General features: G+C 30.8%; 3 protein-coding genes across 4 annotated transcripts in view; 2 read left to right on the forward strand and 1 right to left on the reverse strand.

Moving 5' to 3' along the window:
• The first annotated feature begins 24,698 nt into the window (after nt 1-24,698).
• LOC126749701 (cerebellar degeneration-related protein 2-like) lies at nt 24,699-58,226 on the forward strand. Of its 2 annotated transcripts, none has more exons than XM_050459384.1 (8): nt 24,699-25,065; nt 47,312-47,424; nt 50,301-50,518; nt 50,580-50,838; nt 51,012-51,142; nt 51,197-51,346; nt 51,407-51,545; nt 56,285-58,226. In XM_050459384.1, exons 1-8 carry the CDS (start codon nt 24,999-25,001, stop codon nt 57,467-57,469), a joined length of 2,262 nt encoding a protein of 753 aa, XP_050315341.1. In that variant the 5' UTR covers nt 24,699-24,998; the 3' UTR covers nt 57,470-58,226. The 2 variants fall into 2 exon arrangements, with proteins under 2 accessions (XP_050315341.1, XP_050315340.1); XM_050459383.1 differs by lacking the exon at nt 24,699-25,065 and adding an exon at nt 40,199-40,516.
• Nucleotides 58,227-63,298: 5,072 nt separating this feature from the next.
• LOC126749703 (polymerase delta-interacting protein 3-like) lies at nt 63,299-70,697 on the reverse strand. The gene is made up of 4 exons (XM_050459387.1): nt 70,498-70,697; nt 67,051-67,312; nt 63,743-63,951; nt 63,299-63,601 (listed from the first exon to the last, which is right to left on the reverse strand). Exons 1-4 carry the CDS (start codon nt 70,683-70,685, stop codon nt 63,508-63,510), a joined length of 753 nt encoding a protein of 250 aa, XP_050315344.1. The 5' UTR covers nt 70,686-70,697; the 3' UTR covers nt 63,299-63,507.
• Nucleotides 70,698-71,554: 857 nt separating this feature from the next.
• Nucleotides 71,555-72,089, forward strand: part of LOC126749702 (uncharacterized) — a 704-nt gene continuing 169 nt past the window's right edge. Inside the window, exons 1-2 of the mRNA XM_050459386.1 lie at nt 71,555-72,003; nt 72,045-72,089. The exon at nt 72,045-72,089 is cut by the window's right edge and continues 169 nt beyond it. Coding sequence (XP_050315343.1) covers nt 71,555-72,003; nt 72,045-72,089 — 494 coding nt within the window. The remainder of the gene's footprint in view (nt 72,004-72,044) is intronic.

Consider the following 72,089-nt stretch of genomic DNA (forward strand, 5'->3'; position numbering starts at 1 on the left):
TGCCTTTGGCTTTTGGCTATATCATAAATTATTATCATCGTCAGTCCTTTCGTTATATGTCCATATATCAACATCAGATGAATATAGATCGCACCAATCGTTTCTAAAAATAAAAACAATTATTGTTTTATTTTTTAAGAAATCGATGTAGAAGAACTATAAAAAGAATGCGATTTTCAAATATATAAATTTATGAAAAGACACATCTCGTGAGAGTTCTCCAAGACTGCTTGCTTCTAACTCTTTCTGTGTTAAAAACTTGTGAAAATACATTTTTTAAAGAATAGTTGTCAGAAATAGGCAGCAATATGTTAAATTGCAAAATAAAATGCAAGTCAAGGGTGTTAAATCTAATGTTTATATTTGCACCACTCCACTTTGGGTCCTTTGCTATTTTTAGTTGCTATAAATGCCATGTTAAGTTCTGTAGGTAATTCAAAGACCTTGTGCTTTGCTGATGACTTTAAAATGTACATGGAAATATGTGTCACAGTTTACAAAGAAATTTAGAGAGTTGTAAGCTGGTGTAATTTGAATCATTTTAGTTTTAGTTAAAAAAAAGCATAAATACTTTTAGTATTTGAGCCGTTCAGCGGAAAAGTGGTCTAACTCCCTTAAAGTAGAAATTTAGAAAATTGATATTTTGCATCTAGATGAATAAAAAAATCACAGTAACATATTCTTTACTTTTTTGTACATATTTATAATAACCCTGTACTAAAATTTTATATGTATTCTTCCAGTAAGTTTTTTCAAAAACATAGCGGAAAAGTGGTATAACTTGGAGAGTTATATCACTTTTCCTCGTAAAAGTTAACCAAATTTCACAAAACTGATCAACCAAAGAAAACTAATAGCTGTAGTATGTTTACTATGATATCTATTACTGATAATAGTGTTCAAAAAATATAGAGCTTGAAGAGCAAAACATTACTACTACTTATCTTACATACTAAACTTACAGTAAGGAGAGTAAGAACAAGTTATTAAACAAATTAATCTTCATCGGAATCGGATAATGGACCACTGTCAACAGTATCTTCTTTTGTCAGTAAGCCCAGGAAGAACTGATGCTGAATCGGGGGAATCCACTGAAGAAGTTCTATCATATATTTTTTCTTACCTACAGTAACTGATCTACACACTACGTACCATAACACTAAAAAAAACCTGACTAAACAAGAAAAAGCGAGTTTAATAGGACCTGGCACGACATCGGAACAGCGTGGTGCCTTTGACTTATACCACTATTCCAGCGAACGAATCCATTATGTTGAGAGGAATAACGTTAGGAATCTCTTATCTTAGTTAAGTTAAAATTTTGACTTATACCAGTTTTCGACTGAATATATTAGACCAGTAGAAACATAATTAATGGTATAACTCAAAAATTAAAAAATACTTACATATACCACTTGTCCTCTGAGCGGCTCATTTATAATGGTGCACATTTACGGGACTGTAAGCATGAAAAAGACTTGGATATTATAGTAGACTGTAAACTGGCCTTTACAGATAACATTATTGAACTGGTTAATAAGGCATATAAAAAAATGGGATTTATTGTCAGATCCACCTTAAAGAGTTTTAGCGTTGTCTAAGATTGTTTAACAGTCTGGTGTTACCGGTGCTGGTTACATTGTATGGTCTCTAAGACTAAAACTATAAAACTTGCAACGTAAGTTCCTGAAATATATGTTTTTTAAAAACCATGGTTATTGTCCGAATCAAGGCTCTAATTATTTATTATTATTTCAGGAGTTTCATAGGCTTTCTTTGGAAAATTGTCACACCAAAATTTATCTTTTATATATGTACAAGATTTTAACCAATAAAATCAATTCTCCAGAAATACTTTCAATGCTTCCATTATTTGTCAATACTGGTAGCACTATACAAAGAAAGACTTTTAACTGAGGCTTTCCCAGGACAAACATTCTTAAGGGTTCACCAATCTATGAAATGTGCAACTTTTTTAATATTTATGCTAGTGACTTAAAGTTGGATCTAATTAGCTCGGATGGATTCACAAAACTTGTAAATCACATATTGCTTAATTCCCAGATGCAGGCTTTCGAGATATAATTTGCATTATTGATTGCTTTTTTTTGCTAGATAATTGGGTCGTTTTGACTGTGTAGGTATATGACTTGCTTTCGTTAGTATTTACTTCTACTTAAATTTTTGGTGTTATTAGAATTGTATCTGTAATTGGCCTTTTCGCTGTTAATCCATTATAAATAAATAAATATATATAAACGGTTGCAAGTAATAAGGATCACCGACTAATAATTGCTTGTTCAAATTTATCTAAATTAAGTTATCTTGACAGGCAATATTTCTATTTTAATAAATTTGGTGCGTTGATAAACCACTACCTACTATTTATTTTAAAAAAAAATTATTGAAAAAACATTTTTATATACATAGAGATAACAATAGAGATTGTAAAAGTAAGACAATTTTTTTTTTATTTCAGAAAATTATTTTGGTAATACAGGTATAAAATTACCAAAAATATAATCCATTTTTTATCTATAATTGAATGGCTATATTTTTGCAGTTAACCAAAGGCAAAACATTAGCATTTTTATTAATTTCACATGGAAATTTCTATATATAATGAAAATTGTGCTTAAATCAAATTAATTTAAGTCAGTTTTAAGACTTCCTAAAATATAAAAAATAACATTTACAGTACATTAAAATAAAAGTAAAATTGTTAAAAATTCACAAAAAAAATAATAATAAAATGTTTGAGGCAAATTTGTTTTAAAATTATTACTCGCCGTCTTTTATTAAATTCTTATTTTATTACTCACCTATAATGTAAGATTTCCCTTATTTTAAAATAATATTTAAACAAAAATAAAATAAATAATCGAATATATTGAGGACATTTCTTTTCAATTATAAATCCTATTGTAAATTTATTTATTTTATTGATTGCTATTTGAACCTCCATCTTTATTTTAACAAAAAAGAAATTCTGGTCAAAATGAGCCTTTATAGGTTAAATAATTGATTGAAAATTTTGATCTTAATTAATTATTTTGTTTTCAGGTGGTGAAATAGGTAAGCCTCGCCCAGCTCCCCCAATAAGCCATATCATTTTAGTAAGTTTAGTAATTAATGGGGCAAAGCATGAAAGGTAAGCAGAACCATAATTTGACGGCACTTAAAGTCAATTATTCCAGTTTCATCTTTACCAAACATGGCAAGATTTACGTAAGTCGCTAATAGCAAAGAAGTGCAACGACAATTTTGTTGCATTAACTCAAGCATTTATAAAACGTTCTTACGTCTAAAGGCAAGGGACCAATTGATCATAATATTTACAAAATTAATGTTATAAATAACATCGGAGTGAAGAAAGCCGCATACCCTGATTTACAAATCCAACAATGCAAAACCAACTTTGACATTAATGATATAATTATTAATCGCCGAGAGATATCGTACGCCAAACTAGATGATATTTCGCAAGAAATCTCTCGCGCTGGGAATGATTTGACCTCTTGGGCAAATAATAAACCATCGGGTCATTTTTTTGGCGTGTCGGTAGAAGGCAATTTATAATAAAAGTTATTATTATAGTTCCATGGAACTATTGTATCACCCAATCAGTAAAATTCTTATTCCTGAGACATGCTTTGATGCTATTAAAAAGTCCGACAAGTATTTCTGCTGATTAGCTTCTTCTAAATCAAACTCACTATCGCAACTGTTCCAATTGTTTATTATTTTTCATTATCGTACATCTGCATAAATCAGTATATATTTTCTCATCTTATTCAAATTTCACTTTTACCTGTCATCACCCGGTTTGATATTTCTGGTTCGGATCGCATAACACATTAATAATTCATATTCTCGATAAAATAGAAGTCATTGTTTTAAAATGCTAAGTCATTGAGTTATTTTGGCACATTTTCCCTAAAGCAGATACATGGCCTAATGGGGCCATTTTATCCATCTTCAAAATCAAGATAATCCCAGAAAAAAGGACGTTTCTCCAGCCAATGGTTGCCAGATGAAACGGATAATAAAATTTAAAGTATTTCATGCTCAGGGCGTTATAGGGATAAACTTCTGAACTTCTGGAGGTGTTTTTGCGTCATTAAACATTGGCTCTACTGTAAAAAAAGTAATAAGTGGTAATATTTGTTAGGGACAGTCTTGAGTACCAAGTTATTAATATAAGGAAATACTCAGTTGAAGTTCAGGGTGAATTAGCTTAAATCAATAAACACGCAGATATTAAGCGTTTATAGTATATCACTTATACCCATATGCACCGTATGAACTTAATCTCGATTAAGTGTTGTGGCTTGGTCTTTTGATTATATGATTTATCAAAGAACAGGGTTTAATCAGACGATAAGATGAATTTCTAACCTATTTTTTTTTCAGTTTTATTGTCTTGTGAATAAATAATTAATTATTTTCAGAGTTATAATAAAACAGTTTTATTGTTTCGTTATCTGCTTTCATTGAGATTGAGGCTGCAGTCTATGGTTATTCATCATCGATTATGGTTTTCCAAGTATAAATTATGAAGAGTAAATATTTTGCTCTTGGAATTAGGTTGTAGCTGAGTATTTATATTATCTTAGTGAAACTTAATCCTATATTTTTTATTTTTATTTATATACGTTTTGTAGTCATATATTTTTTTATTGCTTAAGATATTTTTATAAAATTTGATACACGCAATGCATTTTTGATCTGAGTGATTTTTCTTTATCAGTGTGGTCGGTCAATTGAATATTTTCGACTTAAAATGGTACGCCCTTGCTTTTCCTAAAAACAAAAATTTGATTTTTTTCAAATCCTCAATTTCGAGTGACAAAACCCATCTCCTGCAAGCTCTATATCAATTTACATGCAAACAGAAATAGTATTGAATTTATTTGTATTTATGAGCCTGAAACAGAACCCCATAATTCACTGTCACAAACGATTGACTCATTGATGAATTTCATAAATTTTAAGAGTGCGCCAAAGCAAAAACCGAAGCTGAATTATAAAGAATGCCTGGATATGTTCGAATCTTCATCAAGTACTCTTAGGACCAATACATCTTATACAAGATTCATCATGGATCAGAGGTCAAAGAGAGATAAGGAAAAGCCAATGAAGCGTACTTGTTTCATGGATTTTAACCTTGGGGAGAAGATTAAAACTCACACTCTTGAGAGATCTTGATACCCTTGCTAATTTAATTCAATGTAGAACTACTTGCAAATCAGTCCAAAGGTTACTACTATTAATATTACTAAATATTGAAATAATCTTATTTATAAGTGAAGCTGCAAGAAGCATGGTTTTCCATGCAATTAAAATTTTTTTATTCTTTCGTCCAGGTACTTAAAACCTTAATCTAATCAACTGAGGCCATTTTTTATGATATTCCAGGTAGTGTAAACAACTCAACTGAGTTTTGATGTCATTATTTATTGTCTTCCAGGTGGTTAAGTTCATTTCTTATTTTTGTGCTATTGCAGACATTTGAAGCTATTTTGTATATTTTTAATACCTATTCAGTTCTGGAACAAGCTGTAAAGCGTTATATAAGGATCCTGGTAAATTTCTGAGGCCTCACCTAGAGTTAACAGATGTCAAAGAATTTAAAAATGGAAATAAGTCATCTTGGTCTAGGTCTAAAGAGTTTGAGCTCGTCTCATCATTTTCTGAATTTAATGAAGAATTTTCTTGAAGAATATTTACATTTCTGGCAGGAAATGATCTAACTGGAGCTGATATTCACCCTACTCTTTAAAAAATTGATTTTTTCCAGGCAGACTATTATATGCGACGAATTACATCCATTATCACTCTCCTAATGACAGGGATACAAGATTCCTAAATTATTATGACCTATTTAGTTTAGTATCTTTTAATAGTTTTAATTAGATTACTCTACTCTTACATAATTTTCTGATCACTCTTCTTCATGATCATATTTATTTACACTTTATTCCATTAATAGGACTAACCCAAGTCTTGTAACAGAAGATGCTTATAAGAAAAAAGCCCATAATGTTTTTATAAATCGGGCAAATACTAAGGCTCTAGCTATGCCGAATATTGTTAAATTAAACTCCTACTGTAATTCTAAAATAGCATTAAGATCAGACAGATGTCAACTCAATGTTCAAATATTCAATAACACAACATACCAGGTCATGATTACTATATTATGATGAAGCTAATTACCATTCTAAAAGTTCCTGTAGTGCGTATAATAAATAATCAAAAATCCTAATCTATATTGTAGTAGAAGTTTATTATCAACCAAGAGGAATTAACTCCAAAAGAATCCCACCAGTGAAAGTTAATCTGAAACCTTATAAAAGATTTATTATCATTACTTCGCAATATCTTAGGGCCTTTTATATTAATGTCAGCATGAAATCCCCGTGTGTATTTGGTACATTGGTTCAGTTATCGATCGGAATGCACTTTTTAACTAATAACTCATGTAAACGAAACCTGGCGGAAATGTAACTCAAGTGCACAAAGTAGATCGTATAACTAAAGGTTATAGTTATAAACATCTCGCGGCCTTTCTATACTGCGATATTAATGATCGAAGTTATGCTACTAATTGAATGGAAGAAAGTTTCAACCTTTAACTAACACGAATGAATAATTAATTTTATATATTATCTTGGGAAGACTTGAATCTTAGGATCAAAAAATTAAACTATTGTTTACATTGTATAGTTAAAAGCGCTTTCACCATAACATCAAGAACGGTGGCCATATAGAAGAAAAACATCCTCAGCCCTGGAACCTGGAATATCTCCTATATGAGAGTAATAATTTCATTTCTTCTCCAGTAAAGAGAATTTAAAAGAGGTAGCTTATATACTGAAGGAGTAGTGAGTTCTTGTTGAAAAAACTGCTTTCAAGAATCAAAAATATTGATTTAGCATGGAAACTTAAATAAGTGAGAGCAACGGCCTAGAACTAAGGCCTGGAAGTAGTTATTTCCAGAAGCTACATCCAAATGGTATTACTTGAACTGACTCGAAAAGTTTAAAAGCTCTAAACTGCTTCCAAGGTTTAGAAAATAACTGCCTGAAAATAGTAAAAAATGCATGAATGACACCAACAATGCCTAAAAATGCAATAAAGACATGACTGCCACTGCTTAAATTTTAAACCATTAGTTGCGTGCCTGTAAAGATACGCCCAGCATTCCGTCTAATTGGACGTTCATACGTGCATATCTTCAGATGCATGATTTGATTCGGAAGAGAGTGGAACGTGCTTAATCAAGAGCCTGTCTACTTGTCTTCGTCTCGTGGTAGATAAACATAAATAAAGGTCTGAAAGGGAATTTTCGCAAAAATGACAGATTTTTTTTGTATTTAAAAAATTGTCTCTAGGAAACGACGTTAGGTAACACATATCATACCGGCGACATAGAAAGGCATAACTTAGTTCTAATTGAACGACACGATCCTTGTTGGTTTTACACCCGTCGACATGTCGGAGAAAGGATTTAATTTCTTATTATCTATCTGGTCGATTTTCCGAACTGCGACTTTAAGGACCGAGAGAGAGTCAAATAAGGCCTTATTTGGAGAAATTAAATGTTTTTAAGGTAAATAATTAATAGCACACCCACAACTGGGTGAGTGAGTTTTCTTCAATTGCTTTGGTTCAGTAGAAAGCTTTTAGTGGACCATTCGAGTATGTAGGAATCAGAAATAAAATTTGTTTAGTTTATATGCATTTAAAGAATTATTAAATTGAAAAATTCCTTAGAAATGATTTTTTTTAAACAGTTTCATGTGAAAGTTGTAGTGCTTTAAGGAATCTACCATTTGCATATTATTTTTAGTTCGTATATGTCACAATTTTTTTGAAATTTTGAAAAAACTGATTTTTTTATTTTTTCAATTTTTCCGAAAACCGTGGGGAAAATCAATGTTTTTACTGTTGCGCTAGTTTTTACGTAAGAGCATCTATTAAAGGCTAGAATACTATTTTTTTAAGAAATCCATATTAAAGGCGGTACAGAAGGTTTTTTGAAAAAAGCCAAGTATTTTTAAGCAAAAAAACAAAATTACTTAAAGATGGGGTATTAAAATAGCAACAAAAAAACCTTATAACCCAATTTTCTAACTTTTAGAATATTGGCACAAAAAAAATCGAAAAATGCCTTCCATAAAAAAAAATTGAAAAATGCCTTTCTTTGCTTTTATACAGCTAAAAATTTATTTAAATAATTTCAAAATGTTATAAATATGCCAAAACTAAAGTTTTAAAAAATTTGAATTTTTTGATCGGTACCTCCAGAAAATGTCTCAAAATTGATGCATATTCGTTTGTAAAAAAATAGTTCTAGAAAAAGCCGTTTTTTGCTAATTTTGCAAAATCTGGATTTTATTTATATTTTTCAATTTTCCCGGAAACTTATTGAGAAAAACTCAACATTTTTAATGTTGCATTGGTTTCCACGTAAGAACACCTATAAAAAAATTCACAAAGATTTTTTTCTTCAAATACGATTAATGAATTCAAATACGATTAATTGAAAAAATTATCCAAAGATATTAACACATTTTTCTAACTATTACAGTAATGTCACAAAAAAATCGAAAAATGCTATCAATCCAATTCTTTTAGGCAATTAAATCATTTTAAAAACGTATCATAAATGTGCATCTAAAGTTGCCCATTTTATTTTAATAGTTTTTTTTCATCACCCTGAAGATGAGCATTCTATGTGCCACAAACCACCAATTTCCTAAAGTCCCTATTATTTTTTACAATTCCTGTTTCCGGGTAGTTGAATCGTGGATAATTTTTTTGAGAACTTTATCAAATTCCAGGTAATTTAGGTTTTTCTTCGTTAAATTCCAGGCGGCAGTTGAATTATTAATTTGATTTTCTTATTGTAATTTTTTCCTAAATTCTTCATTATTCTAGGCATTTGACCCATGGATTCTTTAGGATTTTGTCAAATTTCAGCCTAGGGTTTTTCAGGGTTTATAGTAGATCAATAGGCCTTTTAATAAATTGTAAATACCATAAAATTGAGAACATTCCTTTGAAAGCATCCATTAATTAATGTGGTTTGCCTTGATCAGTTAAGATTGCAATCTATCAACAAATTTCGTTGGTTTATTCAGACATTTTTAAATGAAGAATTTTCAATTTCGACATAAATGCTTGATTGCACTATCAACGTGCAGAAGATTAAGAAGGCTTGAATTTGATCATTTTTAAGAATTAAAGATTATGATCATAATTACTTAATGAGTTCGAGATTAATTAGGTAAAATATAGAGTTTCTAAATATTTCGATACTAAATTGTGGCGCCCAACATGTGTTAACCAGAAACATAACTTTTTAAAAAAAATTCTATCTAGTATTAACACTAATTAGTGCACCAACTAGATATATTTCTTTGTTATCAATACTGGCTTTATTTACACTAAAATGAATAAAATAATAAATACTAAATAAAATTATAAAATTTGAGAAAAAATTACATAAAAACATGGATAGGTTTTACAACTAAGAGAAAGAGTCATATATAAAAAATTACAGATTACTATTTAAGCAAATTATTCCTTAAGATTATAAAATGACTTTTCAGTTAGGAACATTTTAAGTTTGCTCTTGTACTGGTTAAACAATTTAAGCTCTCTGACTATCATTGGTAGTTGATTTTATATTTTAATAGAGCGAAGTTTGATGTCTTGGTAAAACCAGGGCATTAAAATTTCTTGTACTATAGTTGTGCAGCTCGTTTTGTTTTAATGAATTAATTTAGCTGTATACTGCAAGCCCTTGTATAGATGTTAACTTCAGTTTTATGCACTTTGAAAACTTCGACAGTAATTTCTGGTTATTTCCAGGCACTACAAGCCATTTTTCATTTCCTTTAAACTCTTTTTTCTCAGTATCACTCATCATATATTTACTTGCATTAAATGATTTTATAGGAAAGAGGCGCATCCATAAAATGTTCAATGAAAAATCAGAGAAGTAAAAGAGGACTGGAATGAAATAAGTGAAAAGCACCATATAGACTGTTTAATAATAACCACAAAACATCTCTAAGGAACTAGTCATTTAAGAAAGTTACATAGTGCCATCTACTAGTAATAATAACGAAGGTCCTACGAAAATTAAATGTGTACTTGAACGTGTTATTAACCAATTGAAGAACAATAAGAGCCCAGGACCACACAATCTCTTCCTAAGGCTACTAAACCAAATATATAACTCTAGTAAAATTCCAACAGAACCTTAGAGTCTACATTCACTCTCATTCCTAAAAGGCCGAATCCTCGGCATTGTAATAAACGACTTTTGGTTGATTAGGTTGATAGGGTGTTCCTTCCCTAAAGAGTCTTCTTAGAATTGTCCACAAGGTCCCTTGTCAACATGGGGATCGATGGAAAGAACATCCAATTAATAAGGAAAATTGATTGGCATCAAATAGCAAAAATAAGAATACCACATCTGCGGAGATTTATAAAGGAGTGCGACAGGGATGCATATTGTCACCGTTCCTTTTTAATGTTTTCTCGAATAAGGTGTTTAAGTCCGCTGTAGAGAATATTTGAGATGGAATCAAAGTAAATAAAAAAACCGTTACTAGCATAAGATATGCTGATGATTCGAATATTATTGATCTCACATTATGAAATAAAAATCAATACTAAGAAAATGTAGACAATACAGAGATAAGTTCAAAAACACGTTTAAATACTGGTTTGAGTTGGAGAAGTTTTTATGCAGCAAAAATTAAATTAATCTTAATTTTTCCAAAAACTATGGATAAAAATCACTGTTCTTATTGCAACGGCACCTATAAAAAAGCTAAAATACTTTTTTCCTAACAAATGCAAAATAAAAGAGCTACAATTCCTACAAACATTTGAAATCAATTTTAAATCTAGCTCACCTTAAAATCTCCTTTGAATCGTGTTAAAACCCATCCAAGCATACCTATACTTATACCAGATCTGATGTTCATTCAAGTACTGTACTCACTTAAAAGGCAATTGTAACATTTCACTTCGTCGCGTCTCAAGATAAATTGACGTCGTTTTGACGTCTTGTTACGTCCGGTAATGAGGTGCCTCATTCACGGCTGCCAATGCAACAAAAGTTCGCTCGCTATATAAGAACATTTAAAATCCGCTAAATTGTCGTTAATAAATAACGAAATTTTTCACCCAGAATTATTATCTTTCCTTATTGTATGGTCATGGATAGAAAGTGACGTTTTTTATTTCGTCTTTCTCCATGTGAAATGTCAACGTGGTAATTGGATGACTGGGTGATAAGGCTTTTCTTGTATAGGTTTCTAAAAGGTGATGGGATTTATTGGATTAATGGCATTTGTAACAATTAATAAGAAAAAGAGTACTTAAAGCATTTATTTTCGTGGACATTAAGAGAAAATAAAAAAAATATCTCAATTCGTGGCTTTTCTAGTGAGATAATGTTATCGTACAATAACAAAAAAAAACATCTCCCAAGAAACCACTAACTGAACTGATCAGATTATAATGTACAAAGGAAAAATTCTCACATATATGTATGCATATGATTTATGGATATTCAATAAACCAAAACACGTCCACTTAAGACAGCTAAAGAGAAATCATAAATCCGCCCACAATATCACGAATAAATTAAATATGAAATGTGTATCTAAGAAAATATGTTGAATAGAGATAATATATTGCATATAAGAATGGGGTTTTACATAATTCTTATATGGTGATACTGATCGTGAATGTTCGTTCTATGGGAACATTTTTTTCTCGTGTAATAAAAAAAAAGAAAGTATTTTTCATTGCGATTTGGATCATAGTTTAATCAATAATCACTGAAAATCTTATGCCATATACAGCGCATTATTATTAATTTTTGACGAGCCTTTTTCATGTCGGAACCGATTAGCTTGACCAAGTTTGAAAGGAAGTGCGTAAAATACGTTAAATGGTTCTTTCGTTCCGGCCAATATCCGCCGACGGTCTTTTTTTTTTTGGCAATCGTTAACCGCCAAATATAAACATTCATTAAAGTACCTCTTAGTCGATTTCATTTAAAGTCACTTCACTTTCATTGTTAAACACTTTGATCCTTATTGATCCTATTTCACATTAGGGTATGCTTGAACCATAAAAATCCAACTTATCGGTCTTCATTGTGTTTTAATAGTTCAACTTTTACTTCTGGGTAATCATATTTTATGGCTTAATATTGTTGCCATATTTAGTAAAAGGAAATGTGTGCTTTCTTGTCTTAAAAGTTTATCACCTACAGCCCCAAAAGAAAACCGTTTTTTTTACTGATAAATCGTACAATGAACAGCGAAAGTGTTTACATTAGTTTTCGTGACGAGCTGGATCGATAGCATCGAACTTTTACATGGCCCTGGGGTGTATTGAGTTAATTGATGTTACATGAAATCTATTAATCGAAAGCGTTGTACAAATATTCGTTAATTACTGGCTTGTACTGTCTATTGTATGATAATTGTTTATTTTGACTGATTAACGTTTTAAGTTTATCTCTCTCTTTTTTATCTTTGTATTTTGTAATGAGTGAATGTTGATGTTTATTGGATTAAAAGATGGTGGGTTTTTATTTATTAAGGAATCATTGGATTCAGAACAAATGAATAAATTGCTTTTGGGAATTTGGAAAATCTATAAAATTTAAAAAATTTTTTTTTAATTGTGTATGTTATGAAAAAAGTCCTATTTCTAAAATCAAAAATTTGACATTTCGAAAAATTTATAAAATTTCAAGGTGATTGTTTTTTAACTAATTATTTTGGGTTCTATGAAAAGTGTTACTTTCCAAAAATGCGAATTTCCAATAAAAAAAATAAAGAATTATAAATTTCCATTAAAACAACGGATTGAAAATCTTGTAAAGTATATAAAATTTCTGGAGGAAAAGTCAAAGAAATTATTATTTTTTTGCTATTTTTATAATAAATTCCAAAAATTTTGATAAAAAAGTGGAATAAATGTCCTTAGAGCTTGCGTTTCCAAATTTTGAAAATTGATTTTTTTAAGAATTTCTAATAAAAAAGTTTTGAAAATTTTTTTTTTTTTTTGTTATTTTTATAATAAATTCCAAAAATTTTGATAAAAAAGTGGAATAAATGTCCTTAGAGCTTGCGGTTCCAAATTTTGAAAAATAATTTTTTTAAGAATTTCTAATAAAAAAGATTTAAAAAATGTGCATTTATTAGAACTTCCATTTAGAAAGTTTTTAAAATTTAAAGGAAAATCCAATGAAAAGTCAAGAAAGTTCGTTTTTTTCTGCGTTTTTTCTTATTACCATTAAGCTGAAATTTTGACTAAAAATAAAAAAAGAAAGAAAAATTTTCATTAGAATTCGTATTGGAAATTTTGAAATATTTATAAAATTTCCAAAAAACAAAAAAAAAATTCCTATTTATCAAGGAACGATGGAAAGCAATTAAAAGAGTAATATACATTATATTAAAGATCAATAAAAGATGCTCCATGCAGGTAATCCAAGTATACGCCCCTACAAGCCCCTCTCCAGACCAAGAAGTCGAACAATTTTATGAAGACATCGAGACAGCTCAAAGGTCGGAAAACGCCAAGTTTCAAATCATTATGGGAGATTTTAACGCGAAAATCGGCCGGAAAAACGAAGACGATCCACCAAATATAGGATCATATAGTATAGGAAACCGAAACGACAGAGGAGAAATGCTACTAGAACATCAAAATCTATACTGTTTGAACACCTTTTACAAAAACCCCTCCAGAGAAAGTGGACTTAAAGAAGCCCGGACGGACAAATAAAAAACGATATAAACTATATAATTTCCAACAGACGAGACATATGCCAAGATGTGTCTGTCTTAAACTCTTTCGATACAGGCAGCGACCACCGATTGGTCCGAACAAGATTGCTAATCAACACTAAAGCTGAAAGGAAAGAGATGGTTCAAAAAGGAAACTATCCAATCACTAAAACATTGATGTCAAAGGTAGACGAATAGCAAACTATTCTAGAAGCCAAACTGCACAACTTAAATTACCTGAAGAAAATGGAACTGGACGAGCTATCAACAACCATAACGAGCAGTATCCAGGTAGCAACAAAGAAAATTTTCTGTAAGTACAAAGTAAAAAAACCATCCAAACTAAGCCCAAACACACTGAAGCTAATAGACCAAAGGAAAAGAACTACCAGAGACTCAAATGAATACAGGAAAAGACCTAAGATCTCATAATAATCAGCTAATAGAAAGAGCTATTGAAAAAGACTCAAACATGAAAGTACTCAGGTCAAATATGTCTGGAGGAAGGAAAACACTTTAACACAATAAAAAATAAAAATGGGGAAATGGTTACAGATAGACAAGGTGTAATAAATGTCATTCAAGACTTCTACAAGGACTTGTATACATCAACCCTGCCTAAACCAAACATCGTCTGGCAAGAAATTCGGAACGTTGGATCCGAAGATATACCAGAAGTAAACAGAAGCGAACTAAGAAAGGCCCTGAAACAAATGAAAAATAGGAAAGCACCTGGAGAAGACCGCGTTACCGCTGAGATGCTTAAAATGGGAGCAGCAGCGCTTGAGCATGCCCTTTGTCTCCTTTTAAACAAATGTATTAGCGAAGAGAAAATACCGGAATCTTGGCAAAATGCCGAGGTTGTTTTAATCTTCAAAAAAGGGGACAACACCAATATTGCAAACTATCGACCGATCAGTCTTCTTTCACACTTGTACAAGCTTCTCACAAAAGTTTTGACCAACCGGATGACAAATAAACGTGACTTCTATCAACCAGTCGAGCAAGCAGGATTCAGGAAGGAATTTAGTACAAATGACCATTTACAAACCGTCCGTACTCTAATAGAGAAATGCTCCGAGTATAACATAACACTGCACATGGCGTTCGTCGATTACGAGAAGGCGTTCGATTCTGTCGAGACCTGGCCTGTCCTGAACGCAATGGACGAGGCAAGAATTGACACAAGATACTCCAAACTTATAAAACACCTCTACGACAACGCAACACTACAAGTGACCATCAACGAAGAAGCATCAACAAATAAGATCAAGATAGAAAAGGGGGTCCGCCAAGGAGATACCATATCTCCTAAGCTCTTCACGATGGCACTGGAAAGCTCGTTTAAAAAGCTGCCATGGGGAAATAAAGGTATCAACGTAGATGGAGCTCGACTAAGTCACCTTCGATTTGCTGATGATATTGTTGTCATTAGTGATGACATCAACGAGCTAAAAGATATGTTGGAAGAACTGCAAGAAACATCAAAACAAATCGGACTAAAGATAAATCTAAACAAAACCAAAATAATGACCAACGAACAAACAGTAATAACTATAGAAGGTAAATAAATAATATATATAGGTATAAACCACGCTCTCGAAAACGTCGAGGAATACATATACCTGGGCCAGCATTCGGAAGACTAGGATACATTTTAAAATCCCAAAGCATCCCAATTAATCTTAAGCGGAAAGTCTACGAGGCTTGCATATTACCCGTTACAACGTATGGACTCGAGACGATGACACTGACAAAGAGGAGCGCAGAAAGACTCAGAACAACCCAGAGAGCCATGGAGAGCGCCATGCTGGGAACTAGCTTAAGAGACCACATTAGAAATGATGAGATTCGAAGAAGGACAAAGGTAACGGATGTTATGAGAAGAGTAGCCGAACTAAAATGGAGATGGGCAGGTCACGTTGCAAGGCGAGACCCATCTAGATGGACTAACAAAATCATGCAATGGCGCCCAAATGCGGGAAGACAACCAACGCGGTGGCGGGACAACATCCAACGAATAGCAGGGAGAAACTGGCTCCAAACTGCCCTAGATAGACAAACATGGAAAGCGCTGGAAGAGGCCTACATTCAGGAGTGGATAGATACAGGCTAGAGGAGAAGAAGAAGAAGAAGAAGATGGAAAGCAGTAAAAATCAAGGAAATTTCGATCAGAACAAAAATTTCAATAGATTCTTAATGCAAGTCAGAATCTTGGAAAATTCATAAAATTTAAAGTTAAGAAAATCGTTGCATTGACTTTTTGCATATAACATAAATAAATAAATTTATTAAGTAATTCTATAAAAAATATCAATATGGCGAAGTCTAGCAAATCTTGCTATTCTACTTAACCATCACATTACATGAGAAAATTGGTTGACTTTTACAAAACACAGTTATAGTGGTATAGGTCCAATAAAAAGTCTCTTGGAAAATTCATTATATTATAAAAGTCAGCGAAATTATAAATGTTTGCTTTAAGTGTAATAAATTTCAACCTCTTTACCAAATTTCACTTCTCCAAATCAACCAGTTTAATACTGATTACCATCATTGGCTGAGTACAGGATCCCTAAACGAACAAGTTTTTCCACATTTTCTCCCAGTTGGGGTTGAAATTAAAAAAAAAACACTTTTGAGTGAAAAAACACACTGAGTGATTATATAAAGAACGTCTCATCCGAATTTCCTGTTTCTAAGTTAACCAGTCAATGTAAAATCCTCATTTTTATCTCTGGCTGAACCTCGCATCCCTAGACGAATAGGTTTTCCTATTCCTTGTAACCAATAAAACAATTTTCTTAGCTGCCTGGAAATAATCGAGGAATAGGTTTAAATGCCTGGAAAATATTTTTTTTGTATTGTTTAGGCCGCTATAGTCATTTTAAATTTTTGTTTGTTGAAAAGGTGATTCCAGACAGTTAAAATTATCTTATAGGTTTGTTAAAATAATTTTTAAATTTTTTTCACACAGATGAGTCATTTCCAGACATACCAAGAATTTTTCTTAAGGGTGTTTTTGAACATTTTGCAAGTAGCTAAAGTGAATCATTATCTAATAATAATTTTGTAATTTCTTTCAAGGACCAAAGCTAGTAGCAGTATTTTATGAATTTTCCAGGCAATGGCAATTATTTGATCTTTTTTTCCAGGGACTGTTTTTAAGGAAAAAATAACTTTACCTGCCTGGAAAAAAAACAGATTTCCTCACGGCCTGCAAAAAACTGTGAAGAAAGTATTTATTAGCGATTTTCTCACGCTACTAATGTCATTTGAATTCTTCTAGGTAACCATGGATTTTTTTGTTTCTTCCAATGTTTTCCAGTGCCTTCAGGTTGTTTTTTTATACAATTCCAGATATTTTTAATTGGTCTATATAAGTTCTTTTAGGAATGATGATAACTTTGCATTAACTAACAGGAGTTTATCCAAGCAGTTCCAAAGATTGGATTGTTTAGAATTTAATTAGGCACAGAATTTTTCTGTTTTTTTAAACTACTTTAGCAGTTAATCCTGATTTACTCGGAAAAGTCATTAATTACCGAAAACTTGGAAAAAGAGTGAAGATCAATAAAGAGTGTTAGTAGGAAATTCTCTACCTGCCTGGAACAATACATTTGCTTTGCCCAGAAAACAGGAAAGACTCATTTCAACTACTTATAAAAAGAAAGTATGTATAACCTACCTGGAAGAAACAAAACAATTTCCTTGGGTGCCTGGAAATTACTAAAAATATTTAAAGAATAAATTGAATTGCCTGAAAAAAATTGTAAGACATTAAAGCCATTTTTTGCAGTAATTTTAAAAATTCTTTTAGGGATTAAGGTACGTTTTTAATTTTTCCAGGCACTCAAGAGTTTTTTCGTGTTATTTTTCCAGGCAATGCCAGACTCTTTTTCTAATGTAGTTAGTTATTTCTCTAAGCAATTAAACTTATTTTTGATACTTGATGAAGTTATCAATTTTTCACACAAATTTTTCCAGGGGTCCAAAAAAATTTGTTTAGTATTATGCAGGGCCTTAATTTTTTAATTCTAAAATTAATTAAGGTGTTTTTTAAAATTTTTCAGGAAGCCAAAAATTTCATGTTGTTTTTCAGGCAGTTGAAATCATCCCTTTCTTCCTTTTTTTAACATTTTCTAGTCAGTTGTAGTACAATAATTTTCAGGCAGCCATTATTGCTAAATTTTTCCGGTTTTATTTTTTGTTTTTTGTTTTTTTTTCAGGCAGTTAAAATCGTCTTTTTATTTTATTTTCGCTAAGGTAATTTTCGAAATATTTCCGGACAGTATGAGAAAAGGAAAATTTTCCTTCTTTAGGAGGTTCAAGTCATTTTTCTAGGCATACAAGGATTTCGTTTTGTTTTTCTAGACTGCTGAATTTATTATTGTTTCCTTTTCAAACGTAATTTTTGAATTTTTTCCAAAAGTACCGAAACTTAATACATTTTTAAGCGATTTTTTGTTTTGTTTTCATGCAGTTGAAAAGATCTTTTTATTTTATTTTAAAGTTCGTTAGGGTAATTTTCAAAACATTTCTAGGCCGTATAAGAAAATCAAAATTTTCCTTTTTTTAAAGGAGGATCTACGAGTTCCTATTCCTTGATTTTATCACAGTTAGAGTTGGAATTTTTTTAAAAACCTTTGCATGCTGCTAAACAGTTATATAGAGAATCTCTCCTCCAAATTTCAGGTTTCCAGGTCAACTAATCCGAAGGAAACTCTGACTATCGTGATATATCAGGTTCTCAGTACCGACTAAAATTTCCTCCTGAAAAACCGGAATTTCTCTCGTGATTCAATAATTTTTGAAAATCGTTTGCATTATTGACGATTATTACAAGAAATATTGCGTCTCCTTCTCCAAGTCAAGAAAATTTGTTTTTGCTATTCATGTATCTAGATAACGAGGAAAAAACTCTCCTTAAAAAAAAGTTCATATCTTAATTTTCGACAAAAGCAAATCCATGCCTATCAAATATTGTTGTGCTATCAGCATCCTGGATGGATAAGCATAGATAAACTAATGATATTTGTCTCACTCTCTCACAGTTCCCAGTTGTCTGTTGTGTTTTAGCAAAAATATTAAATAACATTTTCTACGTTAACTATGTAATTAGCAAAGTCATACATAGAAAGCTCCACAGGATGTCTTTCAACACACACACAGGCCAAATTGATTTGTGGTTAAAAGTGGTTATGTAAACGAACAGAAAAAAAATTATTTAACTACCAGTCTGCTCGTTTTTTCTATGGCAGGTAGCTTATCAAAATTTATATTGTTCTAGTTCTCGTATAATAAGCGAGCGGCTTATCAATTGTTATCCCCGAGGGGGTTGTTTTCAGCACAAAAAACGACCTTATTTATTGACAAAACTTATAATGTGAAAGTGTAAAAATGCAGAAAATTGTATCTTATTTCGTTCTGCCGACTGCGTGTTATCTTAATTCGTGTTATTTATGAGTTTATGAACAAGTATATCCCACGATTGGTGTGCCCCCCAGAGGAATAACTTTTAAGCAAATAATCAGTTGGACTATATATTTATTTATTAGAATAACTTTCTATTGTAGATATATCGAACTTTTGATTATCTGACCAAATAGAATTGCGTGTACGGTTTTTTTAGGAAAAAAAAAAGAAAGAATCATCAGTCAGTGAAATTTATTAAGATGACTGTTGAAATTTTGGGCGAGATTTGCACATCATCACCAATGAAAGTATTTTTGGGATTGACTAGATAAAACAAATAAAAAAATGACCGCCTGATGAGTTGAAGTGAGAGGACTTTTGATGGAGTGGTAACATCGTGCTCCTTTTGTTTTTATGATGACGGGATATATTGTAAAAACTCCTCTTACTGTTTTACTACTTTATTATTATTATTATTATTATTATTATAGTTTTTATAATTTTTTTATTCGAATCTAAATGTTTTTCCCTACGTTTCCTTCTTTCTCTAACTAAATAGGCGCTCAAACTGAAATTTCTTGCTTAAAATTGTTTATTAGAATAAAATGATATCCAAATAATCATAATCGTAAAAAAATATTTGGAATAAAAATATGTAATTAAAGGTATTCTTGACTCTGAACGCTGTTTTTCTTTGCTTTCTATTTTCTTCTTCAATTTTCCAATAAAGATTGTTTTGCAAAAAAAAATTAGAGGGTGAGATATTTAAGAAATTAAATTATTTTTTATTAAATAACTTGGCCTGCATATTAAATAAAATTAATGGCTTTATTGAATATACGAATTATTGATATACCTATGAATTAATTGGTTAAAAAATCAAGTATCAACTGCCTGGAATAAAAAAATTATTTGACCTAACAAATTGATGGCTCTACCGCCTAGAATTATGGTAAAAATCAAGTTTCAACTACCTGGAATAAAAAAATTATTTGACCTACCAAATTAATGGCTCTACTGCCTAGAATAAGAGAAAAAATCAAGTTTTAACTGGCTGGAATAAAAAAAATGTTTGACCTACCAAATTAATGAGTCTATTGCTTAAAATCAAGAAAAAAATGAAGTTTCAACTGCCTGGAATATAAAAATTATTTGGCCTACCAAATTAATGGCTCTACTGCCTAAAATCAGGGAAAGAATCAAGTTTCAATTGTCTGAAATCAAGAAATTATTTCACGTACCAAATTAATGGTTCTACTGCCTAGAATTAAAGAAAAAAATCAAGTTTCAACTGCCTGGAATAAAAAAAATATTTGACATATCAAATTAATGACTCTATAACCTAGAATCAGGGACAAAATCAAGTTTTAACTGCCTGGAATAAAAAAATTATGTAAATTATCAAATTATGGGGCCTATGTATATACAAATTTATAAAATTTAATTTAGGATTTTTTAAAAGAATAGGGTTTTTTCTAAAAAACTTCTTCACCTATTTCAGGTTTTTCAAAAAAACCTGAAATAGGTGTTTAGTTAAACTTCCTAAAGAATGTGTACTTAAATTTTGAAAATTGAATTTTGACTAGTTTTTGAGCTATGGGCGTTTTGTGAAAATTTTGAAAAAAAAAATTTTCAAAGATCCTTTTTTTTCTCAACACGCTCTGGTTTTTTCCAAAAATCGTGAAATAGGTGCCAAATTAAATTGCTTGGAGAACTTATATATAAATTTTCAAAATTTCATTTTGACTAGTCATTGAATTATGAACGTTTTGTAAAAAATTTTGGAAAAAAAATCTTATTTTCCAAAAGCGAGATATTCGGGCAATTAAAAATGTGAGGTTAGAGAATTTTTCTTTTTTCCATAATTCACCAACTATTAATACTGCAAAAAAAATCAAAAATGAAACAAATGAGTTTTTTGATTTTCTACAGAAAAGCTTCTATTGATTTTTTTGTCAAGAATATTCAGAGTGAGATATTTAAGAAATAAGGTTAATTTTTGAATTAACTTACCTTGTATATATGTATATTAGCAAAAAAGTTTACATAGTCTTTTTGATAGAAATTTAAGAAATACGTTAATTTGTTTCTTAAAAATTTTAATGATTTTATGATAATTTTTGCAATAATCTCTAATATCAAGCCTTATTTCCAAAAAAATGGCTTTGTAATGTTACTTACATAATAGTTTTCACATCTGGGGAAAAAATAAAACAATAAAAATAATTATACTATATATCTATTCTCAAGATTTTTCAATAATTTGTTCCTTTTTCCTGCGCCCGGTCTAATTTCCTCCATTAAATTTCTTCGACGGTTTTCTTCTTTCCCTTTTCCCATACCCTTATTTTTAAACATCAACTTTTTTTCATTTAAAAAAAAAGCAATTTTTATCTAAATTATAAATGAAAAAAAACGACCTTTTGACTATGTCCTTAAAAAAATATCTCATATAAGAATCAAAATAAGTTGTCGCATGATAATGTGAATATCATAAGCGATCGACCTCGTCTCGTTTATCATTATTTTAAGCACCGTTTTGCCACAGTGGGGTGGTTGAGTCATCGCTATTGATCCATTTCCTATTGCAATGTTGCCAGAACCTACAAAAAAAAATTATTTATGATGACTTTTTTGGCACCCAAAGACCCACAGAAGAAGAAGATCCTTTAGATATGTCAGATAACTAACCACTATTCAATAAAATATGCACACATTTTTATTTATTTATTGGTGATCATAGGAGGTGATACAACAGGTAAAAAAACTCAAAATGGTACCCAGAACATAAACTAAATTCAAATAAACAGCTGCAATTGCTTCACTTTACGTCGCAATATATATAAAAGCGTGTATTGACTAACTCAAGTAACCAAATTGAATTAGAAAAAAAAAATATTCTAGTGTTCTTTTCAAGATATTTTTTAAATAGCTTGGAAATATACTAATTAAATCCAAATCTTTATTGTTATCCTGCATAAGGAAGCATTTTAAGAGGCTCTATGTATTATAGATTTCAAAAATTTTTTCAGTAGTTGCTTGAAAACCCCTTGGAGTATCTTAAAAAACAATTATTACAACCCATTAGCCACTAGAAATTAAGAATTTCAGTTGCCAATAAGATACAAACTATTTTATTCCTTCCAGGCACTCTAGTGAGAAAAATTTCAATATCTTGATTTTTAGTGTATGGATTTCAATAATTTTTTCAGTAGTTGCTTGAAACGCTTTGGAGTATTTTAGCAAATAATTATTATAACAATTTAGACACTAGAAATCAAGATATTCAGTTGCCAATAAAAAGGAAATTATTTTATTCCTTCCAGGCACTTCAGTGAGAAAAATGTCAATATCTTGATTTTTAGCGTATGGATTTCAGTAATTTTTTCAGTAGTTGCTTGAAATACCCTTGGAGTATCTTAGAAAATAACTATTTTAATAATTTAGCCACTAGAAATTAAGATATTCAATTTCCAATAAGAGACAAATTATTTTATTTCTTCCAGGCACTCCAGTGAGAAATATGTCAATATCTTGATTTTTAGTCTATGGATTTCAGTAGTTGCTTGAAATACCCTTGGAGTATCTTAAAAAATAAATATTTTAATAATTTAGCCACTAGAAATTAAGATATTCAATTTCCAATAAGAGACAAATTATTTTATTTCTTCCAGGCATTCCAGTGAGAAAAATGTCGATATCTTGATTTTTTGTGTATGGATTTCAATATTTTTTTCAGTAGTTGCTTGAAATGCCTTTGGAATATTTTAGAAAATAATTATTTCAATAATTTAGCCACTAGAAATTAGGATATTCAATTTCCAATAAGAGAAAAATTATGTTATTCCTTCCAGGCACTCCAGTGAGAAAAATGTCAATATCTTGATTTTTTGTGTATGGATTTGAGTAATTTTTTCAGTAGTTGCTTAGAATACCCTTGGAGTATCATAGAAAATAATTATTTTAATAATTTAGCCACTAGAAGAGACTTTGAAGTATCTTAAAAAATAATTATTTCAATAATTTAGCCACTAAAAATTAAGATATTCAATTTCCAATAAGAGACAAATTATTTTATTTCTTCCAGGCGCTCCAGTGAGAAAAATGTCAATATCTTGATTTTTAGTGTATGGATTTCAGTAGTTGCTTGAAATACCCTTGGAGTATCTTAGAAAATAATTATTTTAATAATTTAGCCACTAAAAATTAAGATATTCAATTTCCAATAAGAGAAAAATTATTTTATTCCTTCCAGGCACTCCAGTGAGGAAAATATCAATATCTTGATTTTTAGTGTATGGATTTCAATAATTTTTTTAGTAGTTGCTTGAAACGCTTTGGAGTATCTTAGAAAACAATTATTATAACAATTTAGACACTAGAAATCAAGATATCCAGTTGCCAATAAGAGAGAAATTATTTTATTCCTTCCAGGCACTTCAGTGAGAAAAATGTCAATATCTTGATTTTTAGCGTATGGATTTCAGTAATTTTTTCAGTAGTTGCTTGAAATACCCTTGGAGTATCTTAGAAAATAACTATTTTAATAATTTAGCCACTAGAAATTAAGATATTCAATTTCCAATAAGAGACAAATTATTTTATTTCTTCCAGGCACTCCAGTGAGAAAAATGTCAATATCTTGATTTTTAGTGTATGGATTTAAATAATTTTTTCAGTAGTTGCTTGAAATGCCTTTGGAGTATTTTAGACAATAATTACTACAATAATTTAGACACTAGAAATCAAGATATTCAGTTGCCAATAAGAGGGAAATTATTTTATTCCTTCAAGGCACTCCAGTGAGAAAAATGTCAATATCTTGATTTGTAGTGTATAGATTTCAATAACTTCAGCAGTTGCTTAAAAAGCCTTTAAAAGATGAAAGGATCCTTACAATCGTTGGTTTATATATGTGTTATCCAGTGTTCTACCTACATATATAAATATCTGAGTCACTATGCAACATTTGGAGATATCAACACATATACACACGTTACTCCAACAATCTTAAATTCTCACTGGTACAAAAGGGTCTAGAAATAAGATCCTTAAAGATATTCGCCTAATGATATAAATCTAATGATCAAATCTAATATAATTGTTTTAATGTACCTATGTATTGTGATTGTTTTTATTTAGGATAATTTTTTTGTGTATGTGATGTAAGTTATACAACTTGTAATATATTAGTATATTTTTTTCCTGACAATTCCAAAATAGAATTATCCAATTAATACGGAAATAAGCGATTTCAAATGATTTTGAAAAGATTATGACTTATGTTGTTAAACGCCTTAGTGAAATCCTTACAAACATCAACCTGAGTGTGAGTTTGAACATATTGAAGAAGCGATAACGTCGCATCCACCCCATACTGAATCGATTCGAAAACGACGCCCTTACCACGGCGACGTCGCGACGCCTCTACTTCCATGGAACAACTATCGCGAATCAGCTGGTTTTTCTACGGTTGATTGTGTCGCCCCTCGTCGATTAATAAATTTCATTTTAGTCGACTACCGACGCTACTTACGAGCGCAATTCTTTTCTGTTTTTTTTTTAGTAATTTAATCCAGTCGCTAATTGCGAAAAAAAAATTAATCGAGTGGGTTGCATGTCGTCGTCAATGTCGTGCGCGAGTGTGAGGAAACGTGACTAATATGCGCGAATATTTCTCCTTTGATTTGGAATAGGTCTTTGTGGAATTATGCTTTAATGGAATAGTGGAATAGGGTTGGAAGAATGAGTACCATTAAGGAGCTTGTGGACGTTTCCCAGGACGATTTTACTCGGAGTAGAATGTTAGAAGGTAAGGTCGAGGGTGGGATTTTAAATGAATCGATTTGGAATGATTGATCGATGAATTGGGGTTATTATTCAAGTTCAACTGGTTTGTTTGAGGATTGCTATACATATTTAGAAGAAAAAAAAGGATTTTCGGCATATTATATTTTCTGGCTAGGAAAACAATGCTTGAAATGCCACTTGTCATAGAGTGAAAGAGACGAGGGTCAACAAATAATAATTCCTATGGCACTTTTTATATTCTTACTCGTTTTTTCGAAATTCCAGGGTAAAACTATTGTTTACAAGTTGCTTATCTTAAAATTACCATTAAGTGGATTTAACTAATTTAATATTAATTTATTTAATATTACAAACACTTAAGTAGTTAGTGAATTCAGATAAATGTTAACGTATGTCAACAATTCATTTTAAGTTAAAATTTGATTTGGCCTTGGAACTTTGTATTAATAATATGATTAAAATGGAAACTTAAAGAAGTTGTGGAATCGGAGAAAAAATTATTTGCTTCCAGACAGTTAAAATTAAATAAAAAACTCGTTAACTGCCTGTGAGAAAATTGATGTTTTTATAGTATGATTCAACCATTTTCATAAAATGGACGCTCTGGTGGCTTAAGGAGACTTTGGGAAGTAGTTGAATCAGAGACAAAAAAATTATTTCCTTCTTACAGACAGTTAAAATTAAATAAAAACCCCTTAACTGCCTGTGAGAAAATTGATATTTTTATAGTATGATTCAACCATTTTTAGAAAATGGTCACTCTGGTTTCTTAAGGAGACTTTGGGAAGTAGTTGAATCAGAAAAAAAATTATTTCCTCCTTCCAGGCAGTCAGAATTAAATAAAACTCTGAAATCGCCTGTCAAAAAATTGTTTTTTTTATAGTGTGATTCAACTATATTCAGAAAATCCAAACTTCTGCACCATTTTACTTATTTTTAAATCATAAACATGATATTCTTCATCCAGTCTTCATTCCACTCAATGGCAAAGTCGATTATTACAAAACATTATTAAACAAGACAAAAGCAATTTATGTCGATAACAACAATTACACATTTCATTAACGAGAACGTCTTATTATAACCGAGTAGAAAAATGGTGCCTAGAGTTTCATAAGTACCGACTACCGCAATTTAATCACGCGGATTCGCCGTTAATAACGCAAAAATCCTAAATTGAATTTCGTACCCGAAAGGCAGAAACATGGATTTTATTCCATTATTTTCTCTTAATCTTATGATCCGTCTTCCGTCACTCGAGAGTGGAAACATCATTAAGTAGAAAACAATCATTACATTAAAATTACGTTTTATTTTCGTACTTTCGCGCCTCTTGATGACTTTATTTAATTCACGTTATAAAGTAAATTATTATTAAAATAGCCATTTTAAATGTAAAAGTTTTATAATTTACATACATACATACATACATACATACATACATAATGTCTTATAGGAAGGTTACCCACTTGTTTAACAGAAAGCAATAGGACAATTATTATGAGTAATTTTTTAAAGTGAATAATTAATTTGTTATTTATTAAATAGGAATACAAAGTTTAATATAGTGGATTTATAAACTTGACGACGTTATTTACGTGGCCACATGAATGTTCTTAGGAGATGTATATTTTTTTCTTTGACTCAAGTTTTCCTCAAGGATTAACTTCATGAAAGAAAATTAAATATTCTTACACTCAAAAATTACAAGAAATTTAATAACGGTTATTATATACACCACATTGCTTTGTAAAAACTAACGTCAAATTAAGTAAATTTAAAATTAATTTTAATGGTTAATTAACCAAAGGAACAAAAAAATTGACCGAGAATTTTCGGAATTTGCGGTCCAGACGCTTGTGGTTAACGAACTGCAAAGATTTTACTGTTTTTCGAATTAAGAACTTCGATCGAAGAGTTCAAGTTTATCGAGGGACTCTGAATTAAGATTAAATTAAATTAAATTAAATTGTTTCCATTTGGTAACGAGGCGGTAAATTTCGCGTGTTTATTTAAAATTAGGCAAAAAATATACGCAAGGTCAAACATGTTATAATGTAACGAACGTTGTATAGGCATTTAACCTTAAAACTCAAAGTTTGTTAGTTTAAAGTGGCTTTCCTATTAAATATTCACCGAGGCAATGTTCGTTTATTTTTAGACGGTTTAATAATATTATTATAACATATTACTATGCGCAATAAAAGTGATTAATGCTTATAATAATTTATTGTTATTCTGTACTACTGGTTTCTGGTAAAAAATTATGCTTGGTGGTGTTAGTAGAATAACGTTAATTAATTGACAAAATGCTTACGTGCAAAAAACCATATTTTTAATATTGACTTCTTACTTATAAAGATGTTTTATTATTAAGGGAGAAATGCACGTAATTGACTTAATACGTAGGTTAACATATAACTGTGCACGTTTTAACGTCCAATAAGAGGTTATCTTCAGGGCTCAGTAATAGTAAATCTCGATAGTGTGATAAAAGTTATAAAATAAATAAGTACACAATCAGTGCAATAAGACAGACTAAGGCTAAGATGGCTTTCAAATTGTAAACGTCCAAAAAACCATAATTTAAGTATCAAAGATATTTTATAGGAAAAATGTACTTGTTTAGTTTTAAATTACTAAAAATTCATCTATATAATTTATTTATTTACATCACTATATATATTTACATAAACTTGTTGAGTGTGACGGAAAAAAATATTAATGATATAACACAAAAACTATCGATACAAAAAAAAGATCTAATAATAAAGATTTGACCTCAATAGATGACCTTCAGAACTTTAGACAATGAACAAATAATTAGGAATAAACGAATCAAAAATGAATAACATTTACGCATTAGAATTATGTTCAAAAAACCATAATTTTAATAATTAGTTTGCTATGAAAGGGGTTATTCTTTTAACAGAAAAAATTAGGTTAAAAATAAAAAAATACGCAACAATTTAATCTTGCCGACGTTTTGGCGTCAATGGGGTAATCTTCAAGAGTTTAGAAAATGCACAAATAATAATCAATAAACGCATCAAAAATTGATAACCTTTCGAGATTGGAAATGCTAACGTTCATAAAACCATATTTTAAATATTATTTTGTAGGTAAAAAAAACGTTTTTCTTATTAAATAAAAACTGCATTCCTGTAAAGTATAAATAAGAAAAATGGATTTTTAAAATTTTATTTGAGGACGTTTTGGCCTCAATAGGGCAATCTTCAGGATTTTACAAAATAAACAAATAACAATCAAACATTAATAACCCTTACACATTAAATTGGATACGTTCAAAAAAACACATTCTTAATATAAAACTTTGTCCTGTAAAAGAGGTTTTTCTTATTAAATAAAAGTGCATCTGTAAGATCTAAATAAGATAAAAATTTTAAAAAATGCTTAAACATGATTTTTGTCGACGTTTTAGCTTCAATCAGATAATCTTCAGGACTTTACAAAATGAACAGACTGTAATCAATAAACTATCAAAAAAACTATAACATTGAAATTACCTACGTTCAAAAAGCCATATTTTTTATATTAAACGTTTCAATGTAAAAGAAAAAATGTATTCAAGTTACAAAAATATATTTTGAAATAGTAGACGTTCATAAAACCATATCTTTAAAAAACCAAATTGTTAATATTAAGCTTTTTGTTGTCAAAGAGGTTTTTCTTTTTACAGGAAAAATATATTCAAATTTCAGAAAAAAAAAACATTTAAATTGCATACGTTCATAAAACCATATATTTATTATTAAACTTAATATTAAGCTTCAATCAGTTAATCTTCAGGACTTTACAAAATGAACAGACTGTAATCAATAAACAAATCATAACGATAAAAAAAAACTATAACATTGAAATTACCTACGTTCAAAAAGCCACATTTTTTATATTAAATGTTTCACTATAAAAGAGTGTTTCTTTTTAAAGGAAAAATGTATTCAAATTTCAGAAAACAAAACATTTAAATTGCATACGTTCATTAAACCATATTTTTAATATTAAACTTTAAATTTACAAGGGTTTTTCTTACTAAATAAAAAATGCATCTGAAAATTATAAAATAAGAACGTGGCTCAAGAATTTTATTTTGCCGATGTTTTGGCATAAATAGCGTCATCTTCAGGACAATAATTAATAAACAAATCGAAAATCAGTAACTTTTACACAATGAAATTGCCTACGTTCAAAAAACCACATTTTTAACATTAAACTTGTTCTTGTAAAAAGGTTTCTCTTTTTAAAGAAAAAATTAAGTTAAAATTTTAAAAAATCCTCAAAAATTAAATTTTGCCAACGTTTTGGCATTAATGGGGTCATCTTCAGGACTTAAAAATTAATGAATAATAATCAATAAGCAAATCGAAAATTATTAACCTTTACATATTAAGATTGCCTACGCTCAAAAAACCACATTTTTTATATTAAACGTTTCAATGTAAAAGAGTGTTTCTTTTTAAAGGAAAAATGTATTCAAATTTCAGAAAACAAAACATTTAAATTGCATACGTTCATTAAACCATATTTTTAATATTAAACTTTAAATTTAAAAGGGTTTTTCTTACTAAATAAAAAATGCATCTGAAAATTATAAAATAAGAACGTGGCTCAAGAATTTTATTTTGCCGATGTTTTGGCATAAATAGCGTCATCTTCAGGACAATAATTAATAAACAAATCGAAAATCAGTAACTTTTACACAATGAAATTGCCTACGTTCAAAAAACCACATTTTTAACATTAAACTTGTTCTTGTAAAAAGGTTACTCTTTTTAAAGAAAAAATTAAGTTAAAATTTTAAAAAATCCTCAAAAATTAAATTTTGCCAACGTTTTGGCATTAATGGGGTCATCTTCAGGACCTAAAAATTAACGAATAATAATCAATAAGTAAATCAAAAATTATTAACCTTTACATATTGAGATTGCCTACGCTCAAAAAACCACATTTTTTATATTAAACGTTTCAATGTAAAAGAGTGTTTCTTTTTAAAGAAAAAATGTATTCAAATTTCAGAAAACAAAACATTTAAATTGCATACGTCCATTAAACCATATTTTTAATATTAAACTTTAAATTTAAAAGGGTTTTTCTTACGAAATAAAAAATGCATCTGAAAATTATAAAAAAATTTAAAATAAGAACGTGGCTCAAGAATTTTATTTTGCCGATGTTTTGGCATAAATAGCGTCATCTTCAGGACAATAATCAATAAACAAATCGAAAATCAGTAACCTTTACACAATGAAATTGCCTACGTTCAAAAAACCACATTTTTAACATTAAACTTGTTCTTGTAAAAAGGTTTCTCTTTTTAAAAAAAAAAAATAAGTTAAAATTTTAAAAAATCCTCAAAAATTAAATTTTGCCAACGTTTTGGCGTTAATGGGGTCATCTTCAGGACTTAAAAATTAACGAATAATAATCAATAAGCAAATCGAAAATTATTAACCTTTACATATTGAGATTGCCTACGCTCAAAAAACCAAATTTTTTATATTAAACATTTAACTGTAAAAGAGTGTTTCTTTTTAAAGGAAAAATGTATTCAAATATCAGAAAACAAAACATTTAAATTGCATACGTTCATTAAACCATATTTTTAATATTAAACTTTAAATTTAAAAGAGTTTTTCTTACGAAATAAAAAATGCATCTGAAAATTATAAAAAAGTTTAAAATAAGAACGTGGCTCAAGAATTTTATTTTGCCGATGTTTTGGCATAAATAGCGTCATCTTCAGGACAATAATCAATAAACAAATCGAAAATCAGTAACCTTTACACAATGAAATTGCCTACGTTCAAAAAACCACATTTTTAACATTAAACTTGTTCTTGTAAAAAGGTTTCTCTTTTTAAAGAAAAAAAGAGAAACCTTTTTAAAAGTTTTGGCATTAATGGGGTCATCTTCAGGACTTAAAAATTAACGAATAATAATCAATAAGCAAATCGAAAATTATTAACCTTTACATATTGAGATTGCCTACGCTCAAAAAACCACATTTTTTAAATTAAACGTTTAACTGTAAAAGAGTGTTTCTTTTTAAAAGAAAAATGTATTCAAATATCAGAAAACAAAACATTTAAATTGCATACGTTCATTAAACCATATTTTTAATATTAAACTTTAAATTTAAAAGGGTTTTTCTTACGAAATAAAAAATGCATCTGAAAATTATAAAAAAGTTTAAAATAAGAACGTGGCTCAAGAATTTTATTTTGCCGATGTTTTGGCATAAATAGCGTCATCTTCAGGACAATAATCAATAAACAAATCGAAAATCAGTAACCTTTACACAATGAAATTGCCTACGTTCAAAAAAACACATTTTTAACATTAAACTTGTTCTTGTAAAAAGGTTTCTCTTTTTAAAGAAAAAATTAAGTTAAAATTTTAAAAAATCCTCAAAAATTGAATTTTGCCAACGTTTTGGCATCAATGGGGTCATCTTCAGGACTTAAAAATTAACGAATAAAAATCAATAAGCAAATCGAAAATTATTAATCTTTACATATTGAGATTGCCTACGCTCAAAAAACCACATTTTTTAAATTAAACGTTTAACTGTAAAAGAGTGTTTCTTTTTAAAAGAAAAATGTATTCAAATATCAGAAAACAAAACATTTAAATTGCATACGTTCATTAACCCATATTTTTAATATTAAACTTTAAATTTAAAAGGGTTTTTCTTACGAAATAAAAAATGCATCTGAAAATTATAAAAAAGTTTAAAATAAGAACGTGGCTCAAGAATTTTATTTTGCCGATGTTTTGGCATAAATAGCGTCATCTTCAGGACAATAATCAATAAACAAATCGAAAATCAGTAACCTTTACACAATGAAATTGTCTACGTTCAAAAAACCACTTTTTTAACATTAAACTTGTTCTTGTAAAAAGGTTTCTCTTTTTAAAGAAACAATTAAGTTAAAATTTTAAAAAATCCTCAAAAATTAAATTTTGCCAACGTTTTGGCATTAATGGGGTCATCTTCAGGACTTTAAAATTAACGAATAAAAATCAATAAGCAAATCGAAAATTATTAACCTTTACATATTGAGATTGCCTACGCTCAAAAAACCACATTTTTTATATTAAACGTTTCAATGTAAAAGAGTGTTTCTTTTTAAACGAAAAATGTATTCAAATTTCAGAAAACAAAACATTTAAATTGCATACGTTCATTAAACCATATTTTTAATATTAAAAAAATAAATTAACTTTAAATTTAAAAGGGTTTTTCTTACGAAATAAACAATGCATCTGTAAATAATAAAAAAGTTTAAAATAAGAACGTGGCTCAAGAATTTTATTTTGCCGATGTTTTGGCATAAATAGCGTCATCTTCAGGACAATAATTAATAAACAAATCGAAAATCAGTAACTTTTACACAATGAAATTGCCTACGTTCAAAAAACCACATTTTTAACATTAAACTTGTTCTTGTAAAAAGGTTTCTCTTTTTAAAGAAAAAATTAAGTTAAAATTTTAAAAAATCCTCAAAAATTAAATTTTGCCAACGTTTTGGCATTAATGGGGTCATCTTCAGGACTTAAAAATTAACGAATAATAATCAATAAGCAAATCGAAAATTATTAACCTTTACATATTAAGATTGCTTACATTCAAAAAACCACATTTTTAACTTTAAATTTAAAGTGTAAAAAGGGATTTTTTATCAAATAAAAACTATATTGCTGTAAGATATATAAATTAAGAAATTGCTTGAAAATTATATTTACCTACGTTTTGGTCTCAATAAGGTAATCTTCAGGACTTTGCAAAATGAACAAGTAATAATCAATAAACCAAGCAAAAAGTAATAAACCTTTACACAGTGAAATTAGGTCAAAAAATATTACAATAATACAAGCATATGTTCAAAAAACCACATTTTTAATAATAAACTTTTCCCGTGTAAAAGAGCTTTTCCTTTAAAAAATATAAACAAAAAAAAATCCTCAAAAAGTCTATCTAGCGAAGTTTTGGCGTTAATGAGGTAATCTTCAGGACTTTAAAAAATGCGTAAATACTAATCAATGTACAAAAAAGTAATTGATAATTAAAAACACAATGAAATTTCTTACTTGCATCTGTACGGTGTAATTAAGTTAAGAGTTGCTCAAAAATTCTATTTTGTCGTCGTTTTGGCCTCAATAAGGTAATCACGTGCAAAAATCCATAATTTTTATATTGAAGTCTTAAAGAAGGAAAAAAGCAATTATTTGATATAAATAGGTCAAGTTCCTTAGACAATCACACAAAAATATATCGCCGATGTTTTGAGATTCATAAAGTAATCCTCAGGCTCTCAAGCTTCTTTATAAATGTTATAAAACATCTCTCAGTCTTACAAAGTACTTTTATGACTTCATTAAAGCAACCGTGCATATTAAATTTATTTAAAAATAAAAACCAGCCTTGCCTATTCTTTAACAACATTTTTATGGGTAATTTCTACCGAAGACTGCTGCTGCAGCATTCCAATTTACCTAATTACATAGCGAATTCATGGCGGCAATTAGTACGTGACGAATGAAAGGAATAACGTGCGGTACGTCCTAACTCCTCCCGATGTTTCTATTGCTATCATAAATGTCTCGAAACTGATTTTATTCAGCTTATGTATCATAATGGCCAATAAGTAATTAATTAATTAATAACGCCTTAAGAGTGAAAACTTATCAGCAGCAAAACGCACCGGAATCCATTTCCTACTTTTTGCGGTTATTTACTTAATTTTCTGTGGCTTATTCGCACCGGCGGGTCAACGCACCTCCATTAATTTCACACATAAAGTTAAGAAAGTTTAACAATAAAACGTCGTAATTACTTAAACGAAAATTTCAGTTAAAAGGTTCGCATAGAACAAACAAACAGGCATAATTGTTTATCACTAATAAAATTAATTTAATTGTTTATTATTAATGTAACTTACGTAATGTAAAAAAGAATTGTTGTGTACTGAAACTGGAGAATCTTCGGTAACTTTATACTTGCAGTTTTTTTTTCTATTTTATTCGCAATTTAAACCAGATGGCAATTTAATCTCTTAGAAGCATGCACCTGTATCCAGCTAAAAAAATGATATAAATTACAATGAAAGAAGATATATGAAGAATAGAATAGCGTTTTTTCTTATGTGCCTTTATTGATACAACTTTCGCTATGTAATGATCACTTGGCCTATATTAAACATCATTAAAATTAAATATAAATAAATATTTTGTCATTTGAATGACTACACTACAAATCATAAGAACTGTGACATTATTTGCATATTTTAATGATTAAGTATATGCTTTGTCTATTAAAGCAGATTTCCTTCTGCATATTCATAGTTTATTAAGGAAATCTTCCTTTTATGAAGATCTTTTTGGACAGAGTAATGATTGTAATTAGAAAGCAATTAATACAAGACCCTTCTAATCTTAACGAATCATTTATCGGTAATATTTCCTGTGCAAAGTACGAAATTAAATGAGAGTTTCGATTGACAAAAGCGTGGGAATTAACTATTATAGTGATTAGACGAAATCGCCTCAAGTCGTATAAAAAGCATAAAATAAAAACATGACATACGAGTATTTGCTATTAATTTAATGCCGGTAACGTGTTAGGAAATCGACATTTTTATATTAAGTGCATTTCATAGTTAAGGAACGAGTACAAAGACTAGAAAAAAATAAAAACACTATTTAACAGAAAACTCATAAACTTAACCAGATGCTTTAAGAACTGAATAAAAATTAGTATTGGAATAAAAAAATACTCATATATTAATAATTGCTTGACAATTTTCCTTTTTTTGCACATTTTGAAGTAAATTAACTTTTTATCATAAGAAACCAACTTTATCACAAACAAAAATTTTGTGCTCTAGGATTTTTTCCGTTCAAGATTTTTTTACAAGAATACCCATAAAAGACTTTAAAAATTATGTGTGTACAATGTACCTAGAAATATAGATTAAAAAAAATATTTAGCATTTTCATTTAAATGTATAGTCTTAGCTGTTTCAGGTACATTACAAATGTACAGGTCCAATATAAATGTAATGTACATTATAAAAATATGGATCCTTTTCAGAGTTATTTAAATTTGTATTAGAATTATCTGCGGTAATATTTAAATCTGCTGACTAAAGATCACCTTTGGAAGATTTTAGTTTAATTAATCAAATTTAAAAACGTTAACGTTCTTTTAAACTTCAGGAGACTTGAAACATGATAATTGACACATGATAATTGCTCGACGAGTTAGTCCAAGTTGACTAATCGTTATTTCAGGCACTTTTTTCACAAACTCCTTTTTGCATCAGGCTACTTTCAAGTAAGATTTAGATTAGTGAGACACTTAGTTCAGGATATTAAGTGCCTAAAAGTAATCTCTAAGTAAGTTCCTAAAAAGCCTGGAAAAAGTGTCTAATTAAAGAAAAAGTCTGTAATAAGTGACCAATTACAGAAGAACCTCAAATTAATTGACTAATTGATTTTTGTTTAAAATTCCCTTTAAATTTGCCGAAAAACGCCTAAGAATCATGCTGTAGAAACTCAGAAAAAATTAAATTTTACACTGTTATAGTCAGCATACAAAATAAATGCTTGGATTGGATAAATGTTTGGATTTTGGTCCTGGATAACTTGGAAAGTTTTGCCTGGATCACTTTATACCTTGAACAATATTTATAGGGCACTCTTTTCTCATTATAAAAGTATTTTTTATCTTCACTAGTTTTTGAGATATAAGTCGCTTAGTCCAAGTCGATAAATCCTTCTTTCAGGCACTTAACCTCTTTTTTGCGTCACCTAAAGGCTACTTCAAGTATCTAGATTTGTGAGTCACTTAGTCCAGGATATTAAATGACTTTAAGTGCCTGAAAGTAGTCTCTAAGTAAGTTCCTGAAAGGTCTGGAAAAATTGGCTAATTAAAGAAAAAGTCTGTAATAAGTATCCAATTACAGAAGTACCTCAAATGCCCGAAAGAAATTTATCTATTAACCCGAGAGCCTGGAATAAATATCTAATTAATTAAAAGATTTCTATAAATTAACTTAAGTGCCTGTAAGTAACTTCTGAGCAATTTAAATTCCTGGAATAAGTGATCGATTAAAAGTTAAGAATGCACTTAGTTCAGGCTCTTAATCTCTCTTAGGGTGACCTACACTTTGGAATAAATGCTTGAAAAACTTAAACAAGTGACTAATTGATTTTTGTTTATAATTGCCTTTAAATTTGCCGAAAAACGCCTAAGAATCATGCTGTAGAAGCTCAGAAAAAATTAAGTTTTACACTCTTATAGTCAGCATACAAAATAAATTCTCGTTTGGATTTTGGACCTGGATAACTTGGAAAGTTTTTCCTGGATCACTTTATATTTTGAACAATATTTATAGGGTACTCTTTTCTCATTATAAAAGTAGTTATTTCACACTTTTATCTTCACTAGTTTTTGAGATATAAGTCGCTTAGTCCAAGCTGATAAATCCTTCTTTCAGGCACTTAAACCTCTTTTTTGCGTCACCTAAAGGCTACTTCAAGTATTTAGATTTGTGAGTCACTTAGTCCAGGATATTAAGTTACCTTAAGTGCCTAAAAGTAATCTCTAAGCATGTTCCTAAAAAACTTGGAAGAAGTGGCTAATTTAAGCAGCGGTCATAGAAGTACCTCAAATGTCTGGAAGAAATTTATTTATTAATCCGAAAGCCTGGAATAAATAGTTAATTAATTAAAGGGTTTCCACAAGTTAACACAGTGCCTGAAAAACGCTTAAAAATCATGCGGTTGAAGCTCAGAAAAAAATAATTTTTTAGACTCTTAAATAGATTTTGGACCTGGATAACTTGGAACGTTTTGCCTGGATCACTTTATACGTCAAACAACATTCATAGGGTACTCTTTTCTCATTATAAAAGTATTAATCTCACATTTTTATCTTCAGTAGTTTTTGAGATATAAGTCGTTTAAACCAAGCTGATTAATCCTTGTTTCAGGCACTTAAACCCCTTTTATGCGTCACTTGAAGGCTACTTTTAGGTATTTATATTAGTTAGTGAGACACTTAGTTCAGGATATTAAGTTACTTAAAGTGCCTGGAAGTAAGTTCCTAAAGAGCCTGGAAAAAGTGACTAATTAAAGCAAAGGTGTGTAATTGGTCTTTTGGTATATCAACGTCTTTTGACGAATCCTAAAAGCAATTAAGGTAAATGACTTGACTTTAAAAACACCCTTTACTTCGTTATTTTATCTTCTGCATGTAGAAGCTTTTAATAATCTTCGTTGTTTTATCTAAGGGTTTATGAGTCCACCCATGATTGTCTTGTAATAGAGTTTCGTCCACTTTGAGTTTGAGTATAGCATATGTAATAAATCTTCTGAATGATTGTCACGCAATATCTGGATTTATGGGAGCTGGATTCAGTAGCACCTCATCATCTTTCGTCTAACCTAAAAAATTACCTCCAAGAACTATGGAACTGGTACTTTATTTATATTTATCTCAATAGTAATTTTCCATCTGGCCTGAATTAACTCAAAATTTCCAAATTCTGTTTCGACTTCAGGTCTGTTCAGGGGATTAAAATGTTTGGCGTCATTTATGGCCTAAAATTCCACCCTATTGTGGGCTAAATAAATTTTAATCCTAAGGGTGGCCAGTCAGACCGTCTTCTCGCTAAACCCTACAATAAATTAATCCATTTGGGTTTGACCAATGTGCGAGGCACATGGGTGTTATTTTATTTTACCTGCCTGTATGCAAATTTATTAATAATTAAAACATCGACTAATTATCGATTCATGTTACGTACACGCGAAAATATTAACGGTTAAATGTTAATAGCGGTATATAGTGACATTAAATAAAGTGTATCCCACTTAAAAACAATATTGTAAGATAATTTTTTAAATGCAAGGTTCGCGTTCTAGTCTTCCGTAATTCGAAGGAAAAATTCGTAATTTATTATGTATGATGTATTACACAAGTGTCTAATGTTAACATGCCCGTTGACATTTACAACATGCCATAAATCGTTATTTTTTGGTGACAAGATGCCTAAAAGTTGTTTGTTTATTGTCGTTTAGGCATAGGTATAACTTTTGACAAAGTGGTCATAACTCAAAAAGTAGACCAGATACAATTTTGAAAATTTGTCCTCGTATCCTTTTAACAATTTGACTCGATACATTTTTCAAAATATAGGCAGAATTTTAAGAAAATTTTTTTTTATGAAAAATTATTATTTTTTTAAATTTTACACAGTGTCCATTACTCAAAAAGTAGGCCAGATACAATTTTCAAAATTTGTACACGTATTCCTTGAATAATTTAAATGGGTACTTATTTCAGTGTTTTTCAAAATATGAACAGAATTTCGAGAAAAAAAGAAATTTTTGGAAAAATTATATTTTTTTATTTCACAAAGTGCCCAATACTCAAAAAGTAGACCAGATACAAGGTCTAAATTCTCAAGGTCTACAGAAATTATGGTTTTTAAAACTTTTAATAGTTCTGAAGAATTTGTAAAAGTTTTGTTGGAGCAGTCGGTAGGATGCCCGGAAATATCAGGTTAAGGCACTGACAGCTTGTAATGCATATAAAATGGCTTGAAATGCCTGGAAGAAGTAATTTTTTCAAGCATTTATGTAAAAGCAACCTATACCAATACCAGCAATTGAAGTGCCTAAAGCATAACTCTTCCAGGCATTTGAATAAAATCGGAATATAAAATATTGAAATCCTGAAGAATTTGTATAAGTTTTATTGGAGCAGTTGGTAGGATGCCCGGAAATATGCGATTAAAGCAATGACGAAATAACAGAGAATATTTTTTTATGTATTTGGATATTTCAGTATTTGATTTATATTTGTATCTCAAAATCAGTTGAGACGTGAAAACTGGGAAAAAAGTACAACTTTCATTTTTCTCAAAAATCCTTAATTTCTTATAAATTATTATTCTTATAAAAAGAATAGAAAATATTTTTTTACATATTTTGGCGTTTGACTCATTCTTCTACCTATAACAGCAAAAAAGTTATATGAGTTTTTGGAAATCAGTCGACGTAAAACTGGCAAAAAAAGTAAAATATAAAGATTTCTCAAAAACCGTTAATTTCTCATAAAATTTTACTCTTACCTAAAACATAGAGAAAAATTAAATACACAAATCAGTTTTTGATTCACTTTTCTCTCTATTGTAGCAAAAAAGTTATCATAGTTTTGGAAAATTACTTGAACCATAAAAATGGCAAAGAAGTAAAATTATATTTTTCTCAAAAACCGTTAATTTCCCATAAAACTTTATTCTTACATAAAGAATAGAGAATCAGTGGGTACACAAAGCAACCTTTAATTTACCTTTCTATCTCCAATAGTAAAAAAGTTATCCCAGTAAGGGTCAAAAAAATTCAATATTAATTTTTCTCAAAAACCGTTAATTTCTCAGAAATTATTATACTTATAAAAAAAATTTGAAATATTTTTTTACATATTTTAACGTTTGATTCATTCTTCTATCTGTAATAGTAACAAAGTTATCCCAATTTTTGTAAATCAGTTGAGATGTGAAATTGCCAAAAAAGTAAAATTTTAATTTGACTCAAAAACCGTTGACCGAACAATTTTATTCCTATATAAATATTAGAGAATCATTGGATACATGTTCCTGGTTTTGATACCTTGGTTGCATCAGGGTTAGAAGTGTCTAACATATCGTCATGGAACACGTTGGTATTTTTGTTTTGATAAAAGATAATCTTGTTTTTATCATAACTTTCTTAACTTTAATGATTTTAAACCACCACCATTTTTAAGATTTTTATAGACACTTCAAAAAACATCCATTGCTTTTTTCAAAAATATTAAATAGATAGATGATCTTACTTAGATATTTAATCTTACAAATCATGCTTATTAAACTAAAGTATCTCAATATACAGAGTAAATCAGCTAAGTGTGGTCTAAAACACCACCACAAGTAGTACCATAACAACCTTCTTAAGCCCCCCATATAACCTAAGGAAAACCCAAAAAAAAAACACTCAGGTCCTAGCACTGGACAATAATCTTGCTTTTACCGCCGTACCATCATCAATGCACCAGCAGTCGCACTGTTATTACCACAGAAGGTACCACGGAGCGGTAGGTAGTACGGTATTACCCACCGCACATTTCAACGGACAAGAAGTTTGTTGTTTCTTATACATCGAGATGTTGTCGCCTTAACAGCTGACAAAGTCGATTTTTCGCGTGTGTGTGTGTTTATATACTTTAGTGTAGGTACTAACATTTTTGTACTATTGTTGTTGATTTTTTTCTGGAAAAATGAGTGATGGATCGGAGCTGCACTCGGCTACGAACTCGACGTTGAACTCGCTTGATTATTGGGATTATACCATCGAATTGGAGTGTCTGCAGAGCAATGCAGGTATGAGGGATGGGCAATTAATGGGTTTCGTAGAATATTAATCAGGTATAAATTGGTATCAATTTTTAGGAGCAAAATTTCATGGAATTAAAATTCTTCAGGTTCATCGGTTTTAATTCCCACCAAACATCCTCTTATTCTTTATAATTAGACAAGGCAGTGATATTTACAATTTAATTAATTCGTGAGAATTTAACCATCAACAACGAGCTGCGTGCCTGCACTCTTTAACTTTATAAGACATCTTAACAATGCTAGAAATTAAAAAATAACAACAATTACGAGGTTTAAATGCTAATGAACTTTACTGTAGTGTATATAGTTCCCATAAAATATCCGCCTATTTTTTTTTTAAATAAAATATTCAATTTTCAAAATAAAGTAAAGCAAGGTCGCCAAGACCATTTAAGATTCTCGTATTCACTCTTGCAAAACGGTTCATTTCAGTCAAATGAATTTTATGTAACAATATATATGCAAGTGTAATTATGCCCATTCTTTCGGTAATTTACTATGGCAATAATTGTTTATAGCCTATTAACTTGTAATGATGTAATTTTTTTTTAAACTACAACCCCTTGATTAGAAATGTAATAATGTAAGTGATTTTTTCCAAGCATTTGAGGTCACTTTTTACTTATTCTGCTAACTTTTTAATTTTATCACTGATCACATTTTCCAAGTGATAAGAAACCTGTACTGCCTGTAATCAATAAAAAAATCTTACTTTTCCAGGTATTTCCAATAATTATTCAATAGAAAATTAATAAAACGACTAGAACTGCCTGAAATAAGCGAAAAATTCATATTTTTCCAAGCACCCGAGGTCTTTTTATAAATTTCCCAGACAATTAAACGAAAAACTTAATAAAATTACTATGCCTGCCTAAAATAAGTTACAAACACTTTTTTCCCGTCGTTTGATGTTATTTTTTACTTCTTCCAGGAATCTGAGGTTTTTTTGACTTATTCCAGATATGCTACGAATGCCTGCACTTGAAGGATAAAATGACTTCGACTGCTTGAAATGTAAATGTAAATTTTTATGCCTTCCAGGTATTTAAAGGAAAAAAATTATGAAATGAATATCGCTATAAAATAAGTGAAAAGTTATTTTTATTTCAGGCATTTGAGGTCATTTTTTACTTCTGCCAGGCATTCAATGAAGGAAATATATAAAATTCTGTAAAATTATTGCCTTCAATAAGTAAAAAATTATTTTTCGCCCAGAGGTCATTTCCTAACAAGAACGGGACATTTGCTACTTGTTTTAGGTATACAAAAAAAAAAAAAAAAGATTAATAAAACGACTGTAACTACCTGAAATAAGTTTTTTTCCAGGCATTTGAGGTAATTTTTTACTTCTGCCAGGCATTCAATGAATAAAATATATGAAATTCCTTAAAATGACTGCCTGAAATAGGTAAAAATTAATTTTTCTTCCAGAGGTCATTTCCTCAGAAGAAGAGGACATTTGCTCCTTGTTCCAGGCATACAAAAAAAAGATTAATAAAACGACTGTAACTGCCTGAATTAAGTTTTTTTTCCAGGCATTTGAGGTCATTTTTTACTTCTCCCAGGCATTCAATGAAGGAAATATATAAAATTCTGTAAAATTACTGCCTTAAATAAGTAAAAAATTATTTTTTGCCCAGAGGTCATTTCCTAAGAAGAAGAGGACATTTGCTCCTTGTTCCAGGCATACAAAAACGAGATTAATAAAATGACTGTAACTGCCTAAAATAAGTAATTTTTTTCCAGGCATTTGAGGTAATTTTTTACTTCTGCCAGGCATTCAATGAAGAAAATATATGAAATTCCTTAAAACAACTGCCTGAAATAGCTAAAAATTATTTTTCCCCCAGAGGTCATTTCCTCAGAAGAAGAGGACATTTGCTCCTTGTTGCAGGCATGCAAAAACAAGATTAATAAAATGACTGTAACTGCCTGAAATAAGTAATTTTTTTCCAGGCATTTGAGGTTATTTTTTACTTCTGCCAGGCATTCAGTGAAGGAAATATATAAAATTCTGTAAAATTGCTGCCTTAAATAAGTAAAAAATTATTTTTCGCCCAGAGGTCATTTCCTAACAAGAACGGGACATTTGCTACTTGTTCCGGGTATACAAAAAAAAGATTAATAAAACGACTGTAACTGCCTGAATTAAGTTTTTTTTCCAGGCATTTGAGGTTATTTTTTACTTCTGCCAGGCATTCAATGAAGGAAATATATAAAATTCTGTAAAATTACTGCCTTCAATAAGTAAAAAATTATTTTTCGTCCAGAGGTCATTTCCTAACAAGAACGGGACATTTGCTACTTGTTCCAGGTATACAGAAAAAAAGATTAATAAAACGACTGTAACTGCCTGAATTAAGTTTTTTTTCCAGGCATTTGAGGTTATTTTTTACTTCTGCCAGGCATTCAATGAAGGAAATATATAAAATTCTGTAAAATTACTGCCTTCAATAAGTAAAAAATTATTTTTCGCCCAGAGGTCATTTCCTAACAAGAACGGGACATTTGCTACTTGTTCCAGGTATACAGAAAAAAAGATTAATAAAACGACTGTAACTGCCTGAATTAAGTTTTTTTTCCAGGCATTTGAGGTTATTTTTTACTGCTGCCAGGCATTCAATGATGAAAATATATGAAATTCCTTAAAACGACTGCCTGAAATAGGTAAAAATAAATTTTTCTTCCAGAGGTCAGTTCCTAAGAAGTAGAGGACATTTGCTCCTTGTTCCAGGCATACAAAAACAAGATTAATAAAATGACTGTAACTGCCTAAAATAAGTAATTTTTTTCCAGGCATTTGAGGTCATTTTTTACTTCTGCCAGGCATTCCATGAAGGAAATATATAAGATTCTGTAAAATTACTGCCTTCAATAAGTAAAAAAATATTTTTCGCCCAGAGGTCATTTCCTAACAAGAACGAGACATTTGATACTTGTTCCAGGTATACAAAAAAAAAAGATTAATAAAACGACTGTAACTGCCTGAATTAATTTTTTTTTCCAGGCATTTGAGGTCATTTTTTACTTCTGCGAGGCATTCATTGAAGGAAATATATGAAATTCCTTAAAACGACTGCCTGAAATAGGTAAAAATTAATTTTTCTTCCAGAGGTCAGTTCTTAAGAAGTAGAGGACATTTGCTCCTTATTCCAGGCATACAAAAACAAGATTAATAAAATGACTGTAACTGCCTAAAATAGGTAATTTTTTTCAGGCATTTGAGGTCATTTTTTACTTCTGCCAGGCATTCAATGAAGGAAATATATAAAATTCTGTAAAATTACTCCTTAAATAAGTAAAAAATTATTTTTCGCCCAGAGGTCATTTCCTAACAAGAACGAGACATTTGCTACTTGTTCCAGGTATACAAAAAAAAAAATTAATAAAACGACTGTAACTGCCTGAATTAATTTTTTTTTCCAGGCATTTGAGGTCATTTTTTACTTCTGCCAGGCATTCAATGAAGGAAATATATAAAATTCTGTAAAATTACTGCCTTCAATAAGTAAAAAATTATTTTTCGCCCAGAGGTCATTTCCTAACAAGAACGGGACATTTGCTACTTGTTCCAGGTATACAGAAAAAAGATTCATAAAACGACTGTAACTGCCTGAATTAAGTTTTTTTTCCAGGCATTTGAGGTTATTTTTTACTTCTGCCAGGCATTCAATGATGAAAATATATAAAATTCCTTAAAACGACTGCCTGAAATAGCTAAAAATTAATTTTTCTCCCAGAGGTCATTTTCTAAGAAGTAGAGGACATTTGCTCCTTGTTCCAGGCATGCAAAAACAAGATTAATAAAATGACTGTAACTGCCTGAAATAAGTAATTTTTTTCCAGGCATTTGAGGTTATTTTTTACTTCTGCCAGGCATTCAATGAAGAAAATATATAAAATTCTGTAAAATTACTCCTTAAATAAGTAAAAAATTATTTTTCGCCCAGAGGTCATTTCCTAACAAGAACGAGACATTTGCTACTTGTTCCAGGTATACAAAAAAAAAAGATTAATAAAACGACTGTAACTGCCTGAATTAATTTTTTTTTCCAGGCATTTGAGGTCATTTTTTACTTCTGCCAGGCATTGTAAGAAAAAATTGAATAAAATAACTGCAATTGCCTGAATAGAGATAATTTCGTAATTGTTCCAGATACTCTATGACTGCCTGTAAAAACGTGATTTTCTTTATTTTCCAGGCATTTGAGGTAATTTTTTACATGCCAAGGGAAAAAATTAAGAATACGTTGAAAAATTTATAAAATGTCATCACAATTGTTATATTTCCATATATATATTTTCGAGGCATTTGAAAACAATTTTTACACTTTCCAAACATTTAATGGAATAAATCAATAATTGATTCAATATGTTACTTTAGTGACCCAGTTTAATTGTTTTGAGTTCTTAGGGTTGAGTTATATATGGGGTTTAATTATTTGTTCTCTTTATTGACAATGTTTCGGTCTATATTAAGACTTCTTCAGGGCGCTATACTTTTAAAAAAAAAACGTAAAAACAATTTCTAGGCATTTAAGGTAATTTTTTACTTCTTTCAGGCATTTAATGGAAACAAATTATAAAAAATGCTACGAGTACCTGAAGTAAGTCAAAACCTATTTTTCTTCCATGCATTCAAAGGAAAAATGTAATAAAATAACTGCCACTCTGTGAAAACTTATTTTTCCAAACGTTTGAGGTCATTTTTTACTTGTTCCAGTTATTCTACGACTGCTTGTAATAAGTGAAAAACTATTTTTCTTCCAGGCATTGTTTATTTCTTATGAATATTCAAGAAAACTCATTTTGAACTCATTTTCAGTTTTAACCTTCTTATGTCTTTCAAATTTTCATATTTTCCAGGCTTCTGGAGCTCAATTCAGGCATCTCCTGGTTATTCCAGGCTTTCATATTTTCCATACTCTTCGAGTAATTTTTGATTCTATTTAAGGCATTTCAAATTATTTTCTATTTTATTATTGATTTTTTCGTATCTTCCAGGCTAACGTAATCATTTTTTATTCCATTCCAGGTAAAAATGATGAAATTTCCAAGATTTTTGAAATGCCAAAATGGATCAAGGGAAATATATGTAATCCTGAAATATTTCAAATTCATTCCTGGAATAAATGAAGCTTCAGTATGCAAAAAAAATAGAGGAAAAAGAGAGAAAGGGTATTCGAATATTGACTATTTAGAAAATTATCAATTCAAGATTTTTAGAGTAAATGAAATATATGGGGACAATCGAGAAACTATTAGAAGTTTTATAAATGTTTATTAAAATTGTTACATGCACCTGCCTAAAATAATTGAAAAACTATTTTTCTTCCAGGTGTTTGGGGTCATTTTTACTTGGTTTCCAGATATGCTACGACTGCCTGTAATAACTCTCTTACTTTTCCAGACATTTGAGATTATGTTTTTCTTCCATGCATTCAAGCGAAAATTGGTTTTTTTTTATTCCAGGCATTTAAGGTCATTTTTTTTTCCAAGATGGCACCCGTCCGCCATTTTGAATGTTTATCATAACCCCACATTCATCCCTACAAAAAACCATCTAGCCTCACTTTAGATTGACAACTGACAAATGCGTGACACATATTGGGCCGCGTTCACACGTGTGCCACACATAAGGTTTTCCTTGTTATTAAATTATTCGCGCTATTTGTTATTAATAAACATTAGCACTGTAATTAATAAACATTAACATAGATACAGTTTATTACTGCTAACAGGTGCGATAAGTAAAGTGAATAAATCAATTGTGCCCACACTAATTCAACTTTCCTTAATTTAATTCCTTAAAGTAATTAGCGTCGAAGCAAGTTGGTATATACAACAAAACGATCGAACAATTAAAGTCGTTCGGATTTTGTGGCGAATCGACGATTATTATTGACAGATGAATGGTAGTTTGTAATTAAACTAAGAAAACAGGGAAATAATCGCAGAATTGAGTTATCAAACGAGAATTCGTTCGTTAGGTAACTCCTTATTGAGGTTAATGGTCGGGAGGAACAGTTACGTAAATCAACAGAGAAAAAATGATTTATAAAGTTGCCGTTGACGCGCCAACGTCAGTGCATTGCTCTTTATATGGTTGATATTTAGAACGTTCTAGGAACATCCTACTTAAATATTTATATGAGTTATTGCTACACCCACGGTTTAGATGTAGGTACAAACTGGGTCGGTGTAAGTAGCCTTAATTGGGTTAAAAATAAACATGTATCTTATCTATCTCTAATTACATAATAACTCCTTTATATAATGCCTAAATTATAATAGTTCCATTAGACTGCCCATAAAAAAGCCCGAATTAATTGAAAACGAATATGAGTAGTACCAAAGTACAAGTGTTCTATGAGGTATAATTAACCTTTGCTTACATTATATGTCGTGTATATAACAGTTCATATACAGGAAATAATTTTTTTTATACAAGGTTAAGTTCAGGGATAAAATACATATAGTGATTCCTTTACGCGCCTGACTTTATATGCCCATTAGCCATCTGCTGTACAAGTGCCATTAATGTTCTGTAAATGTATGTTAATTTAAAATTTACAACGTTTAACATTTATGTTACGAAGCAGTTAATAACATTAATGCAACGTTAACTTTTAAATGGCATGATCGGACGATTATTCATCGTATTATATTACATAACGGTTGTACATAACTATCCAAAAAAAAAACTATCGGTAAATACAGTTAAGTTCAATTGCTTTTGGGTAAATAGTTGTACTATGATTGATTGTGCTTTTATTGCAGATCTACACCTAGCTGCAGAACTGGGAAAGACACTCCTTGACCGAAACCGAGAATTGGAAACTTTGCTCAAAGAAAAACAGACGACAATCGAGGATCAAAAGTTAGAAATAGAGGTTAGTTACATTAAAATCCTGAAAAGTTATTATTTTCTTAACATCTGGAAACAGCGTCCAACTGCGCAACTTAGTTTCAGGCGCTGTTACCAGAAATACAGTTTGTATCAAAGAAAATTGGTTTTTGTAAAGCCGTTGATAGTAATAAAAATTTTTTTCGTTACATTGAAAAACTACTCAATAACTCCAAAACGGTTGTATTTACGGTTGATTTACGAGGAAACTTGTAAGTACCTTTTTGATGAATATGAAGCTAAAATCAATAAAATCTGTCCATGAGTTTTGAAAATATTATCATTTTTGTAAAGCGTTTGACTGTAGTTAGATTTTTTCAGTCCATTGAAAGACTACGCAATATTTCCAAAACGGTTATATTTACAAGAAAACTTGTAAAAACCTTTTTGATGAAAAAACTCATCAGCTTTCATATGAACCTAAAGTCAATCAAATCGGACTATTAGTTTTTAAAATATGATGGTTTTTATGAAACCTTCGACAGTATCAACATTTTTTCCCATCCATTGAAAATATTCCACAATTACTCGAAAATGGTTGTATCTACAAGGAAACTTGTAAGTACCTTTTTGGTGAAGAAACTCATCAGCTTTTATATAAAACCAAAATCAAATTAATCGGTACGTGCATGAGTTTTCAAAATACGCGATTTGGAAATTAGGAAATATAGTTTGTATCAAAGGAAATTGATAACTTAGCTTCCGTGAATAATCAAATTTAAATTTATGATACTGATACGGACACTGATATTGATAGTGATACTGACACTGAAACTGATACTAATACTGATACGATACTGATACAGTTACTGATCCAGATAGAAAAACAAATTCAAATTTATTCTGAAAGCGCTAAATAAAATTACAAAATAGTAAATACCTGAAATATTTTTTTAAAAATTATATCAAAAGTCTGGAATATTTTTTTTAAATACCTGCAATATTTTAAATAATTACTCCAAAAGCCTTAAATAAAATTCGACCAATTAACAGTTAATTAAAATTTCTTTGAAATTGAAACCAATATTCCAAATATCGGGAAAATGACAGAAATTACTTCAAATGCCTGGAATATTGTTAAAAATATTTTAAAACTCTGGAATAAAAGAAAAATCGAGCATATTATATGAATAAAGTTAAGAATATGGATATTTAGACAAACGATATTTAATGCCAACGAGAACAAATTTATTAATAAACGAACTCTAAAAAACATAAAAAATTTCTACTGAAAGTCTGGAATAAAATTGAAAATTATTTGGAATGCATGAAATATTAAAATAATGATTAATCAATTTGAAATAATTTTTTCCACGCTTTTGGATTTTTTTTTTTAAATGTAATACTCCAGGCAATTGAAATAATTTTTATTCTTCAGTATATTCAAATTTCAAATTCCTGAAATATTTAAATATAAAATATATAATTAAAAATTCTTTAAAATGTCTGGAAAATTTTAAATAATTACTTTTAAATAATATTTGAATTTGAATTATGAAATATTTATGTAAAACTAACGAATATTTCAAATGCAAGAAATATTAAAGGGAAGATTTTAAATACCTGGAGTATTTTTTGTAAAAATTATTTTAAAATATCTTTAGTAATTACTCTGAAAGCCGTCAATAAAATAAACAAATATTTCAAATGCCAGGAATATTTAAGAAATGACTTCAAATGCGTGGAATTTTTGAAATAATTACTTTGAAAGCCTTAAATAAAATTCTACTGAGTGACAGATATTTAAAATTTTACTTGATTAAAATTGAAACGAATATTTCAAATACCAGAAAAATGAGAGAAATAACTTCAAATTCCTAGAATATATTATATTTTTAAATAATTCCAAAAAATCTAATATAAAATCAAAAAATATTCTAAATGTCTGAAAGAATTTAAATAATTACTTTAAACGCTTTGAATAAAATGCGATTGATTCCAGAAATATTAAATATATTATTTCAAATGTCTGAAATATTTTTTAAAACTATTTTGAAAACTATTCAACGTTTTCAAAATAGTTTTAAAAAATATTAAAAAATATTTGAAAAATTAATAAATATTTGAAATGTTAAAGAAATGACTTCAAATGCTTGGAATATTAAAAAAAAATATTTTAAAAATCTGAAATAAAAGAATAATCAAGAACGAACCCTAGAAAACATACAAACAATAAAATCAAAAATTATTTGTAATGTAAAGAATATTAAAATAATAACTGATTAATATGAAATACTTTTTAATCTTTCCACGCTTTTGGAATTTTTTTTTAAATGTAATATGCCAGGCATTTGGAATAATTTTTATTATTCAGTGTAATCGAATTTCAAATTTCTGGAATATTTAAAAAAATACCAAGTGCCAAGAAAATTAAAGGAAAGATTTCAAATACCTGGAATATATTTTTTTTATTATTACAAAAGAGTTTAAATAATTACTCTGAAAGCCTTAAATTAAATTACAAAACATTGCAAATGCTTGAAATATTTTTTAAAAAATTAAGTCAAAATCTTCAATAAAAATGATTTTTTTTTCAAATACCTGCAATATTTAAAATAATTTTTTCGAAAGATTAAAATAAAATTCGACTGATTAACAGTTAGTTAAAATTTCTTTGATTAAAATTGAAACGAATATTTCAAATATCGGGAAAATGACAGAAATTACTTCAAATGCCTGGAATATTGTTAGAAAATATTTCAAAAGTTAGGAATAAAAGAAAAATCGAGCATATTATAAGAATAAAGCCAAGAATATGGAGATTTAGAAAAACGATGTTGACAGATGCATATACAGATTAAAAAAAAAATCAAATTCCAATTTCTTTATAGCTTTCAATAATTTCAACTCTGCTATTTTCAGTATCTCACAAAGCAAACGGTCGCACTAAAAGAAGTAAACGATGCACGATTGCGGATCTACGAGCAACTCGAGGTCAGCATCCAGGACCTGGAACGGACCAACCACCGACTCCAGCTGGAAAACACCACGGAAAAGAAAAACGCCAAAAGTCTAAACGCGAACGTCGAACAACTCGAGGCGAGAACCCAAGAGCTAACCGCCGCAATCGAGGAAATCCGGTAAGCATACACCCGGTAATCAATCTTCAAGAACAAAAAACAATTTTTATTTATTATCCAGAGAATCGTCTGCAAAAGAAATAAGTAAGTACGAGCGTCTAACCGCCGCGTTGGAAAGCCAACTGGAAAACCTGTGCCAGCAGAACCAGGCCCTGGAAAACCAACTGAGCCAACAGGAGGGCGAGTCGAGGAAAACCAGCGTGCAGGATCTGGATGAGGTCAGGTCGCAGATCGACGCGTTGAAACGTAACAGTGACGTTGCGGCAACCAAAAGCCCGAAACGTGGCGAGGAAGCTTTTGCGAGTCAGAAAACTGATGAGGTGAGAACCTTGGCATCACAAATCATTCTGGAAACATTATATCAAAGTTCTATTAATCTTTTTGCAATACAATAGTAGCGGTGCAGCTTTTAGTGGATTAGTTTCTTAAAGGTTTCTGGAATGCTCAGGTGCCCTTAGGGAAGAAATGTTGATCCAACGAACTTTAATTTCAGAACTCGGCTCCAAGGAATTCTCGACTTCCTAACGCGACATCTGTGGAAACTCAGCCTGAATGCGACCAAAACTCCACCGACGAGGTGGATGGGAGGAATCACGAGGTGGACCAGATCATGGAGCAGCTGAGGTAAGCACCTCAAATAACCTCCAAAGAACATTTCAGTTATAATCAATTTTACAGGAGGTACGAGCGACTGAATGCCGAACTGGAAGAGCAGCTGAGCACGAAAAATCAACAATACGAAGAGCTGGAGAAGCAGCTCAACCAGCAGCAGGGTAGCAACATGATGATGAGCATGCACGAGGAGCTAAACACTTTGGACGAAGTTCGGTAAGTGTGAGTGAGGGAACGTGAAGGTATGGTGCTATAAAGGTTTTTTTTTTGTTCCAGACAAGGCCAAATGTGTAGCAAATGCCTCAGGAACGTGGATCGCTCCTCCGATTTCCCTGAGGACGATGATCAGAGCATGCTCAACGACCTCCTCACCGCCACTCCTCAGCACCGCTCCTCGTTCACCATGAACGTACAGGTGAGACACTTGCTGGTCAGGCACCTGGGCTTTTTGAGTTTGTCGGAATGCTTTTTGTAACTTCTTCTTATTCCCGTCCTGTTTTGTCGTCTTGCGTGACCTCTTTCTGTTTCTTTTTATTTTATATTGTTTAAGTCGCTTCTAATGAAGGGTCGCATGGATTTAATTCACTGCATGATGTCTCTTTTAGAGAGAAATGGCTGTGGTACAGAGTAATATTAGGTTTAGGTTAGGGAGGTTATTGCTGTTCTGGTCAGTTGGAATGTCTGTTAAAGTGGCGGATGGACGCTGTTATTAACGGCGGGGTGAGAGGCGGGTAGTAGTAACTGTTATTTTAAAATAAAACCCAAAATTTGGTTAATAAAGTAAGTGAAATCTGGAGGTGGTAGCATACAATGTTGGCAGCATCAGTGTTTTTTCAATCCCGGAAAAACTACACAATAAATAGAAAATGGTTGAATTTACAAGGAAACTTTAAAAGACGTTTTTTATAGAGAAACTCATCAGCTTTCGTTTGAATATAAAATCAATAAAATCGGTACGTGAATTTTGAAAATATTTCGATTTTTATAAAGCCTTTGACAGTATCAAGATTTTTTCTATTAAGTAATCCAAAACAAGTATATTTACAAGAAAAGTTCTAAGGACCTAAAAAAACACACTATCATATGAAACCATCAGCCACAATCATATGAAACTAAAATCACTTAAATTGGTATATGCATAATAATAATTCATTCATACATTAGAAAAGTATAAAGTAACAACTACTTGACTGCTAAAAATACTCAGTGCGCATTTCCTATCTATTCAAATTAATTGAAAAACAAAAATATTTATCAAGAACATAATATTTAAATAAAAGTTATGCAAAAATTAACAATAAAATTAAATTAGAGGAAAAAAATATAAAAAAAAAACAGAAAGAAGAAGAAACAGTATTATGTGTATCATAAGTACTATCATAACATAGGCCAAATGACGTTATTATCTAATATCTCGTCGTAGATTTTACGTTTAGTTTTATTATTGGGTTTATTTCTTCTACGAGAGTTCTACGGGAAGTTGATTATAGATTTTTGGTGAGGTATAAGTTTTTTGACATGCATATTCAAAATATTTTGATTCTTGTAAACCATCCATCCTGAGACAAGTCATAGCTTAAAAAAAATTGAAAAAGACATATTCAGGTCTAAGTTACGACATCTGTAAGACGTCTAAACCACTTCAACAGTCCAACTGACCAACGATAACCGATCAAAAAAAAAAACACGCAAAACGGTAGTCTCGGTACAGCCACCCACCTCTAGCTGCTCTATTTGTTTCCCCAGGGACTGAACCTGATGGAGGAAAGACATTTTCTACTCCAGAGGGACATGTCCGTGCTCTGGATAGCACCGACCTCGAAATTCCATTCCGTATTAGTCAGCTTGTGTCTGTTTATCAAAGACGAGTACTTCCTTCCGGTTTACCGTTCCTTGAAATTCCCCTTTATCCTTTTGTATTACTGCTTCAGACATAAGTTAGGCTAGCGCTTGCGCCGAGGTACGTCCTCCTATTATTTTTTTTTATATTTATTTGTTGGGGAGGCTTGTGGAGGGTGTAGGGTAAATACCGTCATACCGTCATTATATCCCCTGTAGATAGCAAAATAAAGTCAAAGTGACGTCCCCAGACAGCACAAATGAGTCCTATAGATAACCAAAGGTTTTCTTTTCTGTTAATTGCTTTAGCAAACCAGTGGATGATACAAATGTCACAAAAGTATTGAATAAAATATTTAACTAATAATTTGTCAATGCAAAAGGATATATAAAATAGCACGTTCATTGGGCTTCCAGATGAATTCATGCAATAAGTTGCTTGTTTTACTTTAAGGTGAGTATACTTCTTTCTTTGGAAATTCTTGCTCAAGCCAAAGGAATTTTTTGGTAATTTCAAAGGAATATTGGTCTCAATTTTATTGTATTAAAAGGCCTCTGGGTCTCCCATAAGCCCTGCGATAGCCTAGATTGAAATACTGATATGATGCCCATAGAGTCATTTTGCTGCTACTTGATGGTGGCATATGATAAAAAGAAGCAAGCATGATGCATCTATCTTTTTGGTTGTTGTTAATACTAATAACAACTTATTACAACATAATAAAATAAAAATGAAACCCGCGAACCTCTCGACCGATGTAACGATACTTCCTGTAAAATTTCCTGAAATTTGACAAAATTTTAGGCAGATTTATCCATGGCTTAAATGCCTGAAAGAATAAAAAAATTGGGAAAAAATTATCCATAACTCAACTGCCTCTATCTGGAACTTAATTAAAAAAGGCACTTAACCGTGAAAAAATTCACAATTTATTAATTCCTGAAAATTCCATAATGACATTATAACTCAACTGTCTGAAATAAGAAAACTGCCTGGAATTTAACGAGGAATTACCTGAATTGCATGGAGTTTGATAAAATCCTGCAAAAAATTATCCATGATTTCAGTCAGAGTTGCCTGGAATTTTAAAAAATTCTGGACCAACTGATTAAACTGCCTGGAATAATAAAATAAATGGGTTTCAATTCCTAGAATAAAAAAGATCCGACTGCCTGAAATATTTAAGAATTCTGGAAAAAATATTCAAGGGTCTGGAATTTAATGAACCTTTTTCTTTATTTAATTCCAGGCAGCTGAATCAAGGCATTTCATGTCTCTACTCCAGGCAGTTGAGCTAAATATCGTAAATCGTTTGATGGTTTTTGCATATAGCTGCAGAATTTCTCTGGTCATCCATTGGTTCCTTTTTCTTAATCTCTGATTTAAGGTGTTTAGTTGTGACCTCCTTTAATATCACAAAACTGTTTTACTACTAACCAAAATTCTTTATTTAGCGAGAGCTGTAAAAAAGGACAATAGGCGGGATCTATCTTGTTATATACCAGTAAAATATATAGGAGTTCATAGGAAAATATATAGGGGTTTCTAGAAACATTTCTAAAGTCGTTATTCTAAGTACACTTCAGTCAGGCTGGTATACATATTATGGCCTTTTAACTAGGCTTATTCTTCAATAAATCTCATTATCCTAAATAAATATCCTATTGAAGTTTATTTATTTTTATGGAGTTTTTCAGTGTAATTGTCTTTATTAGGTGATTGTTTCTTTGCTACCTATATTTTCTAATTTAGTAGAAATGTGGTATTCAGTTACAGCTTTAATAAAAAGTCTTAAAATAATATTCCAATCCGCACTTACTGCTTTATTGAAAGTTATTGGATCTTCTATAAGTACCAACAGGGTAATAACTTTGGTAAACTGCAGTATAATTTTTTACCAGTCATTGCCTCAAGTTCGTTAGTTGTGAATTAAAACAACCAAAAATAGCCCACTAATTTATTATATACCATGAAAACACAGTCACTCTCGACTCCTAAAGATATTTATTTTTACTGTATTTATTTACAACTATTTAAATCTCCCGCCTATATTCCGAACTTTATTTCACTGAACTGACTTCCATCGGCGATGCGGCTCCTTATATACTCGGCAGTACGCTGCTCCGGAAGATTCTCGCCAACCTTCGAGACGTCCGAAATAACGGAGAATCAGCTGGTTTCGCGGTTTTTACAATATCGTTATAATATGCACGTTATTGCTAACATATTGAGGGTTTTTAAGCTTTTTTCGTTGTTTTGCTCTCCTATAAAATTATGGTTACGTCACTTTGTGTTTTATGGGACGATATATTTGTTTAACTTTAGGCATAGTGTCCACGAATGCTTTCTCAGTATGAGTTTGAAAATTTGTTGGACATAATTGCTACTATAGGTATTTTTATTCATAAAATGAACTTTGACGATTACATCGAAGATAGATAAAAATAAATACATATACAAGCAAATTTGTGGTACTTACCCAGAGAGTCTAACAAAAATAGTCTATTCCACAATTTTCTGTTGAATTGAATTAAATCCCGGATATGTGAAAAGAATATGTATATTCGAACTAATTAGTACAATGATTGTACCTATTTACGCTGGAACAGTTTGAGAATAATTAAATAAAATATATATACGCAGTCCAATGGCTTTTTATTTTTATTTATTTAACAGCTGATATTAGGAAAGTCGTAAATCCGTAATCGTAGGTCGTGCATATTTAAGAAACATTTTACAACCAGAGACGGACATCTTATATATCTATAAGAATAAGAGTCCAATTGCTTTTTAAGAAAATCTATATATGTTATTTTAAAGTCCATTATTGGATTGCCCAAATTGGATGTCTATTATTAATTTATGGACATTTCAACTTAGTTTGGACCAATACTGGACATCCATTGAAGGATGTGTGCTGTCTGGGTCACGTTATTTTGCTTCTCTGATTTCCCCCTTACAAACTAAACTAATTAAACAAAATAAATGCATATTTTTCTGTGTTCTGTGATTCTTCTTAGGTTTAGGGTGTCTAGAGGCTAAGGTTCCTTTTTTGTACATTTTTCACTCTTTTATACCTGTAGATGTTTAAAATAAATGTTACCAAACGAAGTCGACTGTTTTTTTTTGCCCGTAAGCTCCTTTAATTAATAATCTACAAGGTAAGAAACACACGCCCTTACACCCCAATTGTAGCTTAAATAACACACCACCACACGCTTTTCACACGAACGCATTTATAGTTATACAATTCACACACTACTCCTCACCAATTAAATGTTAAACATCATCCCTAAATTTACTCACCTTTTTAGGACCACGTCGGTAACCAGTCCTCGCCACTCTCAACCCCACGGAACGCCAACCCTTACAAAGTCCTGGTAGAAAAATACGAAGCACTGGTGGAGGTACATCGAGGCAATCCGCTCAAAACCTCCTCCTCCAAGTCCTTCCAGGAGGAGATGCACCTGTCCGGAGAGTTCACCACCAGCACCAAAGACACCGACGAAGAAAGCGGACATGGTGGCAGCCACATCACCACCAAACAGCACAAACTCACCAGGAAAACGTTCTCCACCCCGACAGACTTCTCGGAGGCGGAAACCAGCTCTTCCGGTTTCTCAGACGAGACCAGCAACAAATCCACTCAGACCGATGGTAGGGTGGGCTCGTTCTTGTGCACGATTGCCGACGGTGAAGACTGCAAGTTCAGCATTTACGACGACGCCAGTCCGTTCGATTCCCGTTTCAGGGATCGACCCGAGTACCGGGATCTTTTCAAGGAGATCTTCAGGGTGCTGAAGAAGGCGGCGGAAAACAAGGCCGAAGGCGAGGAGCTACCGTTGCTAGATGACGTAAGCAAAACAGTACCGCCGCAAGTACCCCCGGTGACACCGATGAACGAACAGTTGCCGGAGTTTCCGGACGATGACACGCAGAGCGTCATGTCTTCAACCATGTCGGAATTGTCGACGCAAAACGAGACGACTACCATCGTCGAGAGTATTATCGAGAGTCTAAACCAACCGATTCCGGAGACAGTAGAACCACTTAAGGCAGAGTGTGTGTTGCGTCCCCTGGTACGCCAACCTCTGGAGTACGTCTCTATTGAGACCAGAAAACGCTCCTCATCCAGAAAGAAGAACAAATACACCGAAAGATCTGACTCCCCGATGACCCACATCATCGGTAGTCCAAAGATCACTTACTCGAGCAGACCGAACTCTGGCAGAAGGAGTAGGAATAATAAGCAGAGTCCGTCAGCTGCTGTAGACGAGAATACTTGGAACGGGAACACCCTGCAGTTTTGGGCTACGACTAGGGCCAATGTGGCCTCACCTACGCCCAGCCAGGGTAGTGGTAGAGGGTATTTTGAATATAAACCGAGTCCTGCTTCACAGGACCTGAATAAGCTGAAGAATCTGGAGAAGACGTACGCGGAGGTGTTGAGGAGCGATGTGAAGAAGCAAGAGATGAGGAGGCACAGGAGGACCAAATAAAGTGGAATTTGGACCAGATTTTAAGCTGTTGGGGTGTTTCATTAAATAAAAAGGAAGACGATGCAAAGAGGAGAAAAAAAAGTTCTATAGATACTTTTTTTTAATGAAGCACCCTGCCTGAAGAGTTTTTTTCTAAAAATCCTGAATATTCTCAAGAATTATACAGTGGGGAACTATAGCAATAGTAATAGTCCAGTCAATGCAGTTCCAGGAGAACCACTCTATATATAATTTTTTTATAATGGGACACCCTGAAATTTCTTTGAGTCTGTTTACCAACATTATTCTACTTACAAAGAGTCCCTTTTTTTAAAGTGTATATTTTATTTACTTATATGAGGCTGATGATATTTTTTTTAATGTACATATGAGTTGTGAATGTTTATTTGTTTTTTTTTATATTATTTGACTTCATCATGTTGTATACGTTCGGCTTGTTTGTCCCATTTAACCGCGAGAGAAGCTTATACCGGACACGATCTTTATCAAGTTATTAAAACCCTGATGTTAATATGTGCCAATTTGGATATAATAGTGTTTAGCGGATAGCATATAGGAGTTTTCGCTTGTTGTATTATCATTTTGACTACGAAATATTTTGTTTTTTTGTGTGTACTACACGTTCGAAGCGTTTCTAGCGATTCTACTATACTCAGAACGAGATCTTAAAATTTTAGAGAAAAGTTCAATATTAGTAGTGTTTTTACGATTATGTAGTGAAGTAATATTTGTGATTAAATTATTTTACTGTCCTTAACTGTGTCGTTTTATTTAAAAACTGCAATAAAAGAGTTTATTAAGGTAAAATGAAAATCCTAGTTTCCCTCCACTTCTCTATAAACAGCGGTGTCCATCACCAGGGGGTAAAAAGTTTAAAATTGGTACAAGTTATATACACCAGGGTTTGTCAAAGTTTATGTCAAAAACCTTTTATTTATATTCTATTGTTAACAAAAATGAAAAGAGACGTCAATAATCGGACTATATAGAGGTGATAAACTATGTGAGACTCAGTGGCGAAGCGTGAACTTTTTTTTCGGGTAGACAAACAATAAAAATCGTTAATTAGAAAAAAAATTTGTATTTAATATTATTCATTTTAATGAAATAGAGAATGAAAGCGCATGAAATATTAACTCAAAGAGAAAAATTATGTAGTGATGTAAAAAAGAAAAAAATAAATACTATTCACAAAAAAACATAACATAGGTATAACTATAACCTATAAATCCATAATATCCATTATTTTAAAATTAATTAAAGACAAATAAAAACACAACTAAAATACAATTGCCAATATCGAACAGTCGTTCATAAATAACCACTAAAAAAACCTGTAAGATGTATTGCGGCCGACCAGATCAAGCGTGTCCATAAACAATAACCCTCAACAGCATAATAAAATAGCTGGTCGACTTCGACAGACAAAAGCTCGAATGTCTTTCCCGCGAGTAAATTTTCGATTAATTGCTCTAAATTTCGGAAGACAAATATCAATGGGTCTTTCTGGGGCTCGTATACAATAATTGGGTGTCAGCCCTGCATTTTTATTTTAATTGGTGCGTCAGGCGGGGCGCGCCTTAGATATTATAGATAGATAGATATTACAGACGTTTAGATACTATATAATAAGAATAAGGAGCGACTACGTTCTGTGTTAATTTTTTTTTTAAATTGTAATTCAACAATTACATGAAATAATTACGTAATAAATTAATGACAAATAACTGGATAATTTTGGGTAGACGGTGTCTATCTTGTCTACTCGTACGCTTCGCCACTGGTGAGACTTAATCTAATTCCACTGCAAGTATGGACTATTTCTTCACTAAAAAGAGTTAATTGAAAGAGGAATGTGGATTTAAAAAGAAAGTGACTTTTTTCATCATGGTACAGTCAATAGACTAATTTTTTGAAAGAGGATTGTTTCTTATTTGTTGGTTAATGTAAGAAAGGATATAAAATTTAACGATTAACGTATGCAGTTGGTTTCAAAGAGGAAATAATTGAGAAAACCATAAATTTTCACTGTTGGTTTTCTCAATTAAGACCAAACAAATTTCCTGAGAACTTCATCAAAGGTTTAATTTAAGTAAAAGTTTCAGAAAAATCCTAAAAAAAATATTCTCCATAGAATATCGAAACAGGTATTAAAAAAATAACAATTTTCAGTGGAAAATAAATTATTTACAGTTATTAAAGGGTATATAGGGTCAAACTTATTGGGTAGAAAAATTGGAAGCGAAAATCTAAAAATAATTTAAGGTAAGGATATCCGCAAGAAGTGGCGATGTCCTTACGGTTATTTTCCCACATAACACGCTCTTAGAACATTGAAAGGCCTTTCAATGTTCTAAGAACACGCTATATCTACTGTATATATCTATAAAGTTCAGAAAGTGCATTAATACATGGGTTCTGATTAATAATTATGACCTTTCATTTCTTTTAATTTTAAAGACAATATGTTCCATGGATATAGGTATATTTATTACATATCCTGTAATATTAAAAATGTATTTGTATATTCTATAAAGATACATGTAACAGATACTTAGAATGTGATAGATGTTTATGAGACATACATACTCATACTCATATATATTACCAAAATTAAATTGTTACATACATGTTTATATTATAAAAAAATTGGATGTTTACTATTGTAATTATATTAGGTAGGTACCTAGAAAACCTAATTTCTGTATATACCATAATAACTATAATACTAAGAGTTTACCAATAAAAACTAACTGGATAAATATTAGAATAAGATATAGTTGTGCACCATTTGCTCAAACTCATAACCAAACTTAATTAGCTTGATAATTGAATAAAAAAAAAATCCTCACTGTTAGCGGCAAAATGTATATTTTTACACTAAGGTAGTGAAATGACCTAAGGTTTAGGTTGGTAGTACTATTGGGAATCTGTAAGTTTCCTTCAACATTAAACCTGGTATGTACATCTATCTCAGGGTTTTCATATATAAAAGAACAAACACTTAAAATATATAAAGATCGAATTGCCAGTATTCTTTCACTGTAAAGTAGGTATGTTGGAAACACTTCATCCTTTCTAAAAATGATTTTATGAATGTAATTTTGGATTGTCTTTAAAGGTTTTAATGCATTTTCGTAAGAACTTCCTCATACTAGTATAGCATATCTCAGTAAAGACTTTACAAGAGCTTTGTAAACACATATCAAAAGTTGTTCATATAAAATTTCCGAATTAATTTTCTAATGTTATTAGTTAATCTTAACACATGTTGTTTCCACTTGAGGTTCTGGTCCATGATTACTCGTAAATATTTAGTAAATTGTACATCCCTTATTTCATTCTCAAATAGATTATAACTTTAAATCTCTAGTATATTCAGGATATACATTGTACATAATAATAGTAATTCCATGTATTACATAGTGTGTGACAAATGTATATTTATTTCGTATCCATAGAATAAACAGAGCATTAAAAATAGACATTGTATTATATTATGAATATACATCGCATTTGCATATAATAATAATAATAATAATAATAATAATAATAAATGTCTTTTATTAAAAATTTATAGATGTTGTTAACAATAATACCATTCTATAATTAAGTACCCGAGAAGCAGGGCGCAGTCTAGCTAAGGCAGCTACTCTACTGAACCCTACCACAGATATAACTAGCTAACGCAAGCTAGTTATATTTGTTGCGTTAGCTAGTTATATCTGTGACCCTACTCAACGGTCATAAACTTAAGCTACAATATAAAGATTAACTCTATTAAATTCATTAAATACCCAAATAAAGAACAATATATATATAATTTAAATAAATATTAAATAGCTAAATATAAAATTTAAAAAATTGCCAAAAATAAAATAATTAATGAAAGGCCTAAATTACGGGTTGAAGGTAAAATGTAAAAGATACTTCTATGATACTTAACTTTGATTTAAATGACTTCTGATCTAAAGTTGACAATTCAGTTGGTAGGTTATTGTAGAGTTTAATGGCATTGTACGTAAGAGGGGTTTAATAAAACTTTAAATAAAAAATTAAAAGTGTAACTTTCTGCGCCTGTCCATCCTCAACCAGTTAAGCTCTTTAAAAGTGTGTGAAATGTGATCGTATTTTCGTAGTCGAAATATTAGCCGTGAGCAAGTACTTTGAACTTTCTGAATACGATTTTTATCTGCAATGTCTAAGCAAGGACCATAAATAAAATCACAGTAGTTGAAGTTGGACAGGACCAGAGACTCACAAAGCATTTTCCTCGAATGAAAACTAAGAACCTGACGACTATTATATAAAATTTTCAACGATAAAAATTACTTCTGAATTAACAATTTAACATATTCGCGAAACCTCAACTCAGTATCCAAGACAATGCCTAAATGTTTTGCACGATCCATCTTGGGATTTATTAAGATATTTAAATTATTTTTAGGAAAATCTTTATTAGGTCCAAAAATCATAACATTTGATTATGGCAAGAAGAAAGCTGGTTGAGTAAATTCAGGTCATGGTTTATTAAAGAAGATGCATGCAAATAATCCTATATATGTTTGCTATCTGGGTTTTTACCAGTTTCCATACAACTAAGGAAGAAAACTATACAGAGTCATTTTCAAAAGGTCAAAAAAGGTATTTTTTTAATAAGACGTCCTACCTATGCATTTTTAAAGAAATTTTGCAATTTTCCAAGGAACTTGAAGTATTTTTTTTATTTTTTTCAAGGAAATGCAGATAACTTCGGATTTTTCAAGAAAATTCAGGTGATTTATCATTTTTTCCTGGAAAATTTAAGCAATTCATTATTTTTTCTAAGAAGTTAAATATATTTTCCATTTTCCAAAGAAATGTCAGTATTTCCTCTCGTTATAAGGAAATCCGGAATTTTTTGCTAAGAATTTCGGGTCATTTCAATTTTTTTGCAAGTAAATTTAGTTGATTTATTTTTTTTGCAGGGAAAAGAAAATGTTTCCAAAAAACAAATTTGAGTATTTGCCCTTTTTTCAAGAAAATTGTATGCAAAGCTCTCCTATTTATTTTTAGATCGTTTTCTTTATAGCTACTTGAGCAATCGATCTGAAGAAACCGTAGGTCTTATTTTTGCAAAATAATATGAAATTTTCCCCATTATTAAAGAAAATTTAAATAATTTATTATTTCTTCCAGGCAGTTGAATATATATTTTTCATTTTCCAAGGAAATTTAGGTAGTTTCTCATGTTTCAATTTCAATAGTGTCAATGGATCAACATAAAAAACTAACATAAAAACAAACAGTTTTAACAAATAAATCTTATACTTAGTGTCTAGCCAAACAAAATAAAGTTAATATAGGACAGTAAAAATTAAAAGAAACAAAATAAAATAGAGAAAATTCATGTAATTTACTATTTCTTCTAAGCAGTTGAACTTATTCTATTTTTTCCAAGGAAATACAGGAAATTAATTTTTTCTCAATGCAATTTACTCAGTTAAATACATATCTCGTATTTTTAAATTTTATGATGAGAAAGTAAAAAAAAAATTTAGGCACCCTCTAGATTCAAAAAATTTGAGTTTATTGACTGGTTCCCAAATATGGTGAAAATTTTAATATTTTGTGATAAATTTGGGCGCATACATTTATTTGTTTAAAAAATCAAAAAACACATTTTTTCTTTACATTTTTGCAATTTTTAATATACAAATATGTTTAAAAATATTAAGAAACTTTCAAATGAGAACCCTATAAGTCTGAACACCTTTTTTTTCCACACAAGTCCAAAATATACCCGCCAAAAAAACAATTTCAAATAGGTTAAAAATGAAACTCCACCAATGATACAGATCAAACTATATTCCTTAAAAAATAAAATTAAAATGCCTAAACTCTAATTATTCAAAACTGTTAATGCCTTAATAGTGGCTACAATTTTTTTGATATTGATACATTCATCCCACTCACACTTGTCCTAGAAAAGCCTTTTTATTACATACCAAACAGCATCAATTATTAATGATAACATTAACGTCTACAAAACAAACAAATCACTTATTTCTTTGAAAAAGTACCTTGTGGATGGTGCTTATGTCCGGTACCAATTTGTTTGAGGAGTCTGATCCTGAGCTCCGACTTAAAATCCTGGAAAAACACTTTCATTTAATTTATTAAGCAACAATTTAGCAGTTAGAGTAACAAATACAATTTGTAAATAAACAATAGACCAAAACCGACAATTTGATAATATGTTAAAAATGATTCTAAGCGTAATCGTAAACTTACCCTTCGGATTTCGGTAAAGGCATAGAAGTGGGTTGGTTCATCGGTCTTTTATTAACTAAAAGGCATTTCATCGGTTGCCCGTCCAACTGTCTGTTATGGTAAGTATCCACCGCTTTTTGTGCATCCTTTAGGTTCTTGTAAATCACTTCGGCTACTCCCGGTCTGACTAGTTTGGCCGACAAAAGTTGCCCGATATCTTCAAATAGCTCCTAGAAAAGAATTATATTTAAAAATGTCGGTTTTTACCAATACAACAATCACCGTTACAACTCTTACTCGTTATAGGAAACCTAAATATTAAAAGACCTCATTACCTATCATATTACTATGAAAATAAAAAGGAGAACTAAGGAGTCTCACTTCCTTTGAAGTAAATATTGCTCTGCGTTAAAAATAAATATATTTGGGTTAAAACATTTTAAATTTAATTAACGAAACTTTTATTAACGAAAATTGTCAAATTTCTGACTTATTCCAGGCAGTTGCACTCGTTTTCCGTTTGTCTCAGACATTTCTCCTGTTCTTCTGATTTTCGACCGAACATCGTTGATCCTCTTCAGTATGTGGTCAATATTTGTTCTTTTCTGGATTTTCTTTGAGCAACTGCTGAATATTGTACACTGTGAGTTTCCTTTCTCTGAACATCACATAAGTTACACAATAAGACCCCAAGATGTGCTGCAAATTAATCCTTGGTTGCGACTAATTCCCATGGAATTGTCTACCGTATATCCATTAACATGTACTTAGAGCTTAAATTTTTTTGGTGTTTACAAAACTACTTCTACTAAGGATTGATACTAAATCTATTAAAGAATCATTAAGCATGTAGTGGTTTCGTCATTGGGACTAACTTTTTGGTTAAGTAAATGCACTTTTATATAGCAGTTCATTTAGAGGACAATCCTCTATACTCCTCTCTGGATATTGTATCAGTTTTAAAGAGCATCAATTTGTCTTATTCTCACTGGGTTTATCAATCTTCACTGCTTCAATATTGATTCTCAAATCTCTCTTTTGCCCCTGTTTCAAAGTTTAATATATTCATTGTATGAACATGTGAGAGATTCTCTGTAAAGTATGAACATGTAGAAAGTGTTTCGGGCTTTGGGATCTACTCCTTGGAAGTTAATAATCATTTTTTGTTCCTAGGAGATATATTTGAGTACAAACTAGTTTTTTGCATCCCTAAATCGTCATTCAGAGATCACAATAAAATGAGGAATCTCGTCTACAGGGGGTCAGAAAAATATATTTTACAGATGATCCAAGGCGTAATGGAGATGTGAAATGTGATAGAAACCAAAAAAAAAGTTAATATTTTTCCTCTTTTTCCACCTAATAGTCTCAGACCCTGAGTTATCCGACATGACTTCCTGAATTCATAATGGCTTTTAACTAGCTGTCTTCTATTTTGAAAATAAGATTGTCCTTATTTTTGTCTACTTGTCCTTTGTCTTTTTCTTTATTTTATTAACTCTTAGGGCTTCTTATATAGTTATGGGCTTGAATAAAAAAATCATTTGACCATACTCACCAAACGAATTATATGTAACATTGCGAAACAGCAAATACATACTCTCTTATTTTCAATGTTACGAATCTTCTCTACTAGAGATACAAAGTGTGAACTTTTTTTTATTTTCGTTTCCTATGGTCCTATACTTCCTCAAATTGGGAAATTAATCTCCTGAGACCTCTTCGACGTTGCCAAAACTAAAATTGCGAGATAATTGCTACGAGTGTCTGAATATTCATATAAAGCCGACATTGCCAAAATGTTCACTTTGCTAGGTCTGGTTTTCATTTGAAGAGAGAATTTCATGCTGAGGAAAAGAAACATGATATTTCTTCCAGGCAGTTTAAATTTTAAGCAGCGAATTTGTTTCTGGACCTTAACTGCCTGGAAGAATAAAATTATTTATTTCAGGCAATTGAAGCCTAAAAGAATACTTAGATTTTAATTGCAATAATCGCAACGGTAATGTTTAAGGTATGAGCGCAAAAATGGATATTCAATTCTATAAAATGTCATTAATGCTAAATACGGTTTTTAGTTCACCAGCATTTTACTCTCCCTTAACATTATATAGTTGCCAAGTTTAATTTTGGCACTTTCTGTGCTTTCACAGAGAGCTAAACTATACTGAGTAAAGCTTAGTAAGTTAAATTTAGTATTGAAAGTGGACAAAGTAAAAATTCCAAAATATTTGAGATACTAGGTAGTAAACAATAAATACCTTATCCATTACTGTCCTCTTTTTTTATAACTTTAGTCACTTATCGGGAAAAATTGCTCTCTCTAGTCCCACAAATTTAATTTTTTTAAAGAAATTATTGGAGTTTTCGTGAAAATTTTCAGCACTTTTAGAGGCACATCTATTTGCATAAAAAAAACGAATTTTGCCTCAAAGTTAAATGCTTGAGTATAAAACTGTAGTCAATGTTGTAAAAGGATTGAGACTATCAGCTGCTACTTCTGGGAATCTGGGATTGCCTTCAATTATTTCCACATTAACAGCATTTCTTGTAAACCATGAATAATTTTCCCTATACATTTTCGTTACGATTTTACAAACATTTCTTTATAGACAGACACCTTTTCTTAGCCTATTGAGTTCGGAATTTAAATTAACCTTTGTTCCTCTAGATTTCATTTCTTTATCAGTGGAAAACAGGTTTCATAATAATAATAATAGGATAGGTCGAAAAAGCAATCAAGGGGCATATCTCCAAAATTCCCCATGTGTCACTTTCCATAAATGCCAAAAATGTCTCATTTGCGAACATAATTTTATATAAGAACAGATAAATACTCTTTGATAACACTTGTCAATACATAAAAATGTAAAATAGTGATCAGACTAAAGTATCATAAGTTGTTTGCGGATTAAGGGTGTTCAGACACTGATTTCATCCTAAGGCGTTCCTTCAAAAAGGGATTTGATTAGGAATCCAGTTAGTTATTTAATGGTTACTCAGCATTATTTGGGAAGTAAAAGTGAATTTACCAATTTTTTTTTACATTAATATAAAGAGTTTCTAGAGGATACATTTGACTATAAAAGAAATGATTCTGGGTTAAGAATTTAGAGAGTAGAGACACTTTTTTCTTAATCACCTAATTATTTTTAAGGATATTTTCCCGAAATAATGCGATATATATTATTCAAATATTTATATAGATCTCAAACATTTAAAAACATCCAACCACCATGATTCAAATCAATTTTCTTGTGATCCTTCTGTGGTAAATTTCACATAAATTATTCCTGGACAATACCACTCAATCATTAAACTTCACTTACTTTTATATCCTCCTCGGTGACGCTGCCCTGCAAATTGGAAACGACGATCCTGTGACCGGCCGGAACGACAACTTTGGTTTTAGGTTGTGCTAAAATCCCGTGACTTAATTGGTCTGCTGGAGACGAATCGAGTCTTGAATGCACGTTACTCGTCCTGGTAGAACCTTTGAGGGATATCCTACTGGGTGGCATCATAGGCATCTCCTCGTCCTCATCTACAGCATCTAAGTCCACGTATTCACGTGGCTGCGGCCTTATAGGTCTAGAAAAAAGTTTTGGGTTATTGAATGTAGGCAAATATTATACCCAACATATACCCAATTTTAAAATATGGAATCGGGAGGAAGTGTAGATTGTGACAGAGCCTTTATAGCACAAAAAAGAGAGGTCAGAACTTTGCTAAATTTAAGAAGGATTCATGTAGAAGCCATTTTAAAAAGCTGGAAATCCTAATGCTTTAATGAACGCCTTTTGTTTATGTTGAAGAATAGGGAGAGGTTGGTCAAGTATGAGTCCTTAACAGATTTGTCGGTTTTAACTATCCCCAACATAGACTCAGTGCCACTGAGAAATATCCTGCCTTCTTTTATGTTAAATTTTTCAATAATGCAAAAAATATCAACAAAATACTCCTCCCGCCTTTAAAGGGTTAATAAAGGAATTTTTTGGGGAAATTTAACAATATTCTGTGCAAGAATTTCTTAATTATAGTCCTGCTAGTTCCTGTTATTTAATTTTCATTAGATACCTGCTCTTAAATATTTCCACATACTATTGCTTATTTGTTTTAGCATTTTAATCCATAACCATTTTATTATTATACTCTATTTCAGAAGTGTGTAGAGCAATAAAACCTCATTAGGTATGCAAAAGTGGTACCTGGTGATCCACCAATATTTTATGCCACTACCTTAGTTGGGTATTAGTTTCAATGTAAAATTCTTTCTTTTCGTTGATTGCAGGTAGTGCCACCCGGTTTTGGGTCAATTTATGAGTTTTGCCCATTGTTACCCACTGATAAACATTGAAAACGGTTCGCCAAAGGCGTGCAACTGGGACTTGTTTTTTACCTTATAATTAATGTACTTAAATGCTATTTTATTTTAGAAAGTTACTTTTGTTTAAATGGAATAATATATTTTTTTCACAAATTTATTGAACATAATATGTAGAGTAAAACAGTTGAAAATGTCACTTTTGGATCTGGCACTTTTTGAACAGTGTATAACAATTTTAAATTATAATAGATTGTAGTCTTCTTCGTCATCTGACGAACTGTCATCACCTCTTGACATTATAATTAAAGGATCGACTGTCTGATCGATGAGGTTGTCAAGATCCCACATTTTGTCCTCTTGCCTAATTACATGCTGGACTGCTTTTCGCCAATTCTCTGGTGTCGCTTCCGTAATGGCTTGATCAAACAGTAGCTTAACATCTTTCATTTTAAAAGTCGTGTTTTGTCTTGCTACAAATCCTTTTACCTGCGCCCATATCAGTTCTATAGGATTTAGTTCGCAATGATATGGCGGTAAGCGCAGTACAGTTATATTATATTTTTCGGCTATATCTTCCACGGCGTATTTCATGAAACGAGTTTTGTGTAAGTTTGCTATTGCCAGCAGTTCTTTTTTTATCAAATTTGCTTCAAACGCAATACCTTTTGCAGTCAGCCAATCGATAATTTCTTGCTTTCTCCAACTTGAAGTTGGCGTCTTCTCTATTCGCCGTGAATGATAGCTTGCGTTATCCATAACCACCACCGAATTAGCCGGAAGAAATTTTATCATTTCACCAAAATAGTCCTCGAAAACGTCTGAGTTCATGTCTTCATGGTAATCTCCTGTGCGAGTCGACTCAAAGGTTAGCAGACCTTCTTTTAAAAATCCCTCTTCGCTTCCAATATGTGTGATTATAAGTCTTTTTCCTTTTCCCGAAGGTTCTTTAATACCCGTAGACAGGCCTTCTATGAAAGCTTGGCGAGCACTGGTTATATTTTTGTCTTGCCACATTTTTTGGACTATATAACCTTCGTTAATCCACGTCTCATCAAGATAAAAAAACTTTCTTTTGCTCCCTGCGGTACTGCTTGATACTTCTCAAGTATTGTCGTCTCCAACAAACAATTTCGTCGCTCTCCAGTAAAAGTGCTTTGCAGTTATGATTTTCCCAGGCAAAATCCATATTTTTTAAAGTTTTCCATAAAAGTTTTCTACTTATCAACGGAATACTGTCATCTCGGCCAAGCTCCATTAAAATTTTGTCTAGGGTGGGTATTTCCTTTTTAAAATAAAAAGAGTGAATTTTTCTTCGAATTATACATTTAGCATTTTCATCAAGGACTTTTGTAGGTCGTCCTGGCTTTTGCTTGGGAGATTCCACTTGACCTGCTACTTTTCTTTCCCGCAACAATTTGAAAATGGTGGACTTTCTAATTCCACTCATTCGAGAACATTTTTCAACAATTTCTTGCACAGTAAAACTAGGGTAATCGTGTTTTATGCAATCATGTACATTTAAAATAATAACTTTTTCACTCAGCGATAGTGGAGAATTTTTAGTACATCTTTTCGTTGGACTGAATACCTCCATTTTTTAAATATTGGGATAATAATATTGTGATTACACTACAGCGTAGCAGTGACTACTAACGTTTAAAATATGATTTAAAAGTATTTATAGTCTGTATATATTACCTGACCCCATTTTTGCATGTTACAAAGCGTTAAAAGATAGGTACCTATACAAAAGGATTAAAAGTATTTATTTAGTATTTAATCTCTTTCAAAATAAAGGCATTTAATCCGTGAAAATTAAATTCATTAATATTATAAGTACCTGCGCCTATGAACTACCACTGTAGTTTATAGGCCTAGGGTACCCAAATGTAGCCAAACAGAACGGAATTCCCCAGTTTATTGCTCTATACACTTCTGAAATAGAGTATAGTGTTGTATTTTAACTGCTTCATTCATTTTTTATACATAATTTTTTCTCGTCAGTTTTTTGTTTATACGTAATCGAGTTGATACTGTATACTGTTTGTTTCTACTTATTCTTAGTAACTTAAAATGTGGCATATGTAGTTTTTATTAGCATAAGGTAAATAGGCCGAGCATAAGAAAGAAGTTTTCTTAAACATTATATATATGATGCTTTTACGCTCCACTGTATTTTTATGTACAATTTCTCATAAACGTAGACTGTTTTGATTTTTTTTTTCAATAACAATTTATTACTGACCTCAAAACAGTTTACAAAACTGACACCGAGGCCTAGACAGTCTATTTATTAAAAAAATTAACAAACCTAAATACAAAAAAATGTAGTTTATTCTTCCTAATCCCATTGAAATAAGTAGTAAGGACAAAAATAAGTAGTAATAAGATTTGAAGTTGAATAATTTCTTAATTGTAAAAGTCTTTTTTAAGTAGTAAAGTTATTTACCGAGAGACAGGTGGTGCAAGGATTTTAGACAAGTCATTTCTGGCCAAAAACAGTTCTTCTCGCATAACATCCCTCATGGCTTGTCTGGCTGGTTCGAGTGAGCTTATTAAGTGAGATGCGGTTCTCAGGTCCGGTTTGATCCATTTGTATAAACCTGAGTCATAAGGCCTTTCGTAAGGGTCTGGCATGGTACCTAGGAAACAGTTATTATTTATTTTATTTGACCAAACATTGTGTAACAGGAAATTCCTTATAATAAGAAAAGTTGTGTTTGACAGATAAACATAAAAAAAAACTATATAATTTAAGTGGACAGCTTATGAAAACCTAACAGTCTATAAAAATTGAAATGATTCAATAACAACTGAAATTTCAAGCTCACAACTCAAGAGTCTACTACAGGCAAAAGGAAATATGATTTTTTTTAGTTGATGAACTGAGCTATTATACACATATACCATAAAGTGTAGAGGAAAGTAGCCTAATACTGCATAGGTTCCTAATATCGGACATTACTCTAAATCTGTAATAGCACAGAGCCATGCCGTAACTTCCATAGTAATCAAGAGACCTATTACGCAGATCATTTCCTACAAGAATTACAGAATACTATCATTGTTTATAAAACGTCATTTTGCTACTGTAACGGTTTTCAATGTGCATAGATTTTAACAGTGTATAATTTTTGGCGTTATTTCTGGAAAAGGTAGGTTAAATTATTTGTTTGTTACATACCATATCATTAAGTAGATTGCAGATGTTACCTTTTAATGTATAAATTGCTTCTGTGAACTATTTTTTAAATGTAAAAAAAAACGGTAAATTTAGTGAGGTTATGTGCCGTAAGATCGGATACTTTTGGTTTCCTAATATCGTATAGTATCCGATATTTGAAACCAGTTTTCTGGAGCTGCTTTTAAATGAATCAACTGATTTTCTGTCATAGATACTTGCGTTTTATTCTCTTTTTTTTAATAATAAATGAGAATAAGTTTCATATACCATATTATTATGCTTTTAACCTTGATTAAGGAGGTTTTTTGCTTTTTTTTTCTAGATGCACGGAAAACAAGAGAAAGGTCGTAAAACATGGGATGCAAGAGCCATGGGGCTTGCGGTAAATGCTGTTAGAAGCAAAGAAATGGGGTATATAAAAGCGTCAAAAATATATAAAGTTCCAGGAAGTACCCTTGTTGATTACGTAAAATCAGACAAGCCAATAGAAGTATTAACAGCTACGAAATTAGGAAGAAGACCTGCGCTAAGCAACGAAATTGAAAATCTGTTAGTTACATATTGTTTAGATATGGAGAAACAGTTTTATGGACTAAGAGCTTCCGATATTAGAAGGCTAGCGTTTCAGCTAGCTATCCAGAACGGGCTACAACACCCTTTTTCTATGACGAAATCAAGTGCAGGAAAAAAGTGGCAAAAAGGGTTTTTAAAGAGACATCCTGAACTGAGTTTTAGAAAGCCACAGGGTGTATCTGCAGCTCGCATAAAAGGGTTTACTCGAGAAAATTGCGCGGCTTTTTTTGATCTGTTAGAGCCAGCCTTATAGCAGAAATCAAATTGAATCCAGCCAGATTATT

The sequence above is a fragment of the Anthonomus grandis genome, unplaced genomic scaffold (genome assembly GCF_022605725.1).
Source record: "Anthonomus grandis grandis unplaced genomic scaffold, icAntGran1.3 ctg00000502.1, whole genome shotgun sequence".
Classification (NCBI taxonomy): domain Eukaryota; kingdom Metazoa; phylum Arthropoda; class Insecta; order Coleoptera; family Curculionidae; genus Anthonomus; species Anthonomus grandis.

Excerpts from the sequence above, each read along its gene's own strand:
- LOC126749701 (XM_050459383.1), top strand. The coding sequence starts at position 40,414 with ATGAGTGATGGATCGGAGCTGCACTCGGCTACGAACTCGACGTTGAAC. Across the intron at positions 40,517-47,311 it reads GTGTCTGCAGAGCAATGCAG|ATCTACACCTAGCTGCAGAA; the intron begins GTATGAGGGATG and ends CTTTTATTGCAG. Across the intron at positions 47,425-50,300 it reads ATCAAAAGTTAGAAATAGAG|TATCTCACAAAGCAAACGGT; the intron begins GTTAGTTACATT and ends TGCTATTTTCAG.
- LOC126749703 (XM_050459387.1), bottom strand. The coding sequence starts at position 70,685 with ATGCCAGACCCTTACGAAAGGCCTTATGACTCAGGTTTATACAAATGG. Across the intron at positions 67,313-70,497 it reads CTTGCACCACCTGTCTCTCG|ACCTATAAGGCCGCAGCCAC; the intron begins GTAAATAACTTT and ends ACTTTTTTCTAG. Across the intron at positions 63,602-63,742 it reads CCTTTACCGAAATCCGAAGG|GATTTTAAGTCGGAGCTCAG; the intron begins GTAAGTTTACGA and ends GTGTTTTTCCAG.